The sequence below is a fragment of the Trachemys scripta genome, chromosome 16, assembly GCF_013100865.1.
Source record: "Trachemys scripta elegans isolate TJP31775 chromosome 16, CAS_Tse_1.0, whole genome shotgun sequence".
Classification (NCBI taxonomy): Eukaryota; Metazoa; Chordata; order Testudines; family Emydidae; genus Trachemys; species Trachemys scripta.
The window spans coordinates 25941128-26012689 of record NC_048313.1 but is presented as its reverse complement, the minus strand read 5'-3'; the positions used below and the strand labels follow the sequence as shown (position 1 = coordinate 26012689).

General features: G+C 48.0%; 1 protein-coding gene across 1 annotated transcript; it reads left to right on the top strand.

Annotated features, from left to right (window-relative positions):
- Nucleotides 1-15121: 15121 nt before the first annotated feature.
- On the top strand, nucleotides 15122-70321 carry C3 (complement C3). Its single transcript, XM_034793065.1, has 40 exons — nucleotides 15122-15324; nucleotides 17690-17882; nucleotides 20304-20460; nucleotides 22187-22257; nucleotides 23481-23575; nucleotides 24812-24894; nucleotides 25057-25147; nucleotides 25801-25903; nucleotides 26702-26822; nucleotides 27040-27155; nucleotides 28071-28217; nucleotides 29399-29611; nucleotides 31074-31268; nucleotides 31696-31857; nucleotides 32950-33079; nucleotides 33878-33949; nucleotides 35852-36052; nucleotides 36430-36541; nucleotides 36838-36923; nucleotides 37112-37251; nucleotides 40297-40509; nucleotides 42488-42548; nucleotides 45888-45974; nucleotides 46616-46819; nucleotides 49382-49457; nucleotides 50633-50792; nucleotides 52965-53060; nucleotides 53745-53895; nucleotides 55410-55573; nucleotides 57667-57825; nucleotides 58871-59021; nucleotides 61503-61554; nucleotides 63613-63700; nucleotides 64422-64511; nucleotides 64838-64943; nucleotides 66282-66371; nucleotides 66652-66738; nucleotides 68758-68841; nucleotides 68937-69072; nucleotides 69994-70321. The coding sequence occupies exons 1-40, from the start codon at nucleotides 15254-15256 to the stop codon at nucleotides 70133-70135; spliced, it is 4956 nt and encodes a 1651-aa protein (XP_034648956.1). The 5' UTR covers nucleotides 15122-15253; the 3' UTR covers nucleotides 70136-70321.
- The last annotated feature ends 1241 nt before the right edge of the window (nucleotides 70322-71562 follow it).

Genomic DNA, 71562 nt, shown 5'->3' with positions numbered 1-71562 from the left:
AAGTCCCTTCCTCCAGGTTTCGAAACAGACCAGAGTGCCTGAAGACGCGAGCATCATGTACCTTTCCCGGCCATCCCACGTTGATGTTGGTGAAACGTCCCTTGTGATCCACCAGGGCTTGCAACAGCATTGAAAAGTACCCCTTGTGGTTTACGTACTCGGTGGCTTGGTGCTCCGGTGCCAAGATAGGGATATGGGTTCCGTCTATGGCCCCACCACAGTTTGGGAATCCCATTTCAGCAAAACCATCCACTATTGCCTGAACGTTGCCCAGAGTCACTACCCTTGATATTACCAGGTCTTTCATTGCCCTGGCAACTTGGATCACAGCAGCCCCCACCGTAGATTTGCCCACTCCAAATTGATTCCCGACTGACCGGTAGCTGTCTGGCGTTGCAAGCTTCCACAGGGCTATCGCCACTCGCTTCTCAACTGTGAGGGCTGCTCTTATCTTGGTATTCTAGCATTTCAGGGCAGGGGAAAGCAAGTCACAAAGTTCCATGAAAGTGCCCTTACGCATGCGAAAGTTTCGCAGCCACTGGGAATCGTCCCACACCTGCAGCACGATGCGGTCCCACCAGTCTGTGCTTGTTTCCCGGGCCCAGAATCGGCGTTCCACAGCATGAACCTGCCCCAGTGACACCATGATTTCCACATTGCTGGGGCCTGTGCCTTGTGAGAGGTCTATGTCCATGTCAATTTCCTCATCACTCTCTTCGCCGTGCTGCAATCGCCTCCTCGGCTGGTCCGGGTTTCGCCTTGGCATGTCCTGGCTCTGCATATACTCCAGGACAATGCGCGTGGTGTTCATAGTGCTCATAATTGCCGCGGTGATCTGAGCGGGCTCCAGGATCCCAGTGCTAGCTATGGCGCCTGGTCTGAAAAAAGGCGCGAAACTAGTATCTGACGGACTAGGGGAAGGAGGGAGGGCGGGCCGAGTGACGACATGGCGTACAGGTACAGGGAATTAAAATCAAGAAAGGTGGCTGTGCATCAGGGAGAAACACAAACAACTGTCACACAGAATGGTCCCCCCAAAGATTAAACTGAAAAGCCTGGGTTTAGCAGGCCGTTGATTTTCACGGAGGGAGGGGAAGCAAATGAATACAGAACAAATCTATTTTTTACATCTTAAGCTGGCAGCCGACGGTGCAGCATGACTGATAGCCTCTGCAGTACGACGACAACGGATACCAGTCGTAATATACCATCTTCTACCAAAAGGCAAGGGGCTGCTGCTGTGTAGCAATGCAGCCCCACGTCTGCCAGCCCCACGTCTGCCAGCACCCAGATCGCCCTCAGCCTCTTCTGGGTGCTTAGCAGACAATACTGGGCAATTGGCAGAAAATAGTATACTACGACTGATAGCCATCATCATCGAGACAGTAGCATGTCTGCCCAGGTGCCCATGATTGACAGCAACTGCAGTATGACGACGGATACCAGTCATAATATACCATCTTCTACCAAAAGGCAAGGGGCTGGTGCAATGCAGCCTTCGGCTGCCAGCCCCACGGCTATTACTCATGCTACACCGTCTACCACCAAAAGGCAGTTAGCAGCTGCTGCTGTGTAGCAATGCAGTCCCACGTCTGCCGGCACCCAGAGGACATATGGTGATGGTGAGCTCAGCTGAGCTGAGCGGGCTCCATGCTTGCCGTGGTATGTTGTCTGCACAGGTAACCCAGGTAAAAAGGCGTGAATCTATTGTCTGCCGTTGCTGTGACGGAGGGGGAGGGGCCTGACGACATGTACCCAGAACCTCCCGCGACACTGTTTTGTATCATCCGGGCATTGGGATCTCAACCCAGAATTCCAATGGGCGGCGGAGACTGCGGGAACTGTGGGATAGCTGTGGGATAGCTACCCATAGTGCAATGCTCCGGAAGTCAACGCTAGCCTCGGTACTGTGGACGCGGTCCACCGACTAGAGCACTTAGAGCATTTTATGTGGGGACACACACAATCGGCTGTATACAACCGATTTCTATAAAACCGGCTTCTATAAATTCGAACTAATTTCGTAGTGTAGACATACCCTGAGACTCCTCTTTATACACCAATACAAAGAAGTTACACATTGCCCCTCCGGCATGGTTTGTTACCATCCTTTACCTTTTACATGTTGGTTCAATCAAAACATTTCTGTCCATCACACTGTCATCTGACCTTATCTTTCAGAGGGGGTCATTGTATCCTTGTATTATCTCTGGGGAGTGTGTTCACACCATATTTGGTATCGGGGTGTTCTGGTACCACCCTTCTGGAATGTGTTTGTGTGAGTGTCCTGTGCCTAGCACTTCCCAGGAATGTGTGTGTGTTTGCAATACCAGCCCTGTTTTTGCCAGGTTCTGTGAGCCTGTCTCTTGCTAACTTTGCTTTATATTAGCAAGGCTTGATCACTACTTTAGTTCAGGACTCACACCAGGCCTCTGACACAAAGCCTCAGGTCTCAGGCTCTCTTTAGGAATGCCCGGTCAAAAAGGGACCCTGGGCAAGGCCGCTAAAAGTCCGGTTGGCTGCAGCACCAGTGGGGCAGGCAGGCTCCGTGCCTGGCGCCACGTGACTCCCAGGAAGTGACCAGCATGTCCCTCTTGCTCCTAGGTGGAGGGGTGGCCAGAGAGACTCCATGCACTGCCCCCTCCAGGAGCTGCGGCCAATGGGAGCTACGGGGGTGGTGCCTGCAGGAGGGGGCAGAGCCCGGAGCCCCTGGCCACCCCTCCGCCTAGGAGCCAGAGGGCCATACTGCCTCTTCCCAGGAGCTGCCCGGACTTCCTCCATCCCTGGAAAATACCTTGGCTGCCTGAGGTCAGCGCCGCACGGAGTCCGCACCCCAAACCCCCTCCAGTGCCCCTGCCCCAGCTCAGAACCCCCTCCCGCACCCAAACTCCCTACCAGAACCCTCTCCCCAGAGCCCACACCCCTATTCAGAGCCCTCACCCCCTCCCGCTCCCCAACCCCCTGCCCCAGCCTGGTGAAAATGAACGAGGGTGGGGGAGAGCAAGCACTGGAGGGAGGGGAATGGAGTGAGTGGGGATGGGGCCTCAGAGAAGGGGTGGGGGAGGAGACGGGGCAAGGGTGTTTGGTTTTCTGCAATTAGAAAGTTGGCAACCTTTCCTCCACTTTTTGTCTTTTTATGGAGAGGACGTTTACCCATCACCCCAGAAAAGCATAATGCATGGACGGAAGATGACCCAGTGGGCTAAACACTGTTTTTTGCCACCTTACTTTACCATCCATACATTCATGCCCCATCTGTCCCTTAGTCTGTACGTTCCCTCTTACAACCGATGGACAGATTTTATTTTCCCATGGTTTTTAGTCCCTTGTGGTGGGCCTGGAAATGTTAGGCCCGGGACTTTGATTGAGGAATGTGGTTTTATGATTGAGCCTTGGGGGCACTCCCAAATCATTAATATATGGGAATAATATGGTTATGGGATTTATATGTGTAGTATATATATGAATAGCCTGTGTGTGTACATATGACACCAGCTTATAGCCAAGCATAACAATGTTTTTCCAGTCTGGTGTGATATTCTGGCCCTTTACTTTGGTGATGCAGATAGCAACATACCCCTAGTAGGGCAATTACAGTTACCACCTGTATCTTCATTAGTAGTAGTGTAAGGATTTTCAGGAAGCCTATCTGACCAGAAGATTTCGGGGAGCCTTACACTATACCTCCCGCTGGGTCCCCCCTTAAGCCCATCTATCAGAGCCGGAACAAAAGAAACCACCTCACAGATATGAACTCACAACAACACTTTATTTATTAAAGGAGAAGGGGGGGGGGACTGGATTAAGGACAATGGAGATTTGGAATATAAGCATACACATGCATACACACACTCAATAAAGCAAAGATGTTTTTCTACCTCCTTCAGGTACTGCCAGTGGTGAGGCTGCAGAATCCGGACTGGTGAGATCAGCGATGGACACCAACGGTGACTCACAGGTGTCAAAGCTCTATCTCAAACCCACCCTATCCCTCTTTGCATCATCTATGGGTGAGTGTCAGATCTAACTAACCGGATCTAGTCCGAGAGCGCATGTCTGCTTCCCAAAAGACAATAACGAATAAACCTCAAGATGACAGCTTCGTTGAGGGCGTGGCTACTGCAGGCCAGTAACCCATGTGGAAGGTGTACCACACCACAGAGAGAGAGCTTTTAGACACCTGACCCCCAAAGATTCCAGCGCTCAAGAGCCCCTGACCCCTCCCTTCGTTTGTTTATATAGAAACCGGTTACTTAGCTCCAACTGATTCCCGGTCTTTTCACTTTCCCGCCTTTTGCCCAGAATAGGGGAACGAGAAACTGTCACAATATGGAGGTCACCTTGTTCTTATCCAGACCAAGATGACCACCTAATAAACAATGCCCTAAAATCCAATGTGTGCCTTCCCCAAGAATTTGGCAGGGCTGTAATTAACAGTAGGCTGAGTGTTTTGACAGGCATTATTACAGTGTCCCCCACAGTGCTAGGTATATAAAGAAGTAAAAGAAATTTGGAGTAGTGACATTACAAATGAAGCCTTAACATGTAAATTCTTGTCATTAGTTACTACACAATACTGTCCAACCATGTTATAGGTTACCCTTCCTGCTGGCTGTCCCCCTCTGGTAAACTTTGCTGGACAGGAAACAGGAAGTCGGCTAGCTTCTCTGTTCCACTGGTTGCATTGCTCTGACGTAGATCCAGTTGTTTCTTATGGATGCTGTCTTCCAGATAACCTACTGAATGGACAGTAACCAATTGATCAGATATTGCCATGTCAAGATTTAGTATTGATACCCAGACACTGAACCAGATTGTTCTGAGTAACAGTTGCTCAGTTAGGATGCAGTGTCATTGACCTAAATTATGACTGGTACTTTGCCAATTTGTTTTTTTTTTTCTTGCCTTCATGTTGTTTGCTGCCAGTCTTTTGTTAATTTTTACCTGTGCGTTGGTGGAACGGTTTAGCAATGTTATGAACTTTGTCAATGTTGTACAGCAATAATGTAGTAATACAGCCATAAGGCAGTTGCTTTTACACAGTCGTCAAATTCATCCTTATTTTGATGCTAAAGATTTAAAACCAAAGGCACATGCATTGACTTTGCTTAATAGTATACAATTTAAATGACAATTAGACCTGGTCCAGCTAATGGGTTTTAGCTGATTATCTACTTAATTGTCCATATATGGTAGAATGAGATATAGTTGACCACTCTGTTATTTATAAAGCAATTCATTTTTCTTTTTTTGATGCTTGAGGATTTCTTGACTGTATACTGATATCTTCTGGGGTCTTCAGGGTGTGATATCTTCTGGTGTCTTTGGTCTGTGGGATGCAACCTTAAACAGCTTTCAGTTAGATAACATAATAAGTTTTTTGCTTGTTTGTTTACATTTCTCTTGTTTTCAGTAATCCAAATTTAATACACAGATTAATTTAGTTTGTAATGGGGACCATGTCTTTTATAACACAAACTATACTTTTGCAATTGTTATATAGACATTTATTTTCACTTGAGGTGCATTACTAATATTTTAAACTAAATACAATGCTTAACTGCTAAAATAGATGCTCACAACCTTCTCTAAGAAAGTGTGTTGCTTTCCCCTGCTGAGCACTCTGTTTTAGCAAAAGAGTTAGTAAACGAAATTTTACCCAAGCTTTATGTTGTTAATTTGCTTGTGATACCAATTCCGCTTTTGTTAACTGTTTAGAAGCATAAACTTTAACAACCACTATTTCCATTGAACATAAAAGAGAATACAAAATAAACCAAAATGAATTTTAAATACAGGTATGCAAATACTTTGATGTATTAAACTTTCATGATACTTCAATCTGTTTGGGAGACAAAGGTGGAAACCTGTTGAAATTGTTTGGTTAGCGTTAACATTTTGCAACATAACCAGACATAGCATAAACTGTGTGTGTGGGGGGGTTAATAATTTTTGCTATAACATTCTTATAACCGTATTTGAAAGTGCAAACAAGTTTATAAAAATCCAAACAAGAAATTGATGTTTCATTAATATTACCTTTACCTTAATGTTGTGGTTTTCCCTTACATTTTGAATAAATTCTTTACATTACATTTATACAATACATTTATTCTTTGAATAAAGAAAAATATTTTTGTTTGCAATTGCATTATTTGTGTAGGCAAAAATATATGTACATATATTTATAATTGATGCCTTTTTGAACTTTGCAAAAAAATTGGTATTAATAATATTATGATGGTTATACCCCAATCACAATATTAAAATAGTGTGGTACCACTTAAATTAAATAAAAGTATAAAATTGACTTGTGTTGCAACAAAATAAAAACAAACAAATAAAAACTAGTCATGTGATACACACCACATACCCGCAGGACAAACTTACAATTAAAAACAAATGGTGCCAGGATTTTATTTATAACTATGCATCTGTAAAATGGGTATAATGATTGTGACAGGGTGGACTAGGCCCTGAGGCTCCCTGCTGGAGGCCTTGTAGCCCTGCCACACCTTCCCCCAGAAAATGGCTGTGTGGGAAGCAAGCAATCAGGGCCCAGCAGGCTAGTATAAGAAGAGCTGCAGGGCCAGTCTGAGATCAGTGCCTTGGTAGAGCTGGAGGAAAGTGGATGGTGCTCCAGGCTGGCTGCCTGGACTCCACCAAGACAATGCACTGAGGTAAGGGTGAAGACTGCAGGAAACATGGGGAAGCGGCCCAGGGAACTGTAGCAACCACACAGTTTATTTAAAGGAACATGGTGGATGGCTGCTATCGATACGGTCCCTGGGCTGGGACCCAGAGTAGAGGGTGGACAGGTCTAGGTTCCCCCCCACCAGCCACTGGGAAAGAGGCCTGGACTTTGAGGCACCCCAGAAAGGGAACTGAACTGTAGTGACCCAGTTGAAGAGCTGCGTCCTGAAAGGCCCTGAGAGGGTGAAGACATTGCCTCCAGGGAGGGAGCCCTGGGCCACTGCTCTAGAAAGTGGCAGGGACAACTTGAGAGAGGCCCCTGTTGGACTTGTACCCTGGAAGGGGTTTGCTTTGTTTTTATTTCACATACAGACTGTGTGTGACTCGGCTGGAGGGCTGAGTCAGCAAAGGAGAGTGGGTCCAGGCACACGCAGGGGGCGCTCATGAGAGATGAGAGCACCCCCATTACAGTGATATTGACCTTTTGTAAAGAGCTTTGAGATCTACTGATGGCAAGTACTATCTAAGAGCTAATTATTATTTACTGGACATCTGTCAGTAACTAATCTCCATGGCTTTCTGCTCCTACAGTCACTTGGTTTCCAAGCGGTTCCTCCTGCAATGGTCTGTTTGTGGTGAAGTCGCCACAGAGCATGTGTCTATCTGATGTTCATTTCAGCCAGGAGCAGCCATCCTTAGGTGCAACCATAATAGACTCATGGTATCAACTTTAGTCACGGAGTCACGACCAGCACCTCAATTTTACAGTATTTTGGAGATGTAATATTTTTGGTGAGGATCTGGACTTGATTGGAGAATACATTGGTCTTAAATCCCTATCAACATGTTGAATCCAGTTTTCATAGATGAGGTTGTTGGGTTTTTTGTTTTTTTTAAAGTCTGGATTATTTGTTCCATCCCAGGTACATTTGATGCAGTTTTAAGCCACCTCTGCCCCTCTTTGTACTCTGGGTCCAGCCTCCGGCATAATTTAGATCATCCTCAGAGCGACTCTTATTCACACACAGCAGCTCCCTGTAGAGTGCTAGTAGCCAGAATACAGAGCCTGCTTCGGTCAAACCCCCATTTCCTCCGAGCATACATGCTATGACACAGACTGCAAGAGGGGAGGGCAGAGAGCCACCTAGGCGAGCTTTATGCCATCCAGGGAATCACCCTACACCGAGAGTCTTCTCCACTGAGCAGATCCACTGTCTTATGATACCTCAGTGCTTCTGGAGGAATTGTGTGCATGGCTGGGTAGTACAAGGCTCCTGACAGCCTTGATTTTGATGGACTCTTTCTCTTACTAAGTCTTGTCAATATCAATATAGTCCTTAAAATGATGTTCGTCCATCGTTATCGATGAAGACCTCAACAACTCATTCTTTCGATGACCGGGCTCTGTGCGTCCGGAGATGACTGATCAGTCCGATTCGGACGTGGAACGTCCTGTCACACGTCGGGCAGACATATAATGGCACTGTCGATGGTGTACGAGCAGCTCTGGACTTGCGCAGCTCACGCTTTATGCAAAAAGGCTTTGTAGTGATAATTAATCTTTTGTCCTGGTGACTGAAACCAGGAAGAACTCCCAGAGCCCCCATGATCTCCTTCTCATTCAGGTTCCCATCAAAGACAAGAAGAAAGATTCCAAGCAAAACCAGTATGTGTTCATGCAGGCCACGTGCCCCTCAGTTCACCCTGGACCGGAGAAGGTGGTTCTTATCTTCTTCTACAGTAGTTATATCTTTGTCTAGATGGATAAAGCCATCTGCACACCTGGGTCTTCAGGTACTGTATTCCGCTTATTCCTTCTAACAGGAAGCGGGGGGGGGGCTATGGACTTCACATTAGCTCTATAGCAGGTCTGCAGATTCCGAATGCTGGAGTTATTGTTTTGCTTGGCTTGTGGTAGAAGGCAGCATGGAGTTACAGCAGACACTTTGCCATCCATGAGATGGGTAGTTCTCCTTAATGCTTTGTTCTTCATAGTCCTTTATAGGCTTGTCAACACTGCTATTGGCCAACCTAAGAACTAGTTGTGCAACGCTCTACACACACACACACACACACACCCCAGCGTGCTCACTCTCTCCAAGCAGTCTAATAACCAATTGTTGTAGATTCACTTTGAGATGCTTTAAGAACTGGTTCGAATTTGGCTGTTTAAATTGGAATCATTCTGGTGCCATTGTGGATGGAGATCAACACAAACCTGTTCCACAAGTCCTCTCACTTTTGTCCCTTAATGCACCCGTTAGGATGTAGAATGCACTGCTTCTGAAAGCTATGGCAAGAGCTCTGGGACAGGTCCCTTGAGGGTACTGCAACTGAAATGGTTTAGAACAAGAAGAAAGGATTAGGGTTAGGGTCTACAATTGCTAGCAGCAAATATCTCCATTGGCCGGTGATGGGACACTAGATGGGGAGGGCTCTGAGTTACTGCAGCAAATCTATTCCCAGGTATCCAGCTGCTGGGTCTTGCCCACATGTTCAGGAGCCAACTAATCACCAGGTTTTGGGTCGGGAAGGAATTTTCCCCCGGGTCAGATTGGCAGAGACCCTGGAAGTTTTTTGCCTTCCTCTGTAGCATGGGGCAAAGGTCACTTGCAGGTTTAAATGAGTGCAAATGGTGGGTTCTCTGTAACTTGAAATCTTTAAATCATGATTGGAGAACTTCAGTAACTTGGCCAGAGGTTCAGGGTCTATTCCAGGAATGGGTGGGCGAGGTTCTGTGGCCTGTGATGTGCAGGAGGACAGACTGGCTGATGGTGATGGCCCTTTCTAACCTTGAAGTCTGAGTCTGAGAACAATACCAGTGTGGATGCAGAGCAAAAGTGGGAGAGTTATTAAACAAAATCACCATGGCTATGGACAAGTTGAGCCATTTATGCTTAGGTGGTTCTATTCCACCAGTTCAGTTACAAGCTATTCAACCCTTTAGTATATACCTTGCCTTCTTATCTTATGACTTTTGTGAAATAGGGACTGGTGGTCTTAGTCATGGGGGGAAAATACCAGATACTAAAGGGCTCCTTAATTTGGCAGAGAATGGAATAACAAGAACCAGGCTACTTCAAATCACACAAGGTGCACATTTTTTAACGGTGAAGAAGATTGACGTTTGGAACAGACTACAAGGGAAGTGGTGGATTTTCCATTTATTGAGATTTTCAAATAAAGATTGGCTGCTTTTCTGGCAATATACTTTAGTCAAACACAAGCGATTGGGCTCAGTAACTGGGTGAAATTTTATGGCCTGTGAGGGCAGGCACTGGAGTGAACCCACTCATGAAAATCCAACACCCCACCCAGTCCCATGTGTCCCTGGGCTCAGAGGAGGCACAAGATGACTAGCTGGAGGGACTACACTGTTCTGAGGTGGCGTCAGCCATGCTCAAGCCAGAGCAGGAAAAACAGGTCTTCTTCTGGTATTAGATCTAACCCAGAATAAAACCAAAACCCAACAGTGGTAAATTTGGGGCAGGAAGGGTTTCACTCAAGGTTAAGCTGAGGGCAGGTTTGGAGCAGAGAGCATTCTGCAAACGATATCATTCACCCAGGAGATTTCTGGACACAACTCAAACCCAACACTCAGCCTTTATCAGAGTCTATAATCCACCCACCGAACATGATCAGCAGTTTGTGTGGGAGGCTGATGCAATGCAGGGTCAGGGGCAGTCAGGCCCGTCCTCTTAAAATACTGACCCTCCGCCAGGGAGGCCAACACAAATTGCGTGATTAACCCTTTTACCAAAGACTGCCCTGTCCCATGAAAGTCCGAGAGGGTTGTATGTATGGGAGTGGGGGAACTGATGTTAAGCTTACCATAGACTTCTTGTGCCAACCTTAACGATGGAATCATGACTGATGCTCCCATAGTATAATATTTTGCAATTTTCATATTTTGGAGACTGCCCAGACTTGGATCACTTCCAACTAGCTTGTCTAATGCCAGGCAAACAAACCGTTATTATCGGAAACCAGCTGATAACCGACTTTACCATTAACTCTTTGCTGGCTTGCAGCTGGACCCCTTGGGGGGTGTTGCTTTTTGCATTGGCACTTAGAGTAAGTTTAAAAAAAAGTTCTTAGAACATTTGTCTATATGCTTCCACTCTTGGGGTTCATCTGCCCCATGCATCCGAGATCAGAGTCTTTTGGCTAGCAATGCCCGTGCACCCTCACTGTCCTCGTGCCCTGTGCTGAGGGCATATAGGCAGAGCTGCCCAGCCTCCACTCAGCTCCTTCTTGCTACCCATGGCTGTGAGCCAGCGCTAGCTGGTGTCTGTTTCAGTCCCATTTAGTTTATTGTGTATATTTCTAGTTTCCCTGTTGGCGTTAATGCATTGCTTTAGGTTTTTTTGTCCATTGCCACATGCTTTTGATAGGTTTCCATTTTAACTTTGTATATCTTTTTTCCTGGTACTGGGGCTTAGACACGTCAAACCCTAAATCCCCAGGTTTAAGATTGCATTTCTTGCAAGGGTGCAGTACTCACAAACGAGACATATGTCCCCAATAAGTACAGGAAGGAACTGAAGAGAAACAGTCAAACAAAAAAAGTCCAATTCCATCCTATGAAGGCAGACAATTAAAAATTGACACATTTTATAAGTATTTGTATAGAAGTGCAAGAAGTCTAGATACTAAGATAAGCAAAGTGGAATGCCTGGTATTAAATGAGGATATTGATATAATAGGCATTACAGAAACTGGAATGATAATCAATGGGTCACAGTAATACAGGATACAAATTGTGTAGGAATGACAGAGTAGGTTGTACTGGTGGAGGAGTGCACAGTATGTGATAGCAAGCATAAAGTCAAATATAGTAAAACTCTTAAATGAATCAAATGGTATCATAGGATCTCTGATAGAAATTCCTTGCTTGACCAGTAAGAGTATACAGGAGGGAATATACTACTGACCATGATGGTGACGGTGATTATGAAATGCTCAGGTTGATTAGAGAGCTATAAAAACAGAAAACCCAATAATAATGGGGGATTTCAACTATCCCCCATATTGCCTGAGAACATGTCACCTTGGGACAGGATGCAGAGATAAAATATCTAGACATCATTAATGACTGCTTCTTGGAGCAGCTAGTCCTGGAACCCAGAAGGAGAGAGACAAGTCTTGATTTAGACTGAAGTGTTGCACATAATCCGGTCTAAGAGGTGAATGTTGCTGAACCACTCAGTAATAGTGACCAGATGAGATTTTGGCAATTAATTGATCCTTGATTATTAGCAGGTAAATATGCCCAATGATCTGTGATGGGACGGGATCTGAGTTACTACAGAGAATTCTTTCCGGGTGCTGGCTGATGAGTCTTGCCCACATGCTCAGGGTTTAACTGATCACCATATTTGGGGTCAGGAAGGAATTTTCCTCCAGGGCAGATTGGCAGAGGTCCTGGAGGTTTTTCACCTTCCTCTGCAGTGTAGGGCACGGGTAACTTGCTGGAGGATTCTCTGCACCTTGAGGTCTTTAAACCACGATTTGAGGACTTCAATAACTCAGACACAGGTTAGGGGTTTGTTACAGTAGTGGGTGGGTGAGATTCTGTGGCCTGCATTGTGCAGGAAGTCGGACTAGATGATCATAATGGTCCCTTCTGACCTTAAAGTCTGAGTCTATAATGTAATTAAATTTAACATCCTTTTAGGGAGGAAAATTCCAAAGAAATGCTACTGTGGTGGGTTTAATTTCCAAAAGGGGAGCTACATAAAAATGAGGCGGCTAATTAAACAAAAATTAAAAGGAACAGTCACAAAAGTGAAACGCCTGCAAGCTGCATGGAAACTTTAAAAAAAACGTAATAGAGGCATCGGTCTTCACTCCAAAGGATGTGAGGGAGATTCCCATACCTGAGCCATTCTGTTTAGGTGACAAATCTGAGGAATGGTCTCAGATCGAGATGTCAATCAAGAAGGTTTTGGAACAAATTGATAAGTGAAGCAGTAATAAGTCACCAGGACCAGGTGGTATTCACCCCAGCATTCTGAAGGAACTCAAATATAAATTGCAGATCTACTAACAGTGGTATGTCATGGGGGACATACCTATTGCTTGTATCATCCTCTGTTACCAGCTGACTGGTGAATGTTTAATATGATGCTGACTTTTAAAAAAGGCTCCAGAGATGTTCCTGACAAATACAGGCTGGTAAGCCTAACTTGGGTACCAGGCAAATTGATTGAAACTATAGTAAAGAACAGAATTATCAGACACGTAGATGAACACGATTTGTTGGAAGAGTCAACACGGCTTTTGTAAAGGCAAATCATAGATTCATAGATTCATAGATTCTAGGACTGGAAGGGACCTCGAGAGGTCATCGAGTCCAGTCCCCTGCCCGCATGGCAGGACCAAATACTGTCTAGACCATCCCTGATAGACATTTATCTAACCTACTCTTAAATATCTCCAGAGATGGAGATTCCACAACCTCCCTAGGCAATTTATTCATGCCTCATCGTATATTAGAATTCTTTGAGGGTGTCAACAAACATGTGGACAAGGGGGCTCCAGTTGATATAGTATATTTGGACTTTCAGAAAGCCTTTGACAAGGTCCCTCACCAAAGTCTCTTAAGCAAAGTAAGGGGTCATGGGATAAGACGGAAGATCTTCTCATGGATCGGTATCTGGTTATAAGATAAGAAACAAAGGGTAGGAATAAACTCAGTTTTCACAGTGGAGACAGGTAAAAATAGTTGGGTCCCCCACTAAGTTGCTTCTAAGCTGTGCAGCAGGCTACCAAGGGCCACACAGGCAGGGTGTGGCACCTCTCCCCCGACCCCAGCCCCAGAGCTGCCATAGCGAGAGAGAGCTGGGGAGAGTCCTATCTCCTGCCGCAACTTGCAGCCCAAACCCTCATCCCTGGCCCCACCCCAGAGCCTGCACCCCCAGACAGAGCCCTCATCCCCTTCCATACCACAACCCTGTGCCCTGTCCCACACTTCAAACCCTTTGGCCCCACCCCCACCACACATCACCTCCATATTAGTGCACATAACAAAATTCATTCTGCACATGGGTGTAAAAAATTAGAGGGAACATTGGTCCCCTAAGAATCTTGCAGCAACCTGTGCTGTTCAACATATTCATAAGTGATCTGGAAAAAAGGGGTAAACAGTGAGGTGACAAAGTTTGCAGACGATACAAATTTACTCAAGATAGTTAAGTCCAAAGCAGACTATGAAGAGTTACTAAGGGAGCGCACAGAACTGTATGAATGGGCAAGAAAATGGCAGATGAAATTCAATGTTGATAAATGCAAAGTAATGCACATTGCAAAACATAATGCCAATTATGCATAGAAAACGATGGGGTTTAAATTAGCTGTTACCATCCAAGAAAGAGACCTTGGAGTCATTGTGGATTGTGCTATTAAAAACATCTGCTCAAAGGTGCAGCGGCTGTCAAAAAAGCGAACAGAATGTTAGAACTATTAGGAACTGGATGGATAAGACAACAGAAAATATCATAATGCCTCTGTATAAATCTATGGTACGCCCATTCCTTGAATGCTGCTGGCAGTTCTGGTCACCCCGTCTCAAAAAAGATATAGTAGAATTGGAAAGAAGAGGAACAGAAATGATTAGGAATATGGAACAGCTTCCGTATGAGACGAGATTAACAAGACTGGGACTGTTCATCTTGAAAAGAGATGACTGTGGGGTGGGGGGAATATGATAAAGGCCTATAAAATCATGGCTGGGGTGGAGAAAGTGACTAAGGAAGTGTTATTTACCCCTTCACATAACAAAGGAACCAGGGGTCACCCAATGAAATTAAGAGGCAACAGGTTTAAAAGAAGGATAAGGAAGGATTTCTTCACACAATGCACAGTCAACCTGTGGAACTCATTGCCAGAGGAGGTTGTGAAGGCCAAAAGTATAACTGGGCTCAAAAAGGAATGAGAGAAGTTCATGGAGGATATGTCCATCGATGGCTATTAGTGGCGCTTGGGGTGGGGTCAGCATGCAGAGCGGAGCCCCCTGGCTGCCCTTACATCTAGGAGCAGAGCTGGGCCATGCCGCTGCTTCTGGGAGCTGCGTGGAGCAGCCCCTGACCCTGCTCCCAGGCTGGCGCGCCGGAGGGGGGCAGGCCCTGCTCACCAGCGGGAGCTCGAGGGCTGACTTAAAACGGCTGGCGGGCTGCATCCGGCCTGCGGGCCGTAGTTTGCTCACCCCTGTTCTATGATGAGGCAGTGGCAGAGACAGCAACGGCACTCAGGAGTCCTGACTCCTAATCCTTGTACTTGGTTCCCTGTGGAGATCTGAACAAGATGTGTTTTGATCAATTTCCCCATCCGTAGATGTGATCCTGGCCATTCTTGGCTGTCACTAGACTGAATAAATAACAGAACAAACATCAAACTAGCAGTCCAAATATCCCTCCTAGGTCTTCTATTAAGATGCAAAGCTGTCTTGGCTTCTTCCCAAAACTTAATAACTGCTCAGTGGTTTGCATAAGGGCTTGGTGTACATTGGACTCTGAATATAAATAACCCAGTAGGAGCTACTACTTCAACCCTCATCGCCATGGAGGGATGTATTCTCTACCTACTGGCCGTGTTTGGGTTCTGTTTCCCAGCCGTTTCTCACAGCCAACTGTAAGTATCTCCCGTGATTCTGAGCAGGTGAGGATATTAGCCTGGGGTTTGTTAGACTCTTCTGAGTGGAGCCTACCCTGAATTTTTCTTCCTTCGCTGAAATTCCGTGACAAGTGGAAGCCAGCTTCAGAAATTCTCTTTCCCGTTTGCTCCGATCTTTGTCAACCTCATTCATTTTCAAATTATTTCAGGATTGTAAAATTTGGAAGTGCTTTAACCTGAAAAGCAGAACTCTAGTGCCAAGTTTCTATAATCTGAGCATAAGGCAACCTTCCCATTGGGCAGAATTCTGCTCTCACTTCCAGCGATGTAAATCAGGAATGACTGCATTGAAGTCAGCAGCGATGCACTGGTTTGAAACAGCTTTGAGATGAAAATCAGTGATTGAGACTTGGTAACAATTTTGCCTGTGGATTTGTACGTTCCTGTGAATTCAGATCTCAATAGTGAGATGTCTGCAGTAGGCATGGTTGGCTACGTCTCTCCCGGTGAAGGGAGAACTTTGCTTGACCATGCTGTGTAAATCTTAGGGGTGGGCCAAGAGCTAGATTTCAAAAAACGATGTCCCATCCTGGAGATTTAGTTTGAGATTATTTCCAGTGAATGTGTTTATGGCTTGGCATCAACTTATGCAAGCTTATCCAAAGGAGACTTCAGATATGACCCTTTGCTCCTTACTAGTAGCCACATAATATAGTTCCCAAATTCTGGTATTATGAAGCTACAAAAAGGCACCTTTAAACGAGTTAAAATTCCAACAGGCAAATAACACCCGAAGCAAAGCCACAAGCTAGGAAACATAGAGTTGTCCCATGGGAACCCTGTCATCCCACAGAAGAAAGAATTAGGTTGTCTAAGTGTCACATTTCTGACCGTGGTAGGCAACTGTTGACTTGCTAGAGGAATGTGGGGGGGGTGTCTCAGAGAGACAGCGAGAGAGAAGGTGATTTATACGGGCCAATTGCATTCCTCTGTAATTCCTGGGCTTTGTGGTTTAGAGGTGGGCAGGGAGGGTATGACGCTCATTGGTGATGAAGAGGCAGGAGGCATGCTTGGGGAAGTGGGTGTCTCAGATGAAGTTTAAAATGTAGTACATAAAAACATAAGAACGGCCATACTGGGTCAGACCAAAGGTCCATCTAGCCCAGTATCCTGTCTTCCAACAGTGGCCAATGCCAGGTGCCCCAGAGGAAATAAACAGCACGGGTAATCATCAAGTGATCCATCCCCTGTCGCTCATTCCCAGCTTCTGGCAAACAGAGGTTAGAGACAACATCCCTGCCCATCCTGGATAATAGCTATTGATGGACCTATCCTCCATGAACTTACCTAGTTCTTTTTTGAACACTGTTATAAACTTGGCCTTCACAACATCCTCTGGCAAAGAGTTCCACAGGTTGTCTGTGCGCTGTGTGAAAAAATACTTCCTTTTTGTTTGTTTTAAACCTGCTGCCTATTAATTTCATTTGGTGACCCCTAGTTCTTGTGTTATGAGAGAATAAATAACATTTCTTATTTACTTTCTCCACACCAGTCATGATTTTATAGACCTCTATCATATCTCCCCTTAGTCGTCTCTTTTCCAAGCTGACAAGGCCCAGTCTTATTAATCTCTCCTCATATGGCAGCCGTTCCATACCCCTAACCGTTTATGTTGCCCTTTTCTGAACCTTTTCCAAATCCTTTTCCAAGTCCCCTTGAGATGGGGCGACTACATCTGCATGCAGTATTCCAGATATGAGCATACCATGGATTTACATACAGGCAATATGATATTTTCTGTCTTATTATCTATCCCTTTCTTAATGATTCCCAACATTGTTTGTTTTTTTGACTGCCGCTGCACATTGAGTGGATGTTTTCAGGGAACTATCCACAATGACTCCAAAATCTCTCTCTTGAGTGGTAACAGCTAACTTAGACCCCATCATTGTATATGTATAGTTAGGATTATATTTTCCAATGTGCATTACAATATTGAATTTCATCTGCCATTTTGTTTGCCGGTCACCCAGTTTTGTGAGATCCTTCTGTAACTCTTCGCAGTCTGTTGGGACTTAACTATCTTCAGTAGTTCTGTATCATCTGCAAATTTTGCCACCTCACTGTTTACCCCTTTTTCCAGATCATTTATGAATATGTTAAATAGGATTGGTCCCAGTACAGACCCTTTGGGGACACCACTATTTACCTCTCTCCATTCTGAAAACTGACCATTTATTCCTACCCTTTGTTTCCTATATTTTAACCAGTTACCAATCCATGAAAGGACCTTCCCTTTTATCCCATGATAGCTTACTTTGCTTAAGAACTTTGGTGCGGGACCTTGTCAAAGATTTTCTGTAAATGAATAAACATTTCATAGATACACTCTGATCACCCCTAACGTTCTGCGGGTGGAGAGCGAAGAGAATATCGTGGTAGAAGCACATGGCCTCACCACTCCAACCGAGGTGACAATCACCGTACAAGACTTCCCTCTGAAGAGGCTCATTTTATACCAAGTCAAAACCAACCTGAACGCTGACAATGGGATGATGGGCACAGCCATAATAAAGGTGCGTAAAACCCCAGCCTCGTATCGCTCAGCAAAACAAATGGTTAAACCATATCACAATATATATTTCAATGGTGCCAACCCCAGGTATTCAAAAACCATCAGTCAGGCATCAAAAAATCACGAGATTGGCTTAAAAATCTTGAGGGCTTTTTGCCTCTCCCTCTCCCCCCCCCCGATCATTTTGTTTGTCTTCTGGTGTCTGGGCCGTTCGGGTGCACTTGGGTCATGTTTTCAAGCTTTTCTCTGCAACTATGAGAACTTCCTTGTTTAAAAACAGGAAAGCTGAGATTTGCGCCTAATCACATGAATCCAGGAGCTGGAGCTTTGAGGAAAAATAATGACTATCGTGAGACTCTCAATAAAATCACGAGCGTTGGGAACACGGATGTTTTGGGGTAATTTCCACCAAAGAGGGAAAAAATAAATCACTTAGCCAGTTGGTTCAAATCCCCCAGTAGTCATGGTTCCTGTAGTCCTTTCTTTGCCTTTTGCATTGTCTAAATCAGGGGCAGGCCAACTTTTTGGCCTGAGGGCCGCATCGGGTTTCGGAAACTGTATGGAGGGCCGGTTAGGGGAGGGGGTCGTGGCCTGGCCCCCCCCCGGACTCCTGTCCCCTAAATTCATTATCATGGAAAGAGATGAGGGATGAGATCATCAGTTCTTTCACGGCCTCTTTACACCAGGTAAAAGGACCAAAGTGGCGTAAAGGGGCCCTAAAAGCCCCATATCTGGCCAGGGAGGATACCGTCAGGCCCAAGCACTGAGGGAATAACGCTGCCTTCTGAGGATCCCTTCATTAGCCCAGGCATAGGAAGCACGCTGGCGTGGAGAGGCATATCTGGGCTGCAGCCCTGGTCAGGTCCCTGGGGCCGTCCAAATAAACTGGATGCCGGGGAGCAGCCCAGGATAAGGAGGGTGCAAAGGTGGTTTAAAGCTAAAACCCATTTGTGCCTTTGATACATGAAAAGGGAGATTTTCCAGTTCACTGGCTCCCCCATCTACTTAGTTGTCAGAATTTCTGTCGTCTGGGTGGGATTTGCCCACCGCACCCAGGGAGAGGTTTTAAAAAAAAAAATAGTAAAACATGATTGTAAATCACAAAAATTGGGAGGGGGCGAGGATCCAAGGCAGGGGTAGGAGCTGAAATTACTTTTAACTCATTCTTTTAATATCCGCTAGATTACACTTTCTTATTCCGGTGTCCAGGGGCCCTAAGCAAAGCCAAAGCTCCAATCTCTTAGGTATTGAACAAAGTCTACGAGTCAGTCCCTGTCCTGAAGATCTTACCATTCAGATAGACCAGAAGTGAGCAAACTATGGCCCGCGGGCCACATCTGGCCTGTGGGACCCTCCTGCCCGGCCCTTGAGTTCCTGGCCTGGGAGGCTAGCCCCTGGCCCCTCCCCTGCTGTTCCCCCTCCCCTGCAGTCTCAGGGGGCAGGGAGCAGGGGGGGTTGGATAGAGGGCAGGGGAGTTCGGGGTGGTGGTCACGGGGTGTGGATAGGGGTCGGGGCGGTCAGAGGGCGGGGAACAGGGGGGTTGAATGGGGGCAGGGGTCCTGGGGGGGGGGGCAATCAGGAATGAGAAGAGGGGTTGGATGGGGGGCAAGGGGCAGTCATGGGACAGGGAGAAGGGGTGGTTGGATGGGACGGCAGGGGGCAGTCAGGGGCAGGGGTCCCGGGGGCAGTTAGAGGACAGGGAGAAGGGGTGGTTGGATGGGGCAGGGGTCCCGGGGGGGAGTCAGGAAGGAGGGGGGGTTGGATGGGGCGATGGGGGGCAGTCAGGGGTTTCAGGGGACAGGGAGAAGGGCTGGTTGGATGGGGCAGGGGTTCCGGGGTGGGGAGTCAGGAAGGAGGGGGGGTTGGATGGGGCGGCGGGGCAGTCACGGGCAGGGGTTCCAGAGACAGGGAGAAGGGGTGGTTGGATGGGGCAGGGGTCCCAGGGGGCCATCAGGAATGAGAGGAGGGGTTGGATGGGGCAGGGGTCCGGGGGGGAGTCGAGAAGGAAGGGGGGTTGGATGGGGTGGCGGGGGCAGTCAGGGGCGGGGGTGGTCAGGGGACAGGGAGCACGGGGGGGTGTGGATGGGGCAGGAGTCCCGGGGGGGGGGGATAGGAGGTCGGGGCCGGGCTACCTAACTGACCCTCCATATAATTTCCATATAACCCTCCCCTAACCAGCCCTCCATATAATTTCCGAAACCCGATGCGGCCCTCAAGCCAAAAAGTTTGCCCGCCCCTGAGATAGATGGATCAAGGGGAAATTTATGACATAGGGTTTCTCATGGAGCTTTGTAACTTTTGTCAGGATTGCTAACATGATTTATGATTGAGTTTCACTGTTCCAGCATGGATACCTTATACATTGTGACTATTGACCTGGTGAACCAATAACTCCACACTGAATAATCTTATGTTCACTCAGGTTCCTACCAAAGACCTAAAGAAAGATGGCAAACAGTATGTGGCTATCCAAGCCAGAAGCCCACAATTCAACTTGGAGAAAGTGGTTCTGGTCACCTTCCACAGTGGCTACATCTTCATCCAGACAGATAAAACCATCTACACACCTGGATCTACAGGTACTGTCTTCTTCTGACCTCTTTTGGGCTTTGGGTGCATATTGTGGAGTTTATTGTGTCTCTCATCTTCCGGTTTTAATTCTTCTGTATTTCATTAGTGGCTTCTTAAGTCCCCATCCCCGGGAGTATGTTACCATTCATTGGTACTTGACCATTTGCAGTACACTCCATGCAAGGGAACTGTCATATCTTCACACCTGATCATCTGCTGCCTTGCACCTTGGGTCAGCAGTCACACCTGTGCAAATAAGACCTAAATCGCTCCCAAAACAGAACTCTCCCCTCATGCCAGAGGTAGCATTTTACTCCACTCTGCCCTGGGGTAAACGATAACACAAATAGAGCTGCATGAAATTTTTCAGACAAATAGTTTATGCTCCAAACAAATCAGTTTTGGGTTGACCAAAACTGTTCACAAATTCAGGTTGATTTTGGAGAATAGTTTTGACTGAAAAAAAGATGATTTTTTTAAAGTCAAAATGATTCATTTTGATGTTTTTGAAATACACCATTTTGACGTTTTGTTTGGAAATGATGTTCCATTTAGAAATTCGGCTAAATTTGCTTTTAAGTAAAAACCACCAGAAAACTCAACAAAATAAAACATTTTGTTTGACCTGAAACAAAATGTTTACCAGTCATAATACACTTCACGCAAGGGCATTGCCCTGTCATAATAGATAATCATTTTTTGTTTTGGCAAGAAAAAACAAACTTCCGTTTCGTGTTGATCCGGAACAAAAATTGGGGGGGATTTTTCAGTTTGGCCGCTGAACCAAAAAAAAAAAAATCATTCACTCAACTCTGGACACAAGGTACAAAACATTAGTGAATGATGCCTCAAGACGTTTCCATTGAGTGTTCAGAGCTTTAGATATCGATGGGGGAAGAGAGGAAGCATGGTCAAGTGGTTAGGGAACTAGTCTAAGTCTTGGAAGATTGGTGGTCAAGTTCCTGTTCTTCCACAAACTGTGTGTGACCTTGGGCAAGTTGCCTAGCCTCTCTGTACCTCAGTTCCCCTATCTGAACAATGGGGATAAAAGCACTGCCCTGCTTTGCAGATGTGTTGTGAAGATAAACACATTAAAGATTGTGAGGCACCCATATATTACAGAAAGGGGGGCCATATAAGCACCATAGACAGATTGGACCTGGATGGGAATGGGATATGGACCCTTTTCAGTTCCATTTTAGGTTGGTAGTGACACAGCCATTACATTTCACAGCTGTTATGTGGCCTATGGAAATAGAATCTTTTGATCTCCGCCTAACTCCTCATGACGCAGACGCATGTAGTCACAAAGGCCTCATCAGAATGAACAGAACAGGGCAATTTTGAGTGATCCATCTTCCATTGTCAAGTCCCAGCTCCTGGCAGTGAGGGTCTAGGGACACTTGAAGCAGATCCACCAATGGCTATTAGCCAAGATGGTCAATCTTCCATGAAATTAGCTCATTCTTTGTTGAAACCAGTTATACTTTTGGCCTTCACACAACATACCATGGCAATGAGTTCCACAAGTTGACTCTGTGTTGTGTGGCCAAGTTTTTCCTTTTGTTTGTTTTAAACACGCTGCCTATTAATTCCATCCTACCTTTTGTTTCCTATATTTTAACCTGTCTACTCAGGATGTCTCAGATTGCGCTCTGCTTAAAGTGAAATAAACCAACCAAAGGGCCTGGCAAAGCAATAAACCATTAATATGCCTTCTGAATTTTTTTTCAGTCTATTGTCGAATCTTCTCTGTGGGTCATCAACTGGAACCAGTGTCAAAACCAGTTATTGTTGAATTTCATGTAAGACATTTTCCTGTCCCTTCGTCACAATGGCTAGGTGTAAGAATTGAGTTTTGTAAACATAACTGTTTTAACTAGCATCACTGAATGTAAACACTCCAGCAGCAACATGAGACAGACAAGGTGGGTGGGATAATATCTTTTATTAGACCAACTTCTGTTGGTGGAAAGAGACGAGCTTTGAGCTCCACAGAGTCTTCGTCAGGTCTGTGTGTCTGGAAAGTTCCTCTTCCATCAACAGAATAAAAGATATAACTTCACCCACCGTGTGTCTCATATCCTGGGACCAACACGGCTACAACAACACTGCAAACCTATAAAAACATGGTAAGGATAGGAGATGAGTTAATAGCTGATTGAAGCCTCACCTTGTAAACCTAATGCGTGGAAAGTTTCCTTCTGTCACTGACTAGGAAAGTTCTATGGTTCCGGAGGGGCAGCTGTGCTGTTTGGGAGGTTTCATGGTTCAGTTGGAGATGTTGTGTGTAGCAGCATTGGAGCAAGGTTTTGGGAGCACTTTGGGAGGGTGGAAAGGTTATCGGTAACCAGCATGGGTCTGAAGTGGAAGCTACGAATAGATCTGGTCTCTGGTGAAACAGTTTTCCACAAGAAAATGCCATTTTGACAAAGAGCAAAATTTTTCACAACGTTGATATGATTTTGACGAAATTTCTGCAAAAAAAATATTTTCAAAGTGGAAAAAGTTGTTTTGAGTAAGCATCCATGTTTTGTTTCAAATGTGTTTTTGTTTCAAAATATATTTATAATAATTATTTATATATTATGTTTCTCTTATTTTTACATTATTTCATGACATGTCCATGAAGTGCATATTACGCCCTCCCCCAAACCTCCAGACATCTGTGGCTGGTGCGTGCTGAGCAATCTTGCAATGATTGAGTCTTGATAGGTTGCAAGCCTTCTGTAGATACCATACATGTTATCCCTCATGGATAAACACCCTGCAAGACGTGTGTTTGGTGTAGTAAGTTTGTCAGGTCTGAGGCAAGAGTTATTTGCAAAGAACAGGGGGTCCTTTTCCAAGGGGTCTCTGCATCACATCAACCAAAGCAGCCGAAGCAACTGACTGTTACATGCTGATTTATAAACCTCCGAATCTTTTATTAGGAAACCCACAAATTAAAACCACATGATCGTATTGGGCAGAACAATTCACAATGTTTTCTGACATCTCTAAACTCTGACCTGATTTTACTTGCCAGACACCTGAGGGCATTATCGTGAAGAGGGAATCTGTATCGTCACCCAGCAAAGTCGGGATCTTCCCTATGAATCATCGCTTACCTGAAATTATCAGGTAAGTTGCCCTAAATGTCACCATATGCATATGTAATAAATAGGGCCCTACCAAAGTCATGGCTGTGAACAACATGCCACGGACTGTGAAATAAGCCCTCCCCCATGAAATCTAGCGATTGGAGGGGAAGGAGAGGGGCAGGGCAGGGGGCTCCCCAGGCTCCAGCTACTAGTCCCCAGGGCTGGGGAGGAACAGGACTTACTCTTCTCCTGCCCAGCCACTCTCGGGGGGGGGGCAATCAGACCCACCTCCAGGTACCTCCTGGAAGCCCAGCTATGAAGGCAGCATGGAAGTGAGGATGGCAATCCCACAACGCCCCCTACAACAGCTTTGCAACCCCCACCCCCCACACAGCTGCCTTTTGGGTCGGGAACCCCATGGTTACAGCACTGTGAAATTTCAGATGTAAACATCTGAAAAAGTGAAATTGACTAATTTTCAAATCCTATGGCTGAGAAATTGACCAGAATGGACCATGAATTTGGTAGGGCCCTAGTAATAAAGACCTACAGAGATCAGGCAGTGAAACAGAAGATTTATCTGTATGATTCATTAGCTGTTTCACCTTTCCTGGAGATAATAACCTCCTAAGCAGTGTTTAAAGCAGATGTGGACACATGGTGGCTGTTTTCCTATTGAGAGCGATCTATCCCCAGTAACACAGTGATTGTGACCTAGGAATTGCCAGAGTGGATCAGACTCAAGATCCATCTAGTCCAATGTTCTATGGCCAAAAGTGGTACCACCAGATGGTGCAGAGGACAGCGTAAGATCCTCTGAAGTAGGCAGATGTGGGATAATATCCCTATGACAGTGTCATCCTGATATTTAGAGACTGGCGTAAGCCCTGAAGCCTGAGGTTTAAGAACCCTTCCAGAACTGTTGTTAGCATTAACTGTTCTTATTCTTAGGAGCCATATGAATGTCCAAACCCTTTTTGATTGGAGAACCCGTCCAAATTTGTCCTCCTACCCAACATGTTTCACTCCTGCCCCAAGGAGGGCAGATTTTGTTGGGCTCCCTATACCCCTCAAAATATGCAACCGTATGTTAGATTGCCAGAAGCTAAGATGGTGAACTGTCATTTTTATTGACCTGAAGTCATCTTGGTATCAATGCGTGGCTTAAATTTAGCATTACAGGCCAATAAAATTTCCTGGAGAAAGAAGAGGGAAAGTCAGACATAGCAAAATAAGTGCTAGGAGCATTCATTCGACTTTTTATTTTCCCCTGTAGTTTGGGAACCTGGACTATTGTGGCTAAGTATGAAGATTCCCCACAGCAGAGCTTCAGTGCGCAGTTTGACATTAAAGAGTATGGTAAGGATCCCCGCTATTGTCCTTCATCCATCCCAGAGAGCTCTCCTCTCTCTAATCTCCTGACCCCATCGTAGAGGAGACTTTTTATTCAATTTGGCTTTACAGACCGGCTGTACCATCCTATAAACTCAACATTCTCTCCTTCCCCTCTCGTTTCTCCAGTGTTACCGAGTTTTGAAGTCACATTGGAGCCATCTGAGAAGTTTTTTTACATAGATGGCAACGAGGACCTCAGAATTCATATCAACGCGAGGTGAGTGTCTCTGTGAGCTGGTAGAGTGGAAGGAGAGGCGGTGCATCATGGGAGTCCCTGGCCATGGTGCATCATGGGAGATGCTGTGTGGCTGGGTGGCCTGGGCCCAGAGAGGAGAATGGGCACATGAGACAACAGAACTACAACTCCCATGAGGCATTCTGGCAGCATTCCCAAATTTAAATATTTTGGGCTTTCAGGCATTCCATTTTTTCAATTAAAAATAGATTTCTTTTTCCCCCCTATGGAAAGCAGACAGTTCGTGCAGAAAAATTTGTTTGGTAAATAACCCAGTTTGCCATCGAAAAACAGTTTAGAGGGGAAACGTTCAGCAAGCTATTCTCCCAAAGTAAAGTTTCTTCTGGTGAGGAACTGAAACCTGGCTTGACCCATAAGCAAACTCCGTGGCTTCAGCTCAGTTCCCTCATCTACTATTTCTGCCATTACCTCCAGCTACCACATCAGAAAGAGGTTAATTGAAAACAAATGAGTTATTTTAGTTTGATCTGTGACTGGGCCACCTTCAACCAAGGGCACATGGTATCTTTCAAGAGACCACGATGGAAATTTCATTGGTATAACCCACAAGCCAGCACCACAGGTTCTCAGGAGGTTTCCGTGGGGCTTTTCTTACCCATCCCCTCCTCTTTCAGGTTCCTCTATGGGAAAGACTTACAGGGCACTGCCTTTGTCCTCTTTGGGGTGAAGATCGGCGATGAGAAGAAAAGCATCCCCCAGTCACTCAAGAGAATTGAGGTAACGTTCTCGGAGGGGAAATGCTGGGGAAGTGATGCGCCCTCACTAACGAAGTAGTTAAGAGCTTCCCCAAGTGTACATCACCTTAATCAGGCATTTACCTTCAGTGCCACCAAGGGCTGTAGTCAAGGTCAGTGTGGGGTGGGGACAAGAGCTGGAGCAGAGCCAACTTGTGTGTCCCTACTAGATTCGCCCTATAATCCCGCACAAAGCCCCAATGTGCTCTTACGTATAAAGTGGTAGGTGGCTCCTTAAAAGCTGTCCACCTTCTCTCCCACCAGCTGGCTGTAGGTGCTACTCGCCTGTATAGGGCTGTGGGCTCAGGGAATAGCCTCTTGGCTCAAGCTTCTCTGCTGCCATGACCCTCGCTGCCATGCCTGCTTCATGCAGCTCCCCCTGCAGCCACCGCAGAAGAGGAGTTAAAGGGACAGCATAGGGACTGCACCATTGCTCCCTATGGCGGGGTGGCCAAAGTGTTGCCGGTGAACCATATGTAGCTCTGCGATGGGTCACCCCACCACCCAAATACAGAGGGGCAGCAGTAGAGACTACAGAGCTCAGAGTTGTACGCTGGGACCTGTGGACACCCGGGCCTCCCCCCCGTCCCCTGACACTAATAACAAAGTGGGCTACAATCTATGCCATTCTGGGTGCAATCCTCTGACTCTGGGTAGAAGACCAACCTGAGGCATTCGGAGAAAGTTGCCCTCTGCTCTAAACCCATGGAAGTTTGGGAGCTGAGAGCTGCACGCATATGTGTGTGCATGTGACATTAAGAAACCCTTTCTCTCTTTCTAGATAACTGACGGGAATGGGGAAGCAGAGCTAACCAGAGCAATGCTGCAAAGCCGTTTCGTCGACCTGAGGGAGCTCATCGGCCACTCAATCTATGTTACGGTGACGGTTTTGACGCAGTCTGGTGAGCAATTCAGGGCATAGCTTTTGATCTAAAAGCCCTTTCATGGCTTAGGTCCCTTGTACCTTGGAAACACCAGGCCAGATCCTACTGTTAATTCCAATGGCATAAATATAGAGTGACCCCAGTAGATTTATTTCTGACTGACAGTGGGGAAGATGAGATCAGAATCTGTCCTGAAACAGCTTTTCTTAACCCATCCTGTGGCTTCTCTCTGCAGGCAGCGACATGGTGGAAGCAGAGAGAACCGGAATTAACATTGTGACATCTCCCTATCAGATCCACTTCACAAAAACAGCCAAGTACTTCAAGCCGGGGATGCCCTTTGAACTCATGGTAATATCTCTTCTGCCTGGATCTAGGCCTTTTTTGGGGTATTAACGGGAGACAAAGGGCCGGGTTCTTATCTCAAGCCGGAGTCTCTCCATTGACATCAATTCATGCTGATGTAACTGAGATCAGAATCTGGCTGACAGTCTATCTAGGAAGCGGTGCGGTGGCACTGGATACAAAATATGGCATGAGGTCACTCATACACCTTAGGACAGTGCATGCTACTTCCTGGGCCTTGTACCAGTAACAAGCGCTTCGGGGTTCTAGACTCCTCCACGCTCCTAATGAGGCTGTATGCTGGGCCCGGTGCTCCAGGGCTGTTTGGCTCGGGTTACATGTCTACCCTGCAATCAGAGGTGTGACTGCAGCCCATGGAGACATACCTGAGCCAGCTTTGCTCTAGCTAGCTCCAATAATGATAGCAGTGAAGCCACGGCAGGCTGTACAACCCTGCCAGGGACCCTGGATGGGAACTCAAGCAACTAGCCCGTGTTATTCCAGAGAGATAAACCCAAGCTAGTTTGGGTATGTCTACACATGCTGTGGTCGCCCCTTTGATTGCAGTGTAGATGGATATACCCTCAGTATGCAGCTAAATGTGTATTTGCTCCTGCATTGCAAATTTGAACGGAGGTTCAAATGCAGTAAGAAGAAAGGTTTGGGAGAGGCCAGGGTTGAGGGGTGGGGAGAGGTGGGGAATGGGTGAATGGTGGAGGAAGGGGAGAATTGGCAATCCACAGCCCTGGGGAGTAGGGGGCGCTAGTGTGGAACTGCAGAAAGCAGTGAAATTGGAGGGTGGGGCAGCCGTGGGATCATTCTCTCCTGTCTGTGTCTCCGTTGCTTAATGCACTCACAGAATCTCTAACCTAGTCCAACACGACGCTAGGCAGTAATCCCTTTGTCTCCCCGTGATCTCAGGTCTACGTTACAAACCCCGATGGCTCGCCAGCGGCCCGCGTTCCCGTTAAGGTGGATGGCTCCCAAGATTCTAGGCTGACTCAGGGAGACGGGACGGCAAAGCTGGTTATCAACACGCCCGGGGGGAAATCACAGTTAGACATCACTGTGAGTAACCTTCCGGTATCACGGGAGGCTGGGCACGAGGTGTGCACCCATTGGGCAGCCCCCTCTGGGCGACACCCTGGGCTTTGTACTGAGCCCTAAATCAGTCGTGGGAAACTCATGGATAACAGTGGTGCAGTTTCAATATGACCATTATTTCCATCTCAGGCTGGCATAGCTCCTGAACACTCGTTGTGAGTTCAATCCTTGAGGGGGCCACTTAGGGATCTGGGGCAAAAATCAGTACTTGGTCCTGCTAGTGAAGGCAGGGGGCTGGACTCGATGACCTTTCAAGGTCCCATCCAGTTCTAGGAGATGGGATATCTCCATTCATTAAAAAAATTCTCCCTACGCTGGGTGAGATCAGGTCATTTCCAGCAGCCTGTGATTTGGATTTCACAAGGGGCAGAGTCTTGTGGGAAATGCACAGATATCTGGCAAAGAGCTAAAGGAATTGACTGTATGGTTAATGAAAATGCAACACCATGGAGGGCTGGCTGGTTGGGGGGCTTGGAAAAGGGCACCAGAGAAGCCAATGATTGACTGAGCCGTAGAGACTAAACTTCCTGCTTAATACCAGAAGGGGCCGGGCTGAGATACAGTGATGTGGGGGCCATGTGGGGAAGCTTCCCCTGCCAGAGTCCATGCTGTGGTTGTCCTGTGGCTAGAGAGGCTTCAATCTCCTGGGCCTTTCAAAGCACTAAACTATATAAAGAAACTAAATGGACCCTTCTGAAACACTAAGAATACCTGAAGGGAGTCAATGCAGCTTTGTGCCTTGGGCTCAGGAGGCCTGGGTTCAAATCCTGGCTTTGCCACTGGTTTGCCGTGCGATCTTCAGCATGTCACTTCCCCTCTCTGTGCCTCAGTTTCCACTGTATAAACTAGGGACCTCCTTTGTAGAGCTCTCGGAGAGCCAGGCATGAAAAGCACGAGTTGCTGCTCTTAGAATAAGGGCTGGAGGTCGTTAATTTTTCTTGCCTTAATGAACTAGTTTTTAGTTATTTAAAGATTTAGGGTCCCGACTCTGCTTTTCATGAAAATGACGTCAATCTGAAGCAACGCTGAATATACACCAGTGTAACTGAGAACAGAACCTGGCCCAGAGGGATGTGTTAAAGACTCTGTTTTCAGGCTCAAATTTAATTTAACTGACACTGTTTTTTTCCCCCTGAACCTTCCAGGTAAAAACTGACCGTAGGGACCTCCCAGAGAACCGCCAGGCCCGTAAGTCCATGGTGGCTGAAGCTTATCAGACCCAAGGAGGATCTAGAAATTATCTCCATCTGGCAGTCACTTCTACTGAAATCAAACCTGGAGACAACTTACTTGTGAACTTCCACCTGCAAACTAGTAGCCAAAGTATTGTGAACACGAACATGTACTTCACCTACCTGGTAAGTGTTGTGCTCCAAGGTAGTAGGTTCTCCTTTTACATCCAGGCACTGAAGACTCCAAAGTGACACAGAAGCAGGGCTTACATTCTTATAGAGTATTTCCCGGAGTCCCCCAGCCTGCTATAAAAACTCAAGGGAGGTTGAAAATATTTCCCGGAGAGCTCCGGCTGAATTTAAGCCCTGCATAGAAGCTTTATTACTCATGTCTATGTGGCCTGGAGTAGCCACCCAACACTGACTAAACCCCCAATGTCATCTTCTCAAGGTTGAACATAAACCGAGGCTGGATTATCTGGGAACAGGAGTCTGCTTTAGTTGCTCCCAAGTCCCGATTGGGAAATTGGAGGAGATTCAATGGCCGGTGACCCCACACCGCTCCAGGAAGTCAGCTGCTGGCACGTCTCTGCGTGCCCCTGGCGGGGGTGGAGGCAGCTCCACACACTCCCTCTGCCCTGGGCAGTGCACGGAGACCCGCTGCCCCCCTCTCCCTAAGGGGTGCGCAGAGACGTGCCAGCAGGAGACCTGAAGTGGCTTCCTGCCCGCTCTGCCTCCCTCCCTCCTGGAAGTGGCTGGCATGTCCCTGCAGCCCCTGGCGGGGGGAGGGGGGGGGACAGAGGGTGTCTCCGCACTGATTCCACAGCTCCCATTGGCTGGGAACTGCAGCCAATGGGAGCTGCAGTGGCGGCGCCTGGGGGCAGCAGAGCACAGAGCTATCTTGGATAACCCCCCCTCCTCCCCCGCTTAGGAGCCGCTGTTGGAGGGGGGGGGTGTGCCGGTCGCTTTGGGAGCCGTGCTGCCCCCCTACCTGCCCCCCAACCCCAGCCCAGAGCCTGCACCCCACACCCAAACTTCCTCCCAGAGCCTGCACCCCTTCTCCCACACCCCTCCCCAGAGCCCACACCCCTTCCTGCACCCCAACCCCCTGCCACAATCAAGGTACCTCACTTTATTTTCATTTACTTTTAATTACTTTATAATATAGGAGGAGGATGAAGAAAAAAAAGAATGAAAAACAGGGGCGATAAGAGAATGTTCTTTTTCTTGGCTGGGTCCTGAAGGGGGGCCCCCCAAAAATGAAGCCACTCACAGGGCCCCACTAACTCTAAATCCATCACTGACTCACAGTCCTTTGCTCTAACCGCTAGATCGCACTCCTACGCAGAACCAGAAGTAGAATCCAGGGGTCCAGACTCCCAGGCCTTTGCTCCAACCAGTTCCTCGTCTAACCCATTCCAGTCATGAGGGATGGTCCTAAATTGGATGATGCTTGGATTTGGGAGTCTGAAGAGTATCTAAATACCAGACCCTCCATACCTCAGAGCCAGGTCCTGCAGTCCTCAACCAGTTCCATCAACTCTAGATCTTAATGCATGTCTGAAACATTCCAAGTCTCTTGGTCTTGTCCAGGTGCATGATGAGGTTCATTGTCCTTCACAACCCATGTCTCATGTTTCCCTGTTAGATCCTGAATAAAGGGAAGATCATCCGGGCTGGAAGACAGGCCAAGCAGGCTGCACAAACTCTGGTGACCATGTCCATGCTCATCACTCCAGACCTCATCCCTTCATTCCGCATTGTGGCTTACTATCACATAGGAAATTCAGAGATTGTAGCAGACTCAGTCTGGGTGGACGTCCAGGACACCTGCATGGGAACGGTGGGTTGATTTTCTCTCTGGTCCTCTGAGTCTAGGCCTGTTAATACAAATTGACACTTGTCATAAAGCCATCACTATTATCCACAATTTTCTTCTCGCTTCAAGGTTCAGACTTCTTTTTCCTCCTCCTTTAGCACAACGGAGACCAGGGCACCATTCAATCATGACTGGAGAGTCGAAACACACAAAAAGTCATTTTTAGGGATAATGGGACAGATGCAGCTCTCAGCGTCTCCGGAGTCAATAGCACAATTAAGAGATTCCTTAGAGATGCAATAGAAAGATGGATAGAAATTAAGGTCTATAAATAGATTCCTTTGGAATCTAGAATCAGCTTCAGATTTACTCCTTTTTTTTTCTAAGAAAGGAAGTAAATGGCTTCCCTCTGCCACAAAATAACCCCCTTGCTTCGCCCTTTTCCAAATAGCTGGTGGTGAAAGGGGCCACCGAGGCGGACAATAGAATCCACAAGCCAGGGTCCTCAATGAAAATCAGAGTGGAAGGAGATGCTGGAGCGCGTGTCGGGCTGGTGGCTGTGGACAAGGGAGTCTACGTTCTGAACAAGAAACACAAGATTTCGCAAACAAAGGTGGGCCGTGAAAACATCGGGACATTGGCGGTGGCTGGTGGTGTTTTACGGGGTGGAAGGTACTGAGCTGAGATTTTGTTCGGTAATAGCAAGAATTTTTCGCTTGTGAGCGTACTCCTTGGGGTGGGCTTTTCCTTGGACTCAATCAAAGCAGGGGTGGGCCAGTTCAGTCCTTGAATGGGAGACTTTAAAGGAAACCCAGGGAGCTGCAAGAAGTAGTTTTGGTGATTCAGAAGGAGGCCTTCCTTCATAGCCACGGGAACTAGGCGTGTGAGGGGTGCTGCAGCACCCCCAGATTTTACATGGGGCGGGGCTCCAGGCCTGGGGACCCGGCTGCCAGCTCCGCGCCCAGCCCCCTGCTCCTGGCCCTGTGCCAAGTGTCCCAGCTGCCAGACCTGCATCCAGGACTCCACATCAATCCCCAGCTGTGGCCCCAGCCTTGGCCCCCTTATCCCGTCCCGTCACACCGCTCCCGGAGCCATGGTCCTGCTCCCGGCCCCAGCTCTAGGAGGTGGCAGGGGGCATGGACGGGGAGGAAGGGGCACAGCTCCCCCACTCTAAAAAGTGTTCCAGCATCACAGCCTTACTCCCTCTGAGTCAGTTCTCACTCCAACACAATGCTAGAGGTGGCTATGATCTTACATGGTACGTCTACACAGCATTTTGGAGCAAGCGGGAGCGAGCTTCCCTGCCCTAGTCGACACATGTGGATTAATGGGGCTCCTGATAGCACTCTAAATATATAGATGGCGCCGAGGAAGGGGGGTGGGCTTCAGAGCCTGCGCTCCAGCCTAAGCCACCACTTCACGGCACTGTCCATGCGGCTATTTTCAGAGGGCTAGCACGCGCCCTGTTAGCTCAAGTCTGTCGACCTGCACCAGACACAAAACGCTGTGTAGATAGAGCATTTTTAATCCATAGCATTCAAAGCGCAAAATCTAGTCTTCTGCTGGTAAAGTGCTTTGAGACCCTTCTGGCTGGGAGTCCAAAGGGACCAAGGGGAATTAGACCTCTGTGGAAGTCCAGGCCTATATAGGTGCAAAATTCCATGATTCATAATGATTTCCTATCATCTGTGCCCACTCGTCACAGATCTGGGACACCGTGGAGAAGAGCGACAGTGGGTGCACACCTGGCAGTGGCAAGGACAATAAGGGTGTGTTTGCAGATGCTGGACTGAGCCTGGAGACCAGCATTAAGATTTCAACACCCCCGAGATCAGGTATCACTGCATGGATCTGAAACTCCTTGCTTACCTCCCCATTCCACAACTTGCTTCACAGACTGGCTGATCTCTGGGAGGCTCGAGGTATTGATAACAGGGTTTCAAAACCATCCACCTCCAAGTCTTTGTTTGCCTGCCCCAGGACAGTGGCAATTGAAAGCCGGCCTCTTGGTGGTCTGTGCTGTGATGGTTTCAATCTGCCTCCCAGTGGACAAGCGTCCAGAGAAGGCGGCTTGGCCTAGAACGGGGTAGTCAATAGGCGGACCACAGGCCAAATCCGGACTGCCAGATGCTTTTGAATGGACCCCGAAATCTTTCTATTTAGTCTGAGTCTGAACCCTGACTACACCTTGACTCAGAAATTTGGACCTTGGCAAAAAAATAATTGATGACCCTTGGCCTAGAGTTTAGAGGGGGACAGGGAATCAGGACTCCTGGGTTCTGTTCCCAGCTCTTGGAGATAGTGGGGTAGGTTAGGTGGTTGCAGTAGGATGCAGGATTCAGGAAGCCTAGATTCCATTTCGGACTCTGCCATTGGCGTGATTTTTTGGCGGACGTCATTTCACCTCTGCGTGTCTCAGCTTTGCCATCTACCAATTGGGGATAGTGATATTTGCCTTTGTAACGTGTGTTGAGGTTCTTGGATGAAAGGGGCATAGACGTGCAGTGTGTGATTGTTACATCACAAAAGCCATCCCCACCCACTCAGCAGGGAGGCTGAGGACTGGTTGGGTCACAGAGACTCAGCTCCCCTCTGTCCAGGGTTTCATTTCTGTTTCTCTGCTCTTTCCACAGATCCAGAGTGTCCTCGGCCCGCAAAACGCCGGCGTCGCTCCGTTCAGCTCATTGAGTTTAAGGCAAACAAAAGTAGGTACCAGTGAGACTGGGGGAAAGGGTTTGTCATCCCTGGTCAAACCATCTGTCCAGCAAGGTGGATATCCTGCTTCCCAAGAGTGACCGACATCCGACGCTTTAGAGGAAGGCAAAATTCCCTCCCATGCCAATGCACCTGACCCCCTAGTGCAACATTTCTCAAACTGGGTTCTGCGAGGGTACTCCAAGGGGTCCATGAGCCCCACTGATTAACTCCTCCCCCTCCCTCTCAGCGCCTCCTGCATGCCGGGGAACAGCTGTTCAGCAGGAGGCGCTGGGAGGGAGGGGAAGGAGCGAGGACGGGGTGTGCTCGGGGGAGGAGGCGGAAAGAACAGGGGGAAAGGAAGGGCAGGGGTGGGAAGAGGTGGGGTGGGGCCTTGGGGGAAGGGGTAGAGTGGGGGCGGGGCCTGGGGCTGAGCAGGGGGTTTGGGGGTCCACGAAAAATTTTAAGTCAAAATGGGGGTCATCAGGTTGCTAACGTTTGAGAAGCGCTGCCTCTGTACCGGAGAGATGAGGATGATGCCTGGGTGACTCAGTGGAGCATGGTGCTCACCGTAATCGAGACTAGGGAAAGTGGAGTTGGATTAAGGGGGGAGATGAGAAGCTCAGTTTTAGCTTGTTCAGATGCAGCTGTCTGCGTGATGCACTGGAACAGCAGGTGTAAGGGGATCTAGGCTGGTCTAATGCCCACTCCAAGGAGCTGGAAGAAGGTTTACGTGAAAATGAGGAAGGAACTTTCCCATGCGTACTCCAGCACCCTTCTTTTGTTGCTTTTCGTGCTGCACGTCTCTCTTCTGTCCCTTCCCGGTGTGGATTACACGGGCTTCGACTCTGGGCCAGATGCTCATTTGCATGAACTATTCAGTCAATGTCATGGAGGGTGGTGAAGCACTGGAACGGGTTCCCTAGGGAGAAGGTGGAGGAATCTCCTTCCTTAGAGGTTTTTAAGGTCAGGCTTGATAAAGCCCTGGCTGGGATGATTTAGTTGGTGTTGGTCCTGCTTTGAGCAGGGGGTTGGACTAGATACCTCCTGAGGTCTCTTCCAACCCTGAGATTCTATGATTCTATGTCCATAGTGGACAACTCCCCTGGTGGATGGGAATTCCCCATTAAATCAGCAAAGGCACATTTTGTGCCAGCCCCTCTGCTCCATCTCCAGTGTAGTCAGCTGCTCAAGGGGGGGGGGGGGGAAGGACAACAAGGCAGGGAGAGACTGAAAGGGGGTATTCTGCTTTGCCAATCCTCTTCTGGGGTAAGGCCCGTCGGAACAATGGACCTAATGCTAGAAGCATAGGTTAGAACAACCCATAGGCTGCTGTATGCATCACTGGGAAAGATCCACCTACAGGATAAGGGCAGGGCCGGCTCCAGGCACCATGCAAGCAGGTGCTTGGGGCGGCCAAGGGGAAGGGGCAGCATGTCGGGCTCTTCCGCGGTGGGTCCCTTGGTCCCTCTCGGAGGGAAGGACCTGCCACCAAATTGCCACCAAAGAAGAAAGCGGCGCGGTGGAGCTGCCACCGAAGTGCCCCCGACCATGGTGGTGGCTTTTTTTTGTGCCGCTTGGGGCGGCAAAAACCCTGGAGCTGGCCCTGGATAAGGGCACTGTAACTGAATCCCCATTCAGATGGGGGGGAAAATCTGGACCCCAGTTTCAGGGGACCTAATTCAGGTGTGATGCGCAAGGGGGGATGTGAGACGCACTGGTAGGTGAGTGTGAGCGAAAGGGAGTCTATGTTGGGGTAACATACACTCTGTGCGGGCTGGGAGAAGGGGCAAGTTTCACCAGTTTGACTCTCCTCTGCCTTTCGCCCATCTCTACTAGAGAGTTAAGAGGACTGAGACATTGCGCGACACAACAGGCTCAGTAGGAGAGACCTTGTGGTTTGTACGTTTCAGCGGCAGATTACCAGGACCAGGCAGTGAAGAAATGCTGCGAAGACGGGATGTACGAGAACCCCATGGGACACAGCTGCGAGAAGCGGGCCGGGTACATCCTGGATACAGCCGAGTGCAAGAAGGCCTTCCTCGACTGCTGCAACTATATCAAAACTATACGGGACGAGCGGCAGCGGGAGCTCCACCTGGAACTGTCACGAAGCAAGTACCGGGGTTTTAATATCACTCAGAGGAGGGATGGTGGAAGAATATTGGACCACACGAGCCGGTGCTGCTCACGTTCCCTGGGTGAGATCCGTGTCCCAGAGTATGGACAGCTGGAAGAGGCTCACCATATGCGCAAGCAGCCAAAGAAGAAGAGCACGTCACTCTGGGATGTTGTGGGGGAGAGAGGCAACCAAATGTGGGTGGCTGGCACCTTCCCCCATCTAGCCACCCATCTGTGCTCCAACCCCAGAACATGGTGGCATCAAAACATAACAGTTTATGCCACGACATCACTGCCATCTCATTGAGTCCTAATGCAGGGCATTGAGGATTTCACAGCTCGGCTAACTACCTCTGATTTAACCTCCCAGGTGACATTGATGAAGGGTTCTTACAAGATGAAGATATTACCTCGAGGAGCCACTTTCCGGAGAGTTGGTTATGGCAAGTGGAACAGCTGCCCCAGCTGCCAAACAAAGATGGGTAAGAGCGTGTAGCTCTGCGGTTCTCACGGGACCAGATCCACAACGGGTGTAAATCAGTAAATCTCTACTGACTTGGCCCATTGTTCCGTGCTATATTTTTGCCCCAAAACCAAAGGGATGGCATAAGTGGGTCCAACCACTGCTGAAGTCAGTGTCTATAACTGGTTAGGATCTCAATGTCCGATCTCATTTAAGGATGGGTGGATTTGGGATTTAGACCCTTGGATTGAGAATGCCCGTGAGATCTAGCTTCTTCCTTCTGTAAATTAAAACTCTGCCTCTCTCTCCTTGTAGAATTTCTTCCAAGACCCTGAATTTTTACCTGAAAGATTCCATCACAACCTGGGAGGTGCTGGCTGTGAGCCTCTCCGAGACCAAAGGTGAGGAACTCAGCCAGCTTGCTGAAGTGAGCCAATAGAAAATCAAATGTGGGGGGAAAGGGGCTCCAGGCAGCAACGGACCTTAAAAACCTCACCGTGAGATGGAACAATCCAGGCAATAACAAACAGGTTTCGATATTCAAGCGTAAACCCCATTGATCCTGACCCGGGGTCCTTTCCCACTGCAGGGATCTGTGTGGCTGACCCCTATGAGATAACAGTGATGAAGGACTTTTTCATCGACCTCCGGCTACCCTACTCGGTCGTGAGGAATGAGCAGGTGGAGATCCGGGCTATTCTCTACAACTATCAGAATGACAAACTCAAGGTAAACTCCCATCTAGCACCTAGATATTGCATTGCTAGTTACACTTCAGACAGGCCACTAGATCCAGGAGTGGCCAACTCGAGATCACCATTCCACACAGAAAACTACAGCCCCAAGTTGCATGAGCAGTGGGTATAATAGGCCTGGGGAGGCGAAGCCCAAAACACGATGCGGCCCACCAACGCTCCGCCCTGAGGCCCGTTCCTGCGTTCTGCTCTTCCCCCTGGCCTTACCTACACTGCTCCTCTTCCCCCGAGGCCGCCCTGCCCGCCTCTCGTGCTGCCTTTTAATGGCTACTAGCCAGAATGGGTAAGGAATGGTGTCCCTAGCCTCTGTTTGTCAGAGGGTGGAGATGGACGGCAGGAGAGAGATCACTTGATCATTACCGGTTAGGTTCACTCCCTCTGGGGCACCTGGCATTGGTCACTTTCGGCAGACAGGATACTGGCTGGATGGACCTTTGGTCTGACCTAGTACGGCCGTTCTTATGTTCTTATGTTCCCCCCACTTCCCCCATGACCTCCCCACCCACCTGTCATGCCTCTCCGCACCCCCCTAAGTGTCCCCCACCCGCCTCTCGTGCCTTTTTACCCCCTCCCACACCCGCCACTTACACCTCTTCTAGAGAGACGAGGGTGGCAGGTGGCGGGTGGGGGAGGAAGCAGAGAGAGGCGTGAGCAGTGGGGGGCCCTCAGGGGAAGGGGCTGAGCAGGAGTGGGGCCTGGGGCGGAGTGGCAGTGGAGCATAGGTGGGGCCTCGAGGGGAGCAGGGGGCGGGACCACGGTCCGGGTGCTGGTGGGGCCCCCCCCACACACACACACGCACACTTCTAGGGAGCTTCCAACACTCAGGCCCTCACCCTTCCCCATCATGGGAGTCATGCATCATCCATGCCAAGCTGATTCTGTCCTGAAATAGACAAATCAAAGTGATCAGGTCAAACAGAACCCATTCACAGTGTGTATTTTCAGAAGGTCATTCCCAAAATGAGGGCTGCTTGTTGGTTACCATCTGACTAAAATGAGTTCACGGTTTCACTTCTGAATGGGACATATGTTTGTAATGTGGGCTTGAGTGTCCTCTAGTGGTAGTTCTGAATATACAGCCATGTTGGGTCAGAGCAGTGGTAGAGCTAGCCCAGTACCCTGTCTTCCGACAGTGGCCGGTGCCTGGTGATTCAGAGGGAATGAACAGAACAGGGAAATTATCGAGTGATCCCTCCCCTGTCATCCAGTCCCGACTTCTGGCTGTCAGAGTTTTAAGGACACCCAGAGCATTGGTTTGCACCTGACCATGTTGGCTAATTCCATTGATGAACCTGTCCTCCATAAACTTAGCTAATGCTTTTTTGAACCCAATTATACTTTTGGATTTTACAAGATCCCCTGGCAATGAGTTCCACAGGTTGACTGCGCAGTGCATGAAGAAATACTTCCTTACATTTGTTTTAAATTTGCTGCCTATTAATTTTATTGGATGACCCCTGGTTCCTGTGTTATGTGAAGGAGTAAATGACACTTCCTTATTCACTTTCCTGACACCATTCATAATTTTATAAATCTCTATTATACCCTTCCCACAGTCATCTCTTTTCTAAGATTAACATTCCTAGTCTTTTTAATCTCTCCTCATATGGAAGCTGTTCCATCCCCTTAATCATTTTTGTTGCCCTTCTCTGTAGTTTTTCCAATTCTTGTACACCTCTACCCCGATATAACGCTGTCCTCCGGAGCCAAAAAATCTTACCACGTTATAGGTGAAACCGCGTTATATTGAACTTGTTTTGATCCGGAGTGCACAGCCCCGCCCCCCCCCCCCTCCGCAGCGCCGCTTTTCCGCGTTATATCCGAATTCGTGTTATATTGGGTCACCTTATATCGGGGTAGAGGTGTATATGTTTTTTCAGATGGAGTGACCAGAACTGCAAGCAGTATTCAAGGTGTGGGCATACCATGGATTTATATAGTGGCATTATGATATTTTCTGTCTCGTTATCTATCTAATTCCTAATTGTTCCAAACATTCTGTTCGCTTTTTTGACTGCTGCTGCACATTGATCAGATATTTTCAGAGAACTCTTCACAGTGACTCCAAGATCTCTATCTTGACTGGGAACAACTAATTTAGACCCATCATTTTATGCGTCTAGTTAGCATTATGTTGTCCAATATGCACTGCTTTGTACTTATCAACATTAAATTTCATCTGCCATTTTCTTGCCCAGTCACACAGTTTTGCAAGATCCCCTAGTAACTCTTTGCAGTCTGCTTTGGACTTAGCTATCTTGAGTAAATTTATATTGTCTGCAAACTTTGTCACCTCATTGTTTATCCCCTTTTGCGGATCACTTATGACGATGTTGAAGAGAACAGGTCCCAATACAGATCCTTGGGGAACCCCACTATTTACTTCTCGGCTGTGAAAACTGATCATTTATTGCTACCCTTGGTTTCCTATCTTTTAACCGGTTACTGATCCAGGAGAGGACCTTTCCTCTTATCCCACGACTGCTTACTTTGCTCAAGAGCCTTTGGTTTGTGATCGTGTCAAAGCTTTTCTGAAAGTCCAAGTACACTATATCCTCTGGATCACCCGTGTCCACATGCTTGCTGACCTCCTCCCCCCAGTTTCCTCATCGCAAAGCCACGGTCCCGGTTGACGTTCATTGGCCTTCTTCCTGTCCATCTCAGCCGTCAATCTAAAGACTCAATAGGCAGAGATGAATAGGAGAGCTTGCCCTGTTACTGCGTGTGCTGTCCCCGATCTGTGGACAAATGTGGTACTTATGTTTCTAGAGGCTGCCAGTCTGGATCCTTCGGCTTCATTACTCATCAACCAGTGCTTTTTAGCCTCGTTATAGGACTTGTTTTTGGAGAAACGCTGCAAAATGCTGGGCACCTTAAGCCTGCTGGAGGCATTCAGCACCGGGCGGGACCGGACTCGCAGACCCCAGCCAGCAAAGCGGCCGTTTGTAACAGAGAGAACAGCTCCCCTCTGGTTACCGTATTTCTCTGGTTCAAAGCTGCCCCTGTGCTCTCTTCCCAGGTCCGAATGGAGCTGTTACACAATCCAGCTTTCTGCAGCGCGTCCTCTTCCAAAGCAAAATACCGGCAGATCCTGGAAATTGCACCCATGTCTTCCAGGGCGGTGCCACTCGTGATCGTCCCGCTGGAGCTAGGGTTGCACGACGTTGAGGTGAAAGCAGCTGTGTGGGACTCGTACGTGTCCGACGGTGTGAAGAAGAAGCTGAAGGTCGTGGTACGTATCGGGTCACAGGCCCATCCCGTCTGGTCACAGGACAAGCAGCCGGTGGCCTGGCTAGGTTGTCTTTGGAATCTGGCCTTTACCTTACCTCAGAAGTTAGCACCTATGTCCTTCCCTCCACTGTGGTGACCACAGCAGCCTTGTTAAAGGCCTCGTTGCTGCACGTAACTCTGCAAGGTGTCCCATGAGAGACCCGAGCTCAGGTGCTAAGCCCCCTAGTGTCTTGCTCCTTGGACCAGCACCCTCAGCGGGCTCCGTTTCTGCCGTAAAATTGTGGGAGGACATTTTAAAGATATTCTCACACACTTCATGGAAAACGTTGCTGGTGTATCTCAAAGAATCATCTCACGAGCCCTCACTGCACACGAAGGATGGTCCAGTGGTTAAAGTATTGACGTAGGAGACTTGGGTTTGATTCCCTGCTGTGCCACAGACGCCCTGTGTGACCTTGGGCAAGTCACTTAGTCTCTCTGCACTTCAATTATCCATCTGTAAAATGGGGATGTTAGCGCTGCCCTACGTCCCGGGGAGGTTGTGGGGATAGATCCATACAAGATCATGAAGCACTCAGATACTACAGTGATGAGGGCCAAGATAAACCCTCCTAAACTTCTTTAGGCTGACCCTGTGAACTGTGGTCTGATATTGGAGGACATGAGTCAGTTATATTTGAGAGCGAGGTGGGTCCAGAAGTGCCATTTGGCCTCTTAACGGGAGACTTCACTTGGGGATCAGGAGTCCTTCACTGAGAACTGCAACAACATATAGTCGTGAGAACACGGATTCCTTACCCTGCTTGGTTCTAGGGGACGGATTCATTCCTGGTAGTGCTCCAGTGAAGTCAGTAGATGTACACCAGGGTGGCATTTGGGGCTGTGAATGGGGCTTCCCCCTTTATTGTCCAAGATGCAGCCAGACCAGAAGGAAACATTCCTTCTCCAGTTTCTTTCTCCAGACCTGAGGGAGAGCTCTGTGAAGCTCGAAAGGCTTGTCCCTTCCACCAACAGAAGTTGGTCAATAAAAGATATTACCTGACCCCCTGCCCTTGTCTCTCTCTCTTATCCTGGGATGGGGGGGCCCAAGGGGTCATGGCCCTCCCACTTTTGCCATGGGACAAGCCCCCAGGCCTTCCTCTTCCCCCCCCCCCCAGGCCCTGCCCCCTGGCCAGGCCGGAAGCTGGAGCCCGGCCCAGGTAAGAGCGGCCCAGGGAGCCTGGGCTGCTGTGGGGAGCCGCAGATCCTCCATCTGCCTGGGGGAGGGGCCGAGAGCAGCCCCTGACCCATGTCCCCACCCCCTGGGGTTGGGGTAAGAGCTGCACGGGCAGCTGTGGGGAGCCGCAGACCCTCCACCTGCCCTAGGTAGGGACGCGGGCTGGGCGCTGCTCTTGGGCCCTCTGACCCCGGGCAGGTGGTGCGCCCAGGGCTCCCCAGCTGGGCTCCAGCTGTCAGCTTGGCTGGGGGGGTGGGACTTTGGGGGAAGAGGAAGGGCAGGGCCACAGAGGGCATGGGGCCTCATGGGCCCCCCACTTTTGAGAAGAATCCATTGCCCACAGGAGCCAACTTTTCAAAGAGCCGGGGGGTGCTCGACCCCAGGCCCCGCCCCCACTCCATCCTTTCTCCCAAGGCTCCACCCCCTCCCTGCCTCTTCCTGCCCCCTCCCCCGAGCGTGCCGTGTCCTCGCTCGTCCTCCCAGCCTCCTGCACGCCACGAAACAGCTGTTTGCGGTGAGCAAGAGGCGTGGGAAGGAGGGGGAGGCGCTGATCCGCGGGGCCAACCGGTGGGCGACAAACACTGGGAGGGACTAACGGTGGGTGATCAGCCCCTACCATTTTTGTCCTGTGGGTGCTCCAGCCCCAGAGGACCCACAGAGTCGGTGCCTATGCCATCACCCCTGTCCTGGGACCAACCCGCCTACAACACTGCAAATAACTTTTGTTACACTTTGATCATGTGTTCTTGTTCTTCCCTCCTAGCCTGAAGGGATGAGAATATCACAGACTGTTATATCCACTGTGCTGGATCCAGCTGCAGCAGGTGAGCAACCACAATGATTTGTCTTTACATAGCGCCTTTCCTTCTGCAAGAGCCCAGTGAACACACAATGTATAGACAAGTGAGGGTGTCTCATTTTTGGAGCCCTCGTATCTTTCACACGCTTTGCCCAGTTTGCCTCAAACTCACCAGAAAAATTCTGCACCTAGCATACGATCGTGCCTGGGGATTTTCAAATGGATTGCTTCGATTTGTGGTGACATGTGAGGCTGCCAGTGTCAAGCTGTCAATGGAAGACTTGCATCAGTTCCATGGAATGCCCCACACTTGTTTAAAATTTGTGTGAAATATTGACGTTTCTTTGGTCCCTGTGTCTGTTTTACAAGATCATGTAACACCACAGCATTATCTGTCTGCGGTACTTACACATACCGTAGTAACTGAGTGTGACAGGTTAGACCCCCCCCACATCCAGGGTGCCACCTGATGCACAGGGGTCCCACTGCATCTGTCCGTTCCACCAGCCTGGGCTTCCTCACCCTGTCCTTGCTGTGCCAGGCCCTCAAGCCTTCTCTGGCCCAGACACAGGTAAGACCACACCCAGCGGCAGACACAGACTGAAATCAGCTCTGTATGGGAAGATTCAGCTCGGGGAGTTACCCAGCACTCCCATGCACACCTCATTTGGGGTGTGAACCCAAATTAATATTGTCTTGCTCTATATAGAGAGATAGGTACAATGCAAGCTCATAAAAATCGCCTCCTTCCTCAATGTGGAGGGAGATATGCACAGCTTTTTGCCCACCCCTTCCTCCCAGATATGAATTGCACAAATTGGGTTTTGGAATGAACTAAAAACAATTTTATTAACTATAAAAGGTAAATTTTAAGTGATTATAAGGGACAGCAAACAGAACAAAGCAGATTACTGAGTAAATAAAACAAAACATGCAAACTAAGCTTAATATACTAAAGAAACAGGTCACACATTGTAATTTCTCACCCTAAATGTTGTTTTAGGCAGGTTGCCGAGTTTCTGCAGGTCAGAGTTCCAGTTATGTCTCTTTACAGGGTAAACCCCTGTTCTCAGCCTGGACTCAGCCCTTGCTTAGTTCCTTTTCCTTCAGATGTTTTTAGCAGTCTTTCTTCCTTGTACGGGAGGCAATGGAGAAAAGATCTGATTAAGGCTGGGAAGTAAGACAAACAGAATATACATAAGGCAGGAATCTTTTGTTTCCCAGTCTGACCCCCCCCCAACCACCACCTCTTAATGGAAAAACACTGAAAGCCCAAGATGGGGATCTAGTACCAGGTGAGGTGATCACTTGACCCTGTAGTCTCAAAGCAGCAACCCCAGGAGTTTTTCAGGAAGGCGCTGAGATTAGTATCTTCTAAATCTTATTGTTCTTCCTAATGGCCCATTGAGGCTGATGGCCTATTGTCTGGTGGGCGTTCCCCCAAATACACACAGTTGTAATTGTTACATAGTCAACATTCCTAACCTCAGATACAGAAATGATACATGCATACAAATTGGATAAACACATTCAGTAGATCATAACCTTTCCAATGATACCTCACATGACCCATCTTACATAAAACATATCTTTGTTGTGCCATATTCAATTCATAACAATATTTCTATGAAGAATATGGGGTGCAGTGTCACACTGCGCACCTCATGATCTTTAATGTACTTATCCTCACAACACACTTATGAGATAGGGAAATGTTTTTATCCCCATTTTACAGCTGGGGAAACTGAGGCACCAAGCTATTAACTACTAACCCAAAGGCATACAGGGAGTCTGCACCAGAGTAAGGAATGAGTCCAGGTTCTCAGTCCAAGGATAATGTCTTAGCCGGTGGACTAATGTTCTTCTCAAAGGAGTCAGACAGAAATCAAAACAGATTTTGGTCACACAATGTTGAGTACATTTATAAGCAGTGTGACAAAGCTCTGTCCTTGTCTCCGTGGGTCCTGCATTTCCTGACAGATTTTGCTAGACTCAGAGGCTCATTGTGACCTTCCCCTTAACCCTTCTCTCTCTAGAGACAAGGGTCACAGTCTCCATTTTCATCATAAGCCAGCAAGGGAGGGGAGGAGAAGCTATCCTCCCTCGCACAGTCTCTGTTGTCTCCCAGTTTCAGTGATTAATCAGGGGGCAAAAGCGGGGGAGCCTGGGCCCGCCCTCTACTTCGAGCTCCAGCCCAGGGACCCTAATAGTATCAGCTTTGGTAGCTGACCTTTTAGGAAGAGGACACATACAATTCCCTGAACTACTTCCCCACAGCAACCCCCACTTCCTCAAGCTCCACTTCACCCCTTACCTCAGGGCCTCCTTCCTTGTGCCTGATATGGTGTGTACAACTCAGTCTCTCCAACAGCACGGCTTCCTCCTACAGCTCCTGACACACACGCCCACCTGACTAACTGGGAGGCTTTTTAACTAGTTTAAGCCAATCAGGAGCCCCAATCAACCTAGCAATCTCCACTGCCTTCTGGAAACATCTTAATTGGCCCCAGGTGTCTTAATTGACCTGGAGCAGCTGCCATTTACTTATCCTGGTACCAGGGATTTGTTTAACCTGGGGCTAATATATCTGGCACCCACTACTTTTCTATAGCCCTCTGGCCTTGCCCCGTCACAGCAGTTAATAAAGGGTTTAAAATATTACTATATGTTATAAGTGGGGTGCAGACATGAGCAGTATATGTTGCAGATATCAATAGAAGGCGTTGTAGATGCTTATAAGCAACTTATTGATCTGCTGAACTCTAACAATCTATAACAATTGATTAGCCATCTATTAAAACATGTATTAAGAAGTTGTCAATCCTTTTATAAACTCTGTATAATCATACTTTTGAATATAAAGTGTGACACAGATTTTGCTGTTAGCTGATGCAACAGGGTAGAAGAGGAGAACATTTTAGAAAATGTTTGATTCCAAAATTAGACATGAATCTCCATCACTGGAGGCAACAGAGGAAAAACGGAGGCCCGGCCCTGGACTGGTGCCTCTGGGAACTACTGCAGTACAAATAATCATAATTAATAATAAGGTGAAAAGTAGTGGAGAATCAGGCCACTAATATTAATGTCTTTACCGTCACTTTAAATCAGCCGAATTCATGCCTGTGATCACACAGCTGGTTTGGCTTATTCGGAAGTCAGCAGTATGAATCCTGGGACACTCAGTTTGGACTGCAATGTCACCACCCCCCTCTCATCTTGGTACCTTCCTCCATCTCCCTCCACAAGACATCATTTCAGGTTCTGTTTGAAGGCAGGGATCCTGTAACCCTGGAGAAATAGCAGCTGCAAAGCCCACAGGACGCTCATATTTTCACTGTGGATTCTTTTCTCCTTTTCACAGGTGGGGAACAGATAACAAAGGTGAAAGCTCCAGATATAAATGATATCGTTCCAAATACTGAACCAGAAACCAAAGTCTCCATCAGTGGTAAGTAAGAGCCTGTGATTGTGAAGTGCTTAGAAATCATACTGAGTGAAACTCAGAAGTTTGTAAGACTGTTAGGCCAGAGGTCAACAAATGGACCAAATGTTACACAGTCTTACAAGTTTTTTCCTAATGTGCGAGCGAGTTTTTAGTCGAGGAAGAAATATGGTGGTCGTGTTCTTTTTGTGAATTTTCTTTGGGGGAGCTATGGAAAGCAGCAGGAGCATTTGCTTTCATCTCTGTTACTAGAGTTGTTCCCTGGGATCTGAGAATTAGTGTTTGCGGCCAAGATCCCGGAGAGAGGGGACTGACCTGCCTGCAGTATGCAACTCCCTCTGCTCCAGGACTGGTGTGCATAGTAAATGAAGTGCAGTGTAAATGAAACAAGTTGTACTGAAAATATACCCAGACTCAACGTCATTGACTTCTCTTCCAACCTGCAAGGTCCCAGCAGGGGTTTGGATCAACTGATCCAGTCTTAGGACCCAGTTCTACAGGGCAGTGGGTGCCCCAGACTTCAGGGTGCATTGAGGCACATTTCAGAGTGTTAAGTCTACAGAACCCATTGAGGGGTCACTTTCTCCCCATTCCCACAAGCCACCACTTCCATGCTTGAATTCACACCAGGTTCTTCTCTTGGCCAGGAAACCCCGTGGCTCAGATTGTAGAAAACTCTATCGACGGGGCCAAGCTGGGGCATCTTATCGTGGTGCCTTATGGCTGTGTGGAACAGAACATGATCAGTTTGACCCCAACGGTCATTTCCACCTACTTCTTGGACAGCACCAACCAGTGGGAGAAGATGGGGGTGGATCGCCGGGCTGAAGCCATCAACCTGATCAGGAAAGGTAAGAAGCTTTCCTGGGTGACAACAGGTCCTTCTCCAGATTCCTGTTCATTACTAGGTTATTCCTACATATGGCTATTGGGTGGGGGCCAGGATGGCTAAGGTGAGTGGTGTCAACCTATAGAATACTCCCGGGGGAATTCTGTGCACAAAACTTAAAAATTCTGCCACCATATTTTAAAATTCTGCAAAATTCAACATATTTGATTTGTCAAAATAACACAATATAATCACACCGGTTTCAATTATTTTGGTAGTTTATTGCAAAATACCTGTCAGCAAGTTTGTCTGTAACAATACAGACAACAAAAAAGATTCAGGAAATGTTTTTTGGCAAATAGATTCCTTACTAGGCATATTCCTACAAAACTCTGAGTAATAATTCATTTAAATTACAATACAGAAATTTATTTCCCACACCCCTCAGAAGCAGTGCAAAGGCTTGAGGGAGCCAGGGGTGAAGTCGAAGCTGAGGGAGAGGGTAGTAATGGCTGGGAAGGAGCCTTCATGTGAACTTGGAGGGTTGTTGGGTGTGGGTGGGAGAAGTATGGAATGTGGGGTTTTTTGGGTGGGGGGGGATTGTTAGGAAGCCTCCCCCATACAGACCCTGGCTGACTTCTAGCCTTTCTCATTCAGTCAGGCACATCTGCCCCGTCCCCAAGTGTCCCTGTACCCCCAGTTCCCATGTGTCCCTGCACTTCCACTCAGCTCCTCCCCCTGTCCCCATATGGCCCTGCATCCCCACTCAGCCACCCCCTCCTGCCTCCCCCATGTGTCACTGCAACCCCCTCCCCGGTCCCCATGTGACCCTGCACCCCCTCTCAGCCATCCCTCCTCCCCCTGTGCCCCATGTCCCTTAACCCCCACTCAACCGCCCCTTTTCTGCCTGTCCCCATGTATCCCTGCACCTCCACTCCCATTCAGCCCCCACCCCAGTCTGTCCCTCCCACTAGCGGTCTTTGACACACACACCCAGCAGCCCCATGTACCCATGCTGTCCATCCCCCCATATCCCGTGCCTCCTGACCTGGCCCCATGGGCAGAGCGCTGAGGAACGCAGCCTCTTCTCTTCCCCTATCTGCAGCTGGGGCTGCACCCACCCAGAAGCAGCTACCCTCTGTTCTGGCGCCACTGCAGCCCCTGGTGGGTGAAAGGTGTAACTGCAGAACCTCTCTGGCTGAATGTTTTTTCTGCAGACAAAAAAAATTCTGCATGGGACATGAATTCTGCCCATGCGCAGTGGCACAGAATTCCCCCAGGATTATAATAGAACCATTTTCCCATATGCTTCCAGCTCAGATCTGTTTCACCTCAACAATTAAATTGTTATTTTCTGGACTGGTAAGTCTTAGCCTACTTCCTAGTGGGAAAGATGTACATAGTTGATGGTTAAAATCTGTTCCATCTTGATAACAGCAAAAAAATTACTTAGGGACTGCTGTTTGGGGGTCTTTGTGAGCTCAATTGATGGATCTCACGTCAGTTCCTAGCAGGACACATCAGTGTTACCAAAATCCAATCTGGGGGCGCCAGCAGGAGTGCCGGAACCTGGTTAGAAGTGTAGGGGGCACTGGCACCAGAACTGTGTCCCTGCCCCCTGCTTCTCCTCTTCCCCTTGGGGCCCCGCCTCCTGGCCAGGCCAGAAGCCAGAGCCAGGCAATGCTAAGAGCTGCCTATGGAGCCTGAGCTGCTGTGGGAAGCCCCGGACCTTCCACCTGCCCTGAGGAGAGGGCCTGGGTGCCCGAGGGGCAGGGGCTCCAGTCCAGCCTCCTGCCCCCTCCAGGGGCAGGGCCTCAGGTGGAAGGGATGAGTGGGGGGTTGGCCTCCCCGAGCTGGTGGTTCACCCACCGCCTGTGACACCACTCCTCCTGTCGCCCCAGGCCCTAAGCTTGCAGTTTGAGGGGGCAACGCCTCCCCTGTTCTCCCAAACTACGCCCATGCCACTGCTCCACGCCTGACCGAGGCTACTCCACCCATGTTAAAAACTGGGTGGGCATGACCTTGCACTTTTAAAAGTGGGGGGGGGGCTGGCCTCCCTAGCCCCCCCCTGTTCTGGCACCCCTGGGCCCACGAGGTGTGGTGGGCCCAAATGTTCTCTGTGCCCAGGGCCCCAACAAATCTTAATCTGCTTCTGCCAAAATCCTCGCCACATCTGACCCAGGACATCTTGCAGCTGTCTCTATAGAGTGGCCAAGGTATGAATGTGTCAATTACCTGTGCTGCCTCTTCGGTTTCCTCCTATCTGATATCTGTGCCGTGCTCGGCTCACGGCTGTGTGTGTGCTAGGAGCAGCATTTAGATGTGATGAGCGCATTAGCCTGAGCCAGCATGAAAGTGACTTGGATCCTGGTCTCTGGAGTGCTCAGTTTAGTTGCTTCAATGGCCAGTCAAACTGACTGCTGCTAACAAACACAGAATGGAGGCAGGCAGGTAGCTGAGGGTAGAGATGGTGCTTTGCAAAGAGGAAGGAGAGAAGGAGAAAGGGGAGAGGGATAACAGGTGGGAGGGATAAGGCAGGAGAAGTGCACAACACATTTCAAAGACCTTTCTTTCTCCTTTTCAGGTTACACACAGCAACTGGCATATAAGAAACCCAACCACTCCTATGCAGCCTATTCAACTTCACTCTCAAGCACATGGTAAAGGCAGCTTTTCTATAACGCTCTGCTGAGTTGGGTTCAGCTTCCCCTTTGTAAACCAGTCCTCTGGAAGACATGAGCCAGACCAATCTAGTCCCCTGGCTACACTGAATGGACAAAGTTAATGTGTAGAACTGGATATTTAGAAAAATACACCAGGGGAGTAAAAACGGAGGGGACTTGACAGCATCAGAGATTGGTAATGGAACACAGATCCTTGCCTGGTTGCTGATACCAGAGTGGCCTAGATCAGTAGAGGTCTAACACGTGTTCGTTAGATCATGATGGCGTGTGTGAAATGAATTTGATGGGTTTCAGGCCAGTTCCCAGTGGGAAGGTGTCCATGGCACACAAAAATTCTATAATCACAGCTCTACTGGTCATGATCCCAACACATTTCATGCTAAGCAAAGTAAGACTCAGGGGCGCCGGTGGGTGCTCGACACCCCCTCTCCCCCGGCCCCATCCCGACTCCCCCCCTGCCCCGCCCCCATTCCAACCCATTCCCCAAAGTCTCCGCCCCTCCCTGCCCCTATTGGACTCCTTCCCCAAATCCCCAGCCCCGCCTTTTCCCTGCCGAGCGCGCAGCGTTTCCGCTCTTCCCCCCTCCCTCCCACAGCTTGTTACACCTCGAAACAGCTGTTTCGCAGCATCAAGCGCTGGGAGGAGAAGCGGGGATGTGGCGCGCTCAGGGGAGGAGGCGGAGCGGAGGCGGAGGTGAGCTGGAGCAGGGCGGGGAGCTTGGCTACCGGTGGGTGAAAAGCACCCACCAATTTTTCTAGCCCCGGAGCACCCACAGAGTCGGCGCCTATGGTAAGACTTGGTTAGTACTTGGATGGTGGAATGCCAGTGAAAACCCAGTTACTGCAGGAAGTTTGCACCATACACTCAAGGATTTCTAAGCATTCGTGTATTTCTAAGCTCACCCCCCTCTCTCTCTCTCTCTCCCCCCTGCTTATTTGTGGGCACGGTAATCAAGTTACTACAACTGATTTACTAGCTTGATCCACACAAAACCTGTCCCGACACCAATTATTGGTGAAGTTTTCATACACGTTTAACTCATCCATCAGCACAGATGGTAGCACTTTGGCTCAAACATCTGTGTCAAGGAGAATTTCAGGAAGGCAGGAGTGACCTTCTGACCTGATTGATTCTGCGTGTTAACCCCTCAGGCTGACGGCATACATAGCGAAGGTCTTTGCCCTGGCTAGCAAGCTAGCGCCCATAGAATCTCAAGTTATCTGCGGGGCTGTGAAATGGCTGATCCTAGAAAAGCAGAAACCTGATGGTGTCTTCCAGGAAAATGCTCCTGTGTGGTCTAAAAATATGATGGTAAGTTTAACCTTAGTTCCCATAATACCTCAGACCGTCCCCATTCTATTCAGCCTAGCAGCTTGACACTTCCTAAATCAGCACTTTGACTCACTAAGCCAGATCCCAAAGTCTTTACTCTTTCTCACTGGGTCCTTACCCAGGCAAAACCTCTGTTGAAGTCAATGGAAATTTTATCTGAAGCAGAAGTGAGTAAAATATTTGGTTTGGCCCAGTGTTTGTGTAATTGCGTCCCCCTGAGTAAGCATGGGTTATATTTATAGCTACCTCTGGCATTTCTGAGCCTGCTTAAACAGGGACATCATACTTCTGGGGGAATTCTGTGCCAAAAAATTAAGAATTCTGCGCACAAAATTCTGCATATTTTATTTGTCAAAATAACACAATATAATCATGCCAGTTTAAATTATTTTGGTAATTTATTTCAAAATTTCTGTCAGCAAGTGTGTCTATAACAATATAGACCAAAAAAAAAAAGATTCTTGCAATGTTTTTCGACACATAGATTCCTTACTAGGCATATTAATACAGAACTTTGAGTAATTTGTTTAAATGACAATACAGAACTATATTTCTTGCACCTGTCAGAAGAAGTGCAAAGGCTTGGGGAAGTCAGGGGTAATGGAGGAGCTGAAGGAGAGGGAAGGAGCCTAGAGTGAACCAGGCTGGAGGGCTGTTGGATATGGGTGGGAGAAACATGGAACAGGTTTTTGGGGGGGGCGGGGCAGGATTGCTAAGGAGTTGGGGAGCCTCCCCCATGTAGACCCTGGCCCAAGCCCTCTCCCATTCAGTCAGGCACGTCTGCCCCTTTCCCCACACCTCCCATCCCCATGGGTTTCTGCAGCCTCCTCGCCCATCCCCATGAAGGATGTGGAAAAATTGGAAAGAGTCCAGCAGAGAGCAACAAAAATGACTAGGGGGCTGGAGCACATGACTTATGAGGAGAGGCTGAGGAAACTGGGATTGTTTAGTCTGCAGAAGAGAAGAATGAGGGGGGGATTTGATAGCTGCTTTCAACTACCTGAAAGGGGGTTCCAAAGAGGATGGCTCTAGACTGTTCTCAGCGTTCTCCAGATGACAGAACAAGGAGTAATGGTCTCAAGTTGCAGTGGGGGAGGTTTAGGTTGGATATTAGGAAAAACTTTTTCACTGGGAGGGTGGTGAAGCACTGGAATGGGTTACCTAGGGAGGTGGTGGAATCTCCATCCTTAGAGGTTTTTAAGGTCAGGCTTGACAAAGCCCTGGCTGGGATGATTTAGTTGGGGATTGGTCCTGCTTTGAGCAGGGGGTTGGACTAGATGACCTCCTGAGGTCCCTTCCAACCCTGATATTCCATGATTCTGTGTCCCTGCAGCTCCCCTCCCCCATCCCCAGGCTCAACAATGTCAGCCCACTAGTTTCTGCCCCAGTCTGTCCCCCAGTAGCTATTCTGAACCCCAGCCTGTGGACCCCCCCCCCAGCAGCCCTGTGTGCCCCACTCTGTCCTAACCTGGCTCCACAGGCAGGTACTGTGATCATTTCTACTCCTGGGGGACCACTGGGCATGCACAGAATTTTTTCCCCCACCGAAAATACATTCTGCCCCAGATGCGCTGCAGTTCTGCCTTTTGCCCACCAGAGGCTGCTGTGGCACCCGAACAACCAACTGCATTCATGCTGCGGGCTGTTCTGGTGCCATAGTGGCCTCTAGTGAGCGAAAGGTGGAACTGCAGCACTTCTTGCGCAGAAATGTATTTTCTGCAGGGAAAAAAATTCTGCAGGACACATTAATTCTGCGCATCTGCAGTGGCACAGAATTCCCCCAGGAGTAATAACATTTGACACTGCCATGGAGAGAGCGGCTGTAAGCTGGGCCATGGAGGATGTAGGAAGCAGATAAAGAAACAGAGAGGATGTGTACGGGGATGGATGGATAGTGTTTATGTGGGAATAGGTAGATAGATCATTTCTTTTTGGAGCTGGCACACTGTGACATTGCATTTGATGCAGGACCGTGACGGTGTGACGTCAGAACATTGCAATACTATTACTGTAATTGGTGCCCTGATACTGTAGTGATGAGGGGATTAAGAATGCAGAGCTAAATCTTGTCAATAGATTCGGTAGAGTAGAGAGGTAGGTAGATAATGTCATGAATCTGTTCCTGAGGTTTGTTCTTTGTTTCCCCCTTAGGGAGGGTACCAGGGTGCTGAGCCTGAAGCATCTCTAACGGCTTTCGTTCTTGTTGCCTTGCTGGAGTCTAAAGACATTTGTGACAATCATGTCCCGGTGAGTATGTCTGTCATGTATCTTCATCTAGTCGCATGATTTGCCTTCCAGATGTGGTGCCTGAACATGTGGTGGAAAGAATTTGGCCTAAAGGAATGAATAGAGTTGCCAGATTTGAGTACACATGTCAAACTGGGCTGTGGGGCCAGACTCCACGTCCTCCAGAGATCTCAGCACAATCCTCCAGGAGCTTAGATTTATATTGTAATAACAAAAAGAAGAACAGGAGTACTTGTGGCACCTTAGAGACTAACAAATTTATTAGAGCATAAGCTTTCGTGGACTACAGCCCACTTCAAAAGTTTTTTAGTTCTCCTATGGGAAGTGAATTGTGGAAGGAGAGTGTGTCTGTACAGTTCTTGACAGACAGGTGTCTAGATCACAAAACCCACCCTCCTGGTTGGTCCCCATGTTAGTAGTTTCACCAGGGGAACCAAGGCTCAAGTGGTCCATGGAGGATGCACTCCCCTCTCTAACCTCTAGGGGAGCCCCTCTAGGTCAAAGGTAAGGCACAGTGGTGGAAGGGTGTGTGCGGAGAGAATGAAATTCACCCACAATACAATTCAATGAATTGTGGGTTTTTTTTAAAACTATGTAATGTAAAAATATATAAATTAATAGCATTTCAGACTGATCTGTGGGTTTGGTTTCTTGATGTGTTTTTGGGTTTTTTTGACCTCCCAGAGTCTGAAGAATGGCATTAACAAAGCTGGGGAATACTTAGCCAGAAGGTATCCATCTCTGAGAAGACCTTACACGGTGGCTCTCACATCCTATGCCTTAGCCCTGATGGGGGAACTGGACAGCGAGAAAGTGCTTATGAGCGCTTCAACAGGTAGATTATTGGCAGGTACTCAGTACCAGAAAGATGTGGCCAACTTGGGAGGGAGCTCATGGGGAGTAGGGGAGGAGGGAAGTGATCAAAGGGCTAGCGAGATCTACAACAGCTGAGAGTTTGGTGTGGTTTTGTTTAACAGTGAGTATTGTCTAGTTGGCCTGATATTATTCTAATCTGTTCTACAATGACATCCAACCCAGATCAGGGCCCCTTTTTGCTAGGCACATGGCAAGAGACAGTCCCTATCCCACAATGCTTAAAGTCTAGTTCAAAGGCGCCTATTCAAATTCATTAGGTCCAATGGGAGTGGGTTGCTTACTTCTTTCAGGCTGCTTTGAAAAATCACAGTTTACATAGACAAGGCAGACTGATGGGGAAACTAAGACCCAGAGTGTCTACACTGCCATAAAAGACAGCCTGGCTCAGCTGATCTGGGCTCGCAGGGCTTGGGGAATGGGGCTAGAAACCTGCAGCATGGTCACTCAAACTTGGGCTCTGAGGGATTTCCCAGAGTGGGGGCTTCAGCCCAAGCTCAAATGTATACTGCAATTTTATAGTCCCACGGCCCGATCCCCAGGAGCTCAAGTCAGCTGACCCGGGCCAGCTGCAGCTGTGCCATGGGTCTTTTATCGCAGTAGACGTGTACCCTATGCAACTTGTGTCATGGACTTGAGGGCAATTCGGTGGCGGGGGTTCCTTCTGCCCCGGGACTCGCTGCTGAAGACCCCAGGCCTCCTGAATCCTCTGGGCGGCCCTAATACCCCGTGACTCTCAGCCAACCAGTAAAACAGAAGGTTTATTTAGATGACAGGAACACAGTCCCAGACAGGTCTTGCAGGTACAGACAACAGAACACCCCTCAGTTAAGTCCATCTTGGGGGGGGGCCAGGGAGGCCAGAGCCCCATCTGGGCTCCCCCCCCTTTTTCACAGCCAGCTCCAAACAGAAACTCTCCAGCCCCGCCTCTCTGGCCTTTGTCTCTTTCCCGGGCCGGGAGGTCACCCGATCTCTTTGTTCTCCAACACCTTCAGTTGGCATCTTTGCAGAGGAGGGGCCCAGGCCATTAGTTGCCAGGAGACAGAGTGCCAGCCATTCTCTGTGCAGACAGTATCACAGGGGCCTTCTTGGGCTCTGCAACAATCATACACCCTGATCCCTCCCCACCTACATACCTAAGAAATGCATAGGGGAAACTGAGGCACCCACATAGTATTCAGAGAAAACATTAAGAACATTCCCACTTTGTCACAACTTGTCCAAAATAGCTTGTTGCAGAGCTGGGAACTGAGCCCCGATCCGAGTCCTAAGCCAGCATCTGAACCGCAAGACCAGTCATCCTTTCTGTAGCACTTAGATATTTTCTGTGGGAAGATCTATGTAGCTATGGATTTGTATCACACTGACCATTCTTCCCATGGGTATGGTTCAAGAGGTGGGATTTTCCATTTGGAGCTGTGCTGTTCGGTGTCCTGGTAAAGATTATTCTAGTTCTCGTTCTTTTATGGCATTTAGAGGGAAATCGCTGGGAAGACCCGAACTTCCTCACCTACAGCATTGAGGCCACCTCGTATGCTTTGCTGGCCTTGCTGCGCGCGAAGAAGTACGAATTGGTCGGACCCATAGTCAGATGGCTGTCAGAGCAGAAATTCTATGAAGGGGGGTATGGATCTACCCAAGTGAGTATAATCTTTGGCAGACATAATATGTTTTGTAGGAAGGTCTCCCAATAGAAGGAATGGAAACTCCATCACTTGATCCACTGAGATGGAGACTCCACCGTAGGGAACAACCGTGTGTTGGTCCAGGAGGTGGACATGATAACCTAATATAAATTCATAGTTTCCAAGGTCAGAAGGGACTGTTGTGAGCATCCGTTCTCACCTCATGTATAACACAGACCATAGAGCTTCCCCAGTCTAATTCCTTTTTAACGATATCAGAGCTTTTAGAAAAACATCCAATCTCGATTTTAAAAATTGCCCGGGGTGGAGAATCCACCATGACTCTTCCCAAATTGTTCCAACGGTTAATGATCCTCACTGTTACACAGACTTCATATGTAACTTTTTATGTGTATAAATTGCCACTAATTTTATGCCCCATACAGTTGAGACATGGCTCCTGTTAATCCTAGAATTATAAAAATATAGTGCACAATGGGCCCTCACTAGGTCATCTAGTCCAGTGGCTCTCAACCTTTCCAGGCGACTGTACCCCTTCCCGGAGTCTGATTTGTCTTGTGTACCCCCAAGTTTCACCTCACTTAAAAACTACTTGCTTACAAACCCAGACATAAAAATACAAATGTCACATAAACTATCACTAAAAAATTGCTGAGTTTCTCATTTTTACCATACAATTATAATAATAAATAATGGAGATATCCCATCTCCTAGAACTGGAAGGGACCTTGAAAGGTCATTGAGTCCAGCCCCCTGCCTTCACAAGCAGGACCAAGTACTGATTTTGCCCCAGATCCCCAAGTGGCCCCCTCAAGGACTGAACTCACAACCCTGGGTTTAGCAGGCCAATGCTCAAACCACTGAGCTATCCCTCCCGCCATATATTTTATTGATATAAAATTAATCAATTGGATTATAAACATTGTACTTACATTTCAGTGTACAGTATACAGAGCACTGTAAACAGGTCATGGTATGAAATTTGAGTTTGTCTGGACTTCGCTAGTTCTTTTTATGTCGCCTGTTGTAAAACTAGGCAAATATCAAGATGAGTTGATGTAACCCCTGAAAGACCCCGTGTACCCACAGGGTAACGTATACCCCTGGTTGAGAACCACTGATCTAGTCCAGTCCCCTGCACTGAGGTAGGACAAAGTATTCCCTAAATCATCCCTGACAGGGTTTGTCTAACCTGTTCTTAAGAAACACCAATGACGGAGATTCCACAACCTCCCTAGGTAATTTGTTCCAGTACTTAACTATCGGTACAGTTAAAAAGTTTTTCCTAATGTGTAACCTAAACATAAGGCCTATAGTGGTCTATAGCGGATGGATAACCCTTTCCCCATGAGCCTCTGCTACTGGGCTGGCTCATATCTGTGTTAATGACTATATGTTAATCACCGCACAAAAATATACCTCCTGCTATCCTGTGTAACATCTAACGCTGAGAGTTAACTGTTGTATTTTCAAAAACAACAAGGAGTCTGGTGGCACCTTAAAGACTAACAGATTTATTTGGGCATAAGCTTTCGTGGGTAAAAACCTCACTTCTTCGGATGCTAAACTAAATCTGTTAGTCTTTAAGGTGCCACCAGACTCCTTGTTGGTTTTGTAGATACAGACTAACACGGCTACCCCCTGATACTTGTTGTATTTTCAGTTCCTGTTCATTAAACAGTCAGGGTTGGATTCTGATCTCATTCACGGGCCACTGGGGTAATTCAGGAGCAAAAAGGATGCAGGCCCTTGGTTTGTGGCAATAGGACAATCTTTTTGCCGCCCAAACACGGCAGGCAGGCTGCCTTTGGCGGGAGGTCCCTGGTCCCGCGGATTTGGCGGCCTGCCTGCGGGAGGTCCGCCGGTCCCGCGGCTTTGGCGTACCCGCCGCCGAATTGCCGCCGAATCCGCGGGACCGGCGGACCTCCCGCAGGCAAGCCGCCGAAGGCTGCCTGACTGCCGCCCTCGCAGGGACCGGCAGGGCGCCGCACGCGGCTTGCTGCTCCAGGCACTTGGAGTGCTGGTGCCTGGAACCGCCGCTGAGGACAATAAGGTGTAACACTCTTGTCTTTTTCCTGGTCTTCCAGGCTATCGTCATGGCGTTCCAGGCTCTTGCACAGTACCAGATAGACATCCCCCAACACAAGGAGCTGAATTTAGATGTTTCTGTTCTTCTGCCTGGCCGGACTAAACCCCTCACTTACAGGATTGAGTATGAGACTGCTATGGTGCTCAGAACAGCAGAGGTACTGTTTTTTCCTGCTGCCACAGATCCTACTGTGTGCCCCTTCCTGACCATGCGCTAGGACGGCTGCGAGGGAAATCCAAGCGTCTGTGCTCTGGATACCCAGGGTGCTTCATGCTCCTGCAGTCTGAAAGGAGTCCAGCCACTGCCCAATCTCGGGGTCCTTAGGCACCACAGACGCTGACTTCTTTCTTTTTCCCAACCCCGCCATCGCTCCATTTACATTTGCTCCAGTGAGAGTCATTATTTCTGAAAAGTGGAACCGCTCGAACTGGAAAGCTTGAGAAAGCCCTTTAGGAGAATATCCCATAGCCCAGTGGCTAGGACACCCTGGTGCAATATGGGAGACCCCAACGCAAAACCCGTCTCCACAGGCCGAGGGGAATTGAACAAGGGTCTCCGATATCCCAGGCCACTGATCTAAGGGTCACAAGCAGAGCACTACCTTTTCCTGCTGCTCTTTTGTGAAGCTACCTCTTAACAAAGGCTTCTTTCCACCCAAAATGGATTATTATTTTTTTTTTTTGATTTGCCAAAATTTTTTGTAATTTTAAGATTTGGTTTGGGTTGAACCTATTTTTTTTTTTTTTTGCCAATTTTTTGGACCTGCCAGCAAACCGAAAGATCAGTTATTCACCCAGCTCCGTAGTTATTTGCCCGTAGTTATTTGCCCAGCTCTGATGGCATTACCATCAGATGGTTGTTTACTGTCCTGCATGAGATGAGTTGAGAGGTCTCCGTTCACTGATGGTGAATCCCCATCACGCTGGTTGACAGGCTCAGCAGAGAAACTAACGGCTGAAGGGGTGAATGAGAGTGAACTCCCTTCCGTAATAAGACTTAGCATTTATATACTGCTTTATAAGAACAAATGAAAGCCCATTAAGGGGCAGTAGGCGTGTATGAAGCTCGCCCTACACCTGTTTGGCATATAGAGAACATCAGAAATCTTGCAGGCTATCAGTCTGGCAGGTTTCATCGGCACTGGCCTATTTTAAAATTAAGACATGTAAGAGTCACCCAATCTGACTGAGGATTCTTTACAGACTAGGCTGAATAAAGACTTCGTTGTGAGCGCGAGAGGCACCGGACAAGGAACCTTGACCGTGGTAACTGTTTACAATGCAAAGATACCGGAGGATACATCTCAATGTAAGAACTTTGACTTGAAGGTGTCTGTCAGGGAAGCCCAGAATGGTAAGTTCCCTTCTGACTGGTTAAATTAAGTTTGCTGTCGCTACCCAAACACCTACACAAGTATTTATCTTTACACACATGAAAAGTCCCATTGAAGTCAAAGAAGCATAAAATCAAAGATGTGCATAAATGTTTTCAGAATTGCGGGCTAAATTAAGACCAGGAGAACAGGATGCACAGAGTGGAAGGACCAGAATAGAAATATTAGTTTTAGAGCAGGACCTAGAGACATCAACCGAGATCAAGGACATATTGTGCCAGGCGCTGTACATACAAATGGTAAGAGACAGTCCCTGCCCCAAAGAGCTTCCAATCTAACCAGCCAAAGGGAGGAGTCTTATTCCCATTTTACACAGGGGAAACAGAACATTTCAGTTACTTTCCTCTGGAGTTTGGGTCAAAGCCAGGAACTGTGTGTTAACCACCGGACCAGTGCAGAGTTGAGTGGAGTGTAAAATAATAGTGAGGTCAGGGCAGGTAGATTAGCAAATGCAGCAATGTTTATTAGTGGACAGAGCATTGGCCTGGTATTCAGGACATCCGGGTTCTGTTCCCTTTTTGCCACTGGCCTGCTGGGTGACCTTGGACAACTTGCTTCACCTTTCTGTATCTCAGTCTCCCCAGCTGTAAAATGGGGATAATGACACTGTAAAATGAAAAATACTATAGAGCTAGTTATTATTAATAATAATAATTAATAAGTCTTTTTTATTTTGCTAATATTACTGTTCTCACTAGGCACTACATGTTCCGACACAGGGTCAGTCCAGCTGAAGGACAGCATGCTGTCATCATGACACCTGTGATCAGCAGGCTTAGAACGTCTCATGATCCCACAATCCAATATGGATGAAAAGTCAGGCATGGGACTCGCTCCCTCTAAAGGAGAGATGAGTCTGAACCAAGTTTAGAACCGAGTCCACACTTCTCCCAAGGGTTGGGGGCTCAGATCTAGGGCTCAGTTCAGCTTGCTAGAGATATAAGGGTCTAAAGTTTGGGAGCATTCGTGTCGCCTCGTAGGTAGAATCATCACACTTGTCAGTGGGCTCGGACTTACAGCCAGGGCCGACGAGAGGTGGGGGAAGCCGGTACAAATTATAGGGGCCCGGCGGTCCGGAAGGGGGCCCAGATTCCCCGTCCCTCCCTCCCCCCCACCCCCCATTGGCCTTGTTTAGCCGGTCCGCCCTTGCTGGGGGGTCTGAAAAGAAATTTTCACCGGGGCCCGAACCCACTCTCGGCGGCCCTGCTTCCAGCCATCAGCACTGAAAAATGTGACCTGTTGCTTCTTTAGCGAATAACTTGGCTGACTAAACTGGCTGCTGTTCTTGATATCAGCCACTAGATGGAGAAATGAGCACACACACTTAGGCTATGTCAGTGGTTCGCAAACTTTTGTACTGGTGACCCCTTTCACATAGCAAACCTCTGAGTGCGACCCCCCCCCCTTATAAATTAAAAACCCTTTTTATCTATTTAACACCATTATAAATGCTGGATGCATCAGGGTTTGGGATGGAGGCTGACAGCTCGCGACTCCCCATGTAATAAAATGGTAAACATCCCCCCCCCCCGGGGTCCTGACCCCACTTTGAGAACCCCTGGGCCATGTGCACACTAAAGGCTAGGGGTTCTCACTTACCCACGCAAGCACACATCTAGCTAGCATGAGTATAAATAGTGATGTCGCTGCTGTGCCATGGGTAAGGCAACAGAGGCACGGCTTAGCCCCGCTGAGTACTGATTGCAGCAACACTACTGTTTATACCCTTGATGAGAGCTAGCATGAGCCGGGGAATCACACCCTAGCGCGTAGTGTAGATGTAGCCTGTGACAGAGCCAGAATCTTGTCTTGGCCTGTTGGAGAGATCAAGGCCAGCCAGGAGTTTTGGATCAAGTTCTGAACTTTCCAAAGTTCAAGGGAGTTCAGATCCGAGATTCTGATTCAGGCCTCTCTCTCCTGCTAACACAAAACCACATTTCTGTGGGAGAGGCTTTTTTACTATTGCCAAACTCGAGCATTCAAAACCCATTAGTCATGTCCCCAAAAAACAATGACATCCGCTTAAAATCATGAGATTTTAAAAAATAATATATTTGGGGTTCGTTTTCTTAGCCTTCTGGTTTCTGAGTCTTTCAGTTGCTCCCACTTCACGAAAGCTTTTCTCCACAAGCTCAAGGTCTAGAAAAGGACTTTTGTGCTAAGTGAAAGCTGAGATTCTCGTGTGATCTTTTGGTTCCAGGAGCTGGGGCATAAAGAAACACATCAAAAATCTTAAGACTTACCACAAGAGTTGGCAATGCTGTTTTTTAGCTTGTGTGTCAGGTATCCTTCAGGGTGGCTGGTTCCTTTGGGGGGGTTTTCACCCCAGTTCTAGGATCTATTCGATTAAAGTGCTGAGTTTCCAAGTTTTGGGGCTTGCTACAAAACAAATATGAAACTTACACCAAAAAATATTTTTTCCTCTTTTGAAACATTTCTAGCTAAGAAGCCGGAAGGAGCCCTGCGTTCAGTCTTCATCAAAATCTGCACCAGGTGACAACACTGACCTTTAATGATAATGTTGGAGTTGAAGCTAGACAAATTCAAATTTACAAATACGGTGTAAATTTTTAACAGCCAGGGTAACTAACCATCGGAACAATTTACCAAGGAGTGTGGCCAGATTCTCCATCACAGGCCATTTTAAAATCAAAATGGGGAGGTTTTCTGGAAGATATGTGCTAGCTCAAACAGGAATTATTTGGGGGCAGTTCTATGGCCCGTGTTATACAGGAGGTCAGAGCAGATGATCACAATGGTTCCTTCTGGCCTTAGAACCTATGAATATTGCTACACAGGACACACTTCCATAGAATAAGGATCAGTATTACTGAATAACTATTATGAGCCCCAGCTCTTATCTAGCCCTTGTCATTAGGAGCTAACAAAGTGCTTTATAAAGGAAAACAGTATCATGACCCCGATTTTACAGGTGGGGAAACTGAGGCACAGAGCAGTGCTGTGACTTGCCTAACGTCACCCAGGAGGCTTGGGGCAGAGCTAGGAATAGAAGATAGGTCTCCTGAGTTCCAGTCCAGTGCTCTGTGCACTAGACCACACTGCAGCACAGCTGGATTTGTTGCTGGTCTACATGGAAGGATCCTAGCCCAGCATGCACTGGTCTTGTGTAAATCCTGTGATGGCATCCTCAAGGAAAGTCTCTGGTTGGCATGCTTTAACTAAAGACCTGGTCAGGAATAGGGGCTAGGCCCTGCTGTGATGACAGCCATATAAGTACCTTATGTAAGTTTCCACAAAGCTACCTCACTGCCCCTCTAATCTTGTCTTTAAACGCTCCTTTGCTTTGATGCCCACACAAAAAAATTGACAACAGTTAGGCAGTGGGTGAACTGAGGCCAATGCCCATCATGTTGGCCAATATTGTCTCATTGTTTCTTTGGGCTCTCCCATCAGTCTGTATCCACCAGTTAGATCTGGCCTTCTCCTTAGACTGTAAGATCTTCGGGGCAGGGAACGTCTTTTGGGTCTATGTTTTTACAGTGCCCAGCACAATGCCTGGGGACCTGGGCACTACAATAATTAATAATACCTAGCGAGAGAGAAAGGCAGATAAATAGACTTTATAGCTAATTCCCAGCATTGCCGTGGAACCGTTCTGGCTAGAAACTTCCACGCAATTACTTCACCCCGTAGTCCAGGCTACTTCAACAAATGAGAACTTCCGTTGAATTTCTGTCCAAATGGCCAGTTCCACAAGCAAGATTTTTTCCCCAGTGCCTGTTGATTTTCAGCCCCGACGTGTTTGAAAAGGATGCATTTTCCACGCCGAGAAGGAAGGAAGGCCCCTATTTGAGTGTAAAAATGCTACCCGTTGCCCTGTTTTCTTTCCCATGCAAATCGACTTGGGGTTTTTTTTTTTAATTTTGAAAATTTGAATCAAATTGCAAAGACTATTCGGTTTTGAGGTTTTTCATTTTTTACTGTCCCTCATTACAACTAGAGCATCTAAGCAAGGAAAAGGCCCCGGAGCTACAAAAGTATTTAAATGGCCTAAAAATGCAGATAGGTGCCTAGTGGGGAGTTAAGTGAGATAAGTGACTAACTCTCATTGACGTTCAGTGGGAGTTAGGCACCTGATCTGCTTTGGTAAAACTCTTTCGGTGCTGAAATACCTTAGTAAATCTAGCCCTAAATGCCTCCGACAGATGTGCTTTACCGCTTAATACCATACAGTGTTGGTGGGAGCTTCAGAAATGTATGGATACTGTGGGGAGAGATAGAGGAGTGTATGTAGGATGACCAGATGTCCCGATTTTATAGGGACCGTCCCGATTTTTGGGTCTTTTGCTTATATAGGCTCCTATTACCCCTCACGCCCTGTCCTGATTTTTCACATTTGCTGTCTGGTCACCCTAGGTGTATGTGGGGACAGAGAGATAGATAGATGGGTGTATATGGGGATGAATGCTCATGGGCTATAGATTTTCCTGGAGGACAGCAGAAAAAAATATTAAGAGCTGGCAAGTCAATATCAAAATGGGTTTCTCAGTGTTAAATTTTGATGCAAGGGCATTTTCTTTTCCTCGCTAGGTACCTCCGTGAAGTTGATGCCACAATGTCAATCCTCGATGTCTCCATGCTCACGGGCTTCTCGCCAGATGTGGAAGATCTGACCAGAGTACGTTGGCATCATCCGAACTATTCAGTAGAACATGAAGGCCCAGGCTAAACAGAGCTTAAAGCTCGAGCTGGGGGAGGTTCTTCCCACTGTCTGAGATGTGGAAGCTACACGAGGAGGTTAGAGGCTGGATGGCTCAAGGAATCAGGCCACGGAGCCTTCCAGTTGTAGGAGAGCAGGTCTCCTCTGGTCAGCAATGGAAACTCATTACCATCAGGCCTATGTGAAATAGGTCCCCATCCATACAGAAATCATGATCGTCAGTGAGGACGGTACCTGGGACCTTTAGCCCTACCCTCTTGCACTTGACCTAAAGCAGGCATTCTCAAACTGGAGGTTGGGACCCCTCAGGGGGTCGCGAGGTTATTACATGGGGGGTCAAGAGCTGTCAACCTCCACCCCAAACCCCGCTTTGCCTCCAGCATTTATAATGGTATTAAATATATAAAAACGTGTTTTTAATTTCTAAGAGGGGTTGTACTCAGACTTGCTATGTGAAAGGGGTCACCAGTAAAAAAGTTTGAGAGCCACTGACCTAAAGCAATAACTCTTTCAGCTCGAAATAGGGTCAGGCTTTATACAGGCCTGCCACTAGAGGGAGTTATGATCACATCCATATTGTACGGCTTAGTAGTGAGGATTGACTCATTTGGGTGCAGCTTCAGGATTTTGCGTCCCTGCCTTACCGTGATGCCTCTTGCTTTTCCTTCGTTGTGTTTAGCTTTCCAAAGGGGTTGACAGATACATTTCCAAGTATGAAATTGACCGATCCCCTTCGGACAGAAGCACCCTCATCATCTACCTGGACAAGGTAAGACTTTACAAGGGCGTTCTCTGATCTTGTGTTAAATTCAGGACCAACGGCTGCAGGCTCTCGCTTTAGCCGATTTGCACACCCAGGTGTCCCCAGAGATGCCCAGGTATAACTGGTGGCAGAATCGCCCGCAGGATAAATTGTGCACAGGTCCCATGGTCTTTAATGGGAGATGCCCCAGCTAACACCAACGGCTGAATCTGATCCCCCGGGTATCACTCTTTCTCCTTCAACCTTTCTCTCTTTCATGCCTTTTTGTCTCCTCTGCCATTTCTTCCTTTCCAAAGACCTAAGCATTCCTTTTCTGTTCTCTCCTCACCCAGGTGTCACATATGGAGGAGGAATGCCTGCAGTTTAAAGCTCACCAGTTTTTCGAAGTTGGTCTCATTCAGCCGGGCTCTGTCAAAGTCTATGAGTATTACTCTTTAGGTAATCTTTTCTCATCACTGGGGTCACCCCCAATATGTCCCTTTCTCCCAGACACTCAGAAGAGCTTTCTCAGGTGCATGAATAAGGAAAGCACCAGGAGTGACAGTAGCTAGAATGAAAGTGACAAGAGTTCTCATTCTTCATGCATCAAAGCATGAGATGATCACCAGGAAAGAACAGACAAGCCATGTGGCACAGTAAGGTGCATTTCATGCCTCCCTATGTAGTGTCTGGCCTTGGTCTCTGTCTAAGAGAGGATACAAGAATCTAATAAAGGTGAGTCAGGAAATTCAGATCCAGATCCAAACTTCCACAGAGCTTGGGCTGCTCAGAAGTTGAGGGCAATAAATCATTGGAACGTGCGACCGCGGGAAATCTCTTGATGTCGTCATGGAATCAAAAAGACAAGGTGGGAGAGGGAATGTATTTTATGGGACCAACTTCTGCTGGTGAGAGAGACAAGCTTTCGAGACACACACAGCTCTTCTTCAGGTCTGGGAAAGGTACTCCAAGCGTCACAGCTAAAGGCAAGGTGGGACAGATTGGTGGGCATAAGTCGTTTAACATTTAGTTTGGCCTTAAAAGCTCTCAATCTATGAAAAGAAGATACAAGATTTGATTCAGGATCATCTCTAGATAAAATGGCCAGTTGGTCTCTTCTAGGGCCCAGCACCACCTAGGTCTCCCCAAGAGACTCAAGACATTAAAATCTCTCACTGCTCGAGTTGGTTCCAGATCTTAGTCGTAACTCTCACTTCGCTCAGTCAATGCTCTGGCAATGACCTCAGTGAGACTTTGGGTTGAGTAAGGACTTCAGGTTTGTCCCCTAGGAGCTCCAATTTGTTAATAGGTATCAATCTGCATGAAGGGTAATGCTTCCCATCAGGAGCGGCGGAAGCTTCCTGAAAGTGGGCTGACTGCCGGTGCCCGAACTGTGGCCCTGCCCCCTGAAGCCCTGACCCCGCGCTGCATCTTCTCCCCGAGCCTCCCGCCCTCAGCCCGCCCCTTTTCCCTGAGCCCTGCTTCCACACCGCTTCTTCCCTCAAAGACTCTGCCCCTCCCTCCTTTCTGCCCCTCCTCCCTATTGCTCACCCTTACGGCCGGTAAAAAGTGATGGGGCCACGGCCCCCCTGACCTCCCCAGTTCCGGCGCCCCTACTTCCCATCTCTGGATGTCTTTCTAAACAACAGAGCCTGGCTCAATCACAAGATATGGGCTTGATGCGGGTATGGCGGGTGAAATTCTATAGTCTGTGTGATGCAAGGGGTCAGGCGAGATCCCAATGGTGCCTTGAGTCCTTAAAATCTACTAATCTGTGATTCTCTGCTCATTCTGTAGTTGACCAATGCACTATGTTCTACCGCCTGCCTAAAGAGAGCGGCTTTCTCAATAAGATCTGTCACGGGGACGTGTGTCGGTGTGCGGAGGGTAAGGATGGTCCTGTTTCTGCTTACACCAGGGCAGGCTAGGATACAGGCTCTTGGAGCATGTAATGACCCAGCCTAGTTCTCCTATAGTGCTTTTAATGTTTAGATATTTCAGAATTTGGGGAGGGGAAGTTCATAAACAATTTGGCGAATTTGACACAAATTCCCACAATGTTTCAGTATCGCTGCCTTTTGTGCTGAATGAATTGTGGTTGAAAAATTTCACCCAGCTCTACTTGAATGTCTTCCCTGGTGACTCCCTCCTTCCTCTTCCCCTCCAGAAAACTGCTTCCTGCAGCACAAGATGACGGGTCCCATCAACCTGAACAGACGAATTGAGTTGGCATGTGAACCTGGAGTCGATTATGGTAAAACTGCTCTTTGGATCTGCAGAGTTTTACATTTTGAGAGTAGAGACACGGTCCAGACTTACTGCTGGATCTGAGCTTGAACTAAGGGTAGGTTTTGGATTTATCAGTACAAAAGACTCGTGAGATTTTTGGGTCCCCCAAAATGGCAGAAATCTCACCAAATCAGCTGTTTTCACGAGATCTCGCCTGCTTTACCAACAAGATCTGGAAAATAGACCTCTTCTGCTTTGGAACCCAACCCAGAGCCAAAACCAGAGGTTCTAAGAATTCAAATCCAACCTCTTGCACGGAAATATTCAGATTGAGATCGGATGCTCTATCTTTGGCCCAGGGCCTGCAATTCTCCATTTTGACCCAAATAGAAGGCTTACAGTATCAATCTGGAGTCTCCATTGGCCACCCTGGCCACTCACTCTGTGAACCCCAGTTTAGCTGCAGCTCTTGAAGTTATAAATGCAAAGTAATGCACATTGGAAAACATAATCCCAACTATACATATACAATGATGGGGTCTAAATTAGCTGTTACTACTCAAGAAAGAGATCTTGGAGTCATTGTGGTCTAGTTCTCTGAAAACATCCATTCAATGTGCAGCGGCAGTCAAAAAAGCAAACAGAATGTTAGGAATCATTAAGAAAGGGATAGATAATAAGACAGAAAATATCATGTTGCCTCTATATAAATCCATGGTGCACCCACACCTTGAATAGTGCGTGCAGATGTGGTCGCCCCATCTCAAAAAAGATATATTGGAATTGGAAAAAGTTTAGAAAAGGGCAACACAAATGATTAGGGGTATGGAACGGCTTCCAGATGTGGAGAGATTAATCAGACTGGGACTTTTCAGCTTGGAAAAGAGACGACTAAGGGGGGATTTGATAGAGGTCATAGGTGCCAACTTTTCCTAGCGCCAGTGGGTGCTTGACACCTCCCCGCCCTGACTCCACCCCGGCCCTGCCCCTGCCCCATCCCCATTCCAACCCCTTCCCCAAAGTCCCCACCCCAACTCTGCCCCCTCCCTGCCCCTATTGGATTCCTTCCCCAAATCCCCGCCCCAGCCCCACCTCTTCCCCGAACGCGCCACATTCCCCCTCCACCCTCTCCCTCCCTGCCGCAAAACAGCTATTTCGCAGAGGGAAGTGCTGGGAGCTAGGGGGAAAAGCGGGGACGCGGCGGGCTCAGGGGAGGAGGCGGAGGTGGAGGTGAGCTGGGACGGGGCAGGGAGCTGCCGGTAGGTGCAGAGCACCCACCAATTTTTCCCCATGGGTGCCCCAGCCCCGGAGCACCCACGGAGTTGACACCTATGATAGAGGTCTATAAAATCATGACTGATGTGGAGAAAATAAATAAGGAAATGTTTATTTACTCCTTCTCATAACACAAGAACTAGGGGTCACCAAGTGAAATTAATAGGCAGCAGGTTTAAAACAAACAAAAGGAAGTATTTTTTCACACAACGCACAGTCAACCTGTGGAACTCCTTGCCAGAGGATGTTGTGAAGGCCAAGACTATAACAGGGTTCAAAAAAGAACTAGATAAGTTCATGGAGGATAGGTCCATCAATGGCTATTTGGCAGGATGGGCAGGGATGGTGTCCCTAGCCTCTGTTTGCCAGAAGTTGGGATTGGGCCACAGGACATGGATCACTGAATGATTATCTGTTCTGTTCATTCCCTCTGGGGCACCTGGCAATGGCCACTGTCGGAAGACAGGATACTGGGCTAGATGGACCTTTGGTCTGACCCAGTATGGCTGTGCTTATGACAAGCTGCCAAAATGTCCCTTGACGAAACTGTCTGTCTACCATGTATGTCACTATTATCAGCACCAGATCAAAAAAATGATGTGAAACTCCTAATCCAAGCCCTGGAGGAATCTTAGAACAAATGGAATGGATCAAGGTCTACTACCCTGTTTGCTTAATTCTCTCTGCCTCTCCGTGAGTTGACCACACACCAGTTTCCCTACAGAAAACTGCTACAGTCTTTAACCAGTGTCACTTTCTCCCCCCTCAGTGTATAAAGCCAGGCTGGTTAGAATTGAAGAATCAAACAGTCATGACAACTACAAGATGAACATTTTGCGAGTCATTAAAGCAGGTAAGAGCTCCCCCTTCCAGACACTAATAAACAAGCTAATAAACTGGCTCCCCTACCTGGAACAGCTAAATGACCATCTTTCTTCTCTTCCCCAGGGACTGATGAAAATCCACGAGGACAAACCCGCCCGTTCATCAGCCACGTGAAGTGCAGGGAGTCTCTGAGATTGGAACCTAACAAGGACTACTTGATCTGGGGACTCAGCAGTGACTTGTGGGACTTGAAAACTGAGTAAGTAACCTACCCTCCAAGCGTCTTCAGGTCTGCGCTGTCGGGCTGGAGATTGCAGGTGCCGTTTCGCCCAGCTCTGAAGACAGTGCAGAAGTAAGGGTGGCAATACCATGACCCTGCCCCCACCACAATACCCAGATTTCACAATGAAGACCAGATTTCACGGTCTGTGACTCATTTTTCATGGGCCATGAATGTGTAGGGCCCTACCTATTAGCAATGTTGGGTCAGATTCTTGGGGGGACTTGTTAGGATCTGACATGATGGGACAATAGTCAGGGACACCCCCTGATGATAGAAAATGACCAGAGGAGAGGGCCTCTTTAGGATGTGTGACCTGAAACAGTTGCCCTTTTGTCTAGTTTATCCAATATCTTCAACTGAGCTTCCTTATTGAGTTGTTCTCCAGGGTAGCCCAGGGTCCTCCAAGCCCATAACCAGGGAGTTCCAAAATGGGGCCTTCCTCTTTAACAAGGAGGGTGCTGCCTCTTCAGAGACTTCCGTCCTAATATATGTGTGGCTGAATGCAGAGCATTGCATGCTGGGAACTGTAGTCTCTGGCTAGACTCCACCTCCATATTAAAGATAAACAGGGATGCAGTCAGTTCAATTCTTACGCAAGTCAGATGTGCTCCTCAGACTCCGGCCAATGCTACATCAGGATCCTGGATGAGTTGACGATGGCATGGGTTGAATCTGGGACCTCTGGAACTTAAAGCAGGAGCCTCTACTGCCTGAGCTAAAAGACCCATCTCCGTCAGCCAAGGCTGTAACAGACACCACTGGATGTGGCCCAGCCTGCCCCAGCGCGGGTGTGAGCTACGCCAACAGGGCAAAGCCTGGCCAGCCTCGAGGAGCCACGCAGGTAGATTACTCAGTAAATCCTGAGCTCAAAGGCACAAACCTTCTTCTCCATTCCAGGATCACTTACATCATTAGCAAGGACACCTGGATCGAGAAGTGGCCCAATGAGGGAGACTGCCAGGAGGAGGAATTCCAGACCCTGTGCGAGGAATTCGAAGAGTTCTCCCAAGCCATGACCATGGTCGGCTGCCCGACTTAAAGGCGGAACCGGCACTCGCGGCGAGAGTCCAGATGGGAGGGTCTGAGCTCAGCTGCAGCGTCACGCAAGGCTGAGACACCTTCATTCCGACATTCCTATGGTGTAATATCCCCTACCCTGCTTGTGCTTCCTCTCCTGCCCCCTTACCAATCATTTCCGTAGATATAAAATGCCTGACTTCTTAAACGGCTCTCTTGTGGTGGATTTTTACAACTATCACATCATCTAATGCTACAATATTGGCTAATAATGAGGGCCATGAATGCACTCAATTAAGTTAATGTATAAAAACCTTCATGGGGAGGAAATGCCAGGTACTAAAAGGTTCGTTAATGTTCTTATATTATTTATTTATTTATTTTATTTGTATCACCCTAGCTTGGCCCTACCCAACCTTGGGGTTGGGAGAAGAAGCTGGTGATGATTACTGTAGCACCTAAGGGGCCTCATCAGAGACCAGGACCCCACCGTGCCAGGCGCTGTACAATCACAGAGCAAAAAAACTGTCCCTGCCCCCCCCCCCCTCCGAGGGCCTAACACTCAAAGAATAAGACAAGAGAGAACAGATGGATATAGACCGATCGGGGAGTGCAAGGAAACAGATATTGGTCAGCATGATGGGTGGTGGTCACTCCACACTAGCAGCCGAACTGTTGTCGAGTTTTTTTGAGGAGGGATTTGAAGGGGGGAGAATGAGGCAGATTTGCAGATATTTGTGGCACCATGGGCCAATCGGAGGCGAGCGGTGACGGCTCTGTAATGAATGAGAGGGGAAAGGTCAGGTGGCAAAACCTAGCAGCAAAAGGTATAATAAGAACCAAAGGTTGGACGTTAAAGCCAGATCAATTCAAATTAGAAATAAGGAACCAGTTTTTAATAGCGAGGACGATTAACCACAAGAACAAACTCCCAAGGGAAGCGGTGGATTGTCCGCCTCTTGATGTCTTCAAATCAAGACTGGATATACTTCAGTCCAGCACAGGTTCTTGGGCTCAATACAGGGGTAAGTGGGTGAAATTCTCCGGCCGGTGTTATACAGGCCAGATGATCTAATGGTCTCTGTTGGCCTAAAACTCTGTGAGTCAGGTTCGAGGGAAGAGTAAAAGTCCAGAGTAAAGTAGTGAGGAATTCGATGTGTGCAGTTTGTCATGTACACCTTGTACACGGTAGGTTGCAGGACTGTGACAGTAGGTCAGGCTTCTGTGCCAGATATGGACTGACGGAAGAGCTTTTCTCAGAGAGAGACTCCAGATGTGTTTGCTTATACCGTCCTTTAATGCACTGCCAGGAACAGCTGTTAGGAGCTTAAGTAATGTATGTTGCGCATGGCGCCACACAGTGGCTGAACAGTATAATCCAGTTTAACATTCAATTACTTCTTCCCCTTGGTTTTACATTCTTACCATTTACAGGATCACGCACGGGTG

What these genes read in the sequence shown, in the direction of transcription:
- C3 (XM_034793065.1), top strand. Translation starts at nt 15,254, where the DNA reads ATGGAGGGATGTATTCTCTACCTACTGGCCGTGTTTGGGTTCTGTTTC. An exon ending in AACCAAAGTCTCCATCAGTG is followed by an intron (nt 45,975 to 46,615) that starts GTAAGTAAGAGC and finishes TCTCTTGGCCAG; the next exon opens with GAAACCCCGTGGCTCAGATT. An exon ending in CTATGAGTATTACTCTTTAG is followed by an intron (nt 64,944 to 66,281) that starts GTAATCTTTTCT and finishes CTCATTCTGTAG; the next exon opens with TTGACCAATGCACTATGTTC.